The 72,089-nt window shown below is 31.4% G+C and overlaps 5 protein-coding genes across 5 annotated transcripts; 2 read left to right on the forward strand and 3 right to left on the reverse strand.

Moving 5' to 3' along the window:
* Window positions 1-9,367: 9,367 nt before the first annotated feature.
* Window positions 9,368-16,989, reverse strand: LOC112705981 (putative transcription elongation factor SPT5 homolog 1). Its single transcript, XM_025757039.3, has 22 exons — window positions 16,523-16,989; window positions 14,919-15,148; window positions 14,692-14,838; window positions 14,437-14,598; window positions 14,274-14,357; window positions 14,108-14,178; window positions 13,421-13,775; window positions 13,148-13,303; window positions 12,953-13,050; window positions 12,814-12,862; window positions 12,559-12,711; window positions 12,336-12,479; window positions 12,124-12,217; window positions 11,846-12,004; window positions 11,708-11,753; window positions 11,532-11,623; window positions 11,358-11,436; window positions 10,676-10,727; window positions 10,475-10,583; window positions 10,244-10,387; window positions 9,881-9,978; window positions 9,368-9,668 (listed from the first exon to the last, which is right to left on the reverse strand). The coding sequence occupies exons 1-22, from the start codon at window positions 16,842-16,844 to the stop codon at window positions 9,423-9,425; spliced, it is 3,090 nt and encodes a 1,029-aa protein (XP_025612824.1). The 5' UTR covers window positions 16,845-16,989; the 3' UTR covers window positions 9,368-9,422.
* Window positions 16,990-18,087: 1,098 nt separating this feature from the next.
* LOC112705983 (psbP domain-containing protein 4, chloroplastic) lies at window positions 18,088-20,559 on the forward strand. Its single transcript, XM_025757041.3, has 5 exons — window positions 18,088-18,696; window positions 19,334-19,437; window positions 19,732-19,843; window positions 19,953-20,180; window positions 20,303-20,559. The coding sequence occupies exons 1-5, from the start codon at window positions 18,399-18,401 to the stop codon at window positions 20,365-20,367; spliced, it is 807 nt and encodes a 268-aa protein (XP_025612826.1). The 5' UTR covers window positions 18,088-18,398; the 3' UTR covers window positions 20,368-20,559.
* Window positions 20,397-22,884, reverse strand: LOC112705982 (pentatricopeptide repeat-containing protein At3g21470). The gene has a single exon (XM_025757040.3). The coding sequence runs from the start codon at window positions 22,514-22,516 to the stop codon at window positions 20,912-20,914; it is 1,605 nt and encodes a 534-aa protein (XP_025612825.1). The 5' UTR covers window positions 22,517-22,884; the 3' UTR covers window positions 20,397-20,911.
* A 15,347-nt stretch (window positions 22,885-38,231) lies between these two features.
* Window positions 38,232-40,416, forward strand: LOC112705985 (bidirectional sugar transporter SWEET1). Its single transcript, XM_025757043.3, has 6 exons — window positions 38,232-38,472; window positions 38,558-38,594; window positions 38,675-38,770; window positions 39,045-39,324; window positions 39,601-39,720; window positions 39,981-40,416. The coding sequence occupies exons 1-6, from the start codon at window positions 38,439-38,441 to the stop codon at window positions 40,152-40,154; spliced, it is 741 nt and encodes a 246-aa protein (XP_025612828.1). The 5' UTR covers window positions 38,232-38,438; the 3' UTR covers window positions 40,155-40,416.
* A 4,088-nt stretch (window positions 40,417-44,504) lies between these two features.
* LOC112705987 (uncharacterized) lies at window positions 44,505-45,819 on the reverse strand. Its single transcript, XM_025757046.3, has 3 exons — window positions 45,433-45,819; window positions 45,202-45,264; window positions 44,505-44,771 (listed from the first exon to the last, which is right to left on the reverse strand). Exons 1-3 carry the CDS (start codon window positions 45,601-45,603, stop codon window positions 44,697-44,699), a joined length of 309 nt encoding a protein of 102 aa, XP_025612831.1. The 5' UTR covers window positions 45,604-45,819; the 3' UTR covers window positions 44,505-44,696.
* Window positions 45,820-72,089: the final 26,270 nt, after the last annotated feature.

The raw sequence follows: 72,089 nt of genomic DNA on the forward strand, positions 1-72,089 counted from the left end.
AACTATTATTATATTATTTATGATCATATTCAGTATATATGTCTGATTTGTTGAAAAAAAAAAGTAGATTATTAAAACTGATTAATAACTATTTTAGAGTTAATCCAATTAACAGTAAATTAAAAAAAAAATAAACAAACAATACATAACATGTTACTTTTTTATTAATCAAATTATTATAATTCAAATTAATTTTAAAAAATAATTTAAAATTATAATTTTAATCTTATCACGTGAATGACACGGATAATTATACTTGTATCTCTACTGCTATCCGTATTCCCTTTTTAATTACAATTTGATTTCATTACATATGGAATTTTGTGGCGATTCCTTTACAAAATCATAAAAAAAGTTTTGTAATTAATCATTATTGAACACAAAAATGAAGGCCACTTTGGTATTTGATTGGCTATTTTGGTATCAACATATTATTTCCGTTAACAAATCTTTGGAATTGAATTACAAGTTTCTTAATTCTTATAAGAATTAGTTTTTGTAACTGAATTGTTGGGGTATTAATTTTGATGCTATTGAAGATTTTATAAGTGTGGCTTTTTTTTCTTAAGTTATTGGATTATATTTTAAAGTTTATATTATACTATAATTATATTTTTATGTGTTTATTTTTATATTATTTATTATTTTATTATAAAATAATAATTCCAGTTGGTTTAATAATTGATTCGATTTTTATAACCTTGATTTTTAGGATTTTGTTTTGATTTTATGTTATTTCTTCGTTAAACTATATGAAAGACGGAGGAATATATCTAGTAATGAGCTAATTTGACCTCACTAAAGTTTGATAACTTTTTTTCAGCTATAAATTATTAAAATAATTTCTAAAAATTTATATACTTAACAAAAATACTTATGAAAAATAAAACAACAAATAAATTTTTTAAAAATTTAAAAATATGGTAAAAATAATTATATTATATATATTCTTAAAAATAATTTTAAAGATTAAATTTTAATTAATTTTTATAAATGTGAATAAAAGACTATAAATTTTTATTTTTAAAATTTTATTTTGAGATTTTCTTTTATAAATGGTCGAAATTTTTTTTAAAAAAAAGGAGGGTTAGTAATGAAGTTTTTTATTTTTTATATATTTTTTAAATAATTATTTAAATATTTTTAAAAAATTCATATCAAATATACAAATTATATATATACCAGACACAAAATTCATTTACTTTCTGTAAAAAATATCCTTTTGTTATTTTATTATATTTTAAAAATTTAATTTTAATACACTATTAAATATAAAATAATTTTATATGTTATATTTTATATAACATTTTGTTACTAAAAAAATTATTTTTTGTATTAATTATATAAATTGTCATTTAAAAAACGAATGTAAATTAGATAAATATATAAAGTATTTTATATTGTGAATATTTTAAAAAACTCATTTTTAAAATTTTTTATATTCATCATATGTGAGCATTTTATTAGTACTTTTGTTTTATAATATACAAATACGTGTTATATATACAAATAATACATTAATACAAGTATTTTTATGGGACCATTTTAGCGGTTTAATGCTCGTCCTTATTATAATTTACAGTAATATCTAAAAATAAATCTTTAATGATTTCACGGTTCGATAGATTTGTTTTTCAAAAAAATTAATTAGGTCATGGATTTTTAAAATTATTAGATATATGCTGTATAGATTCTTAAGACAGGTTAAATCAGTTAACATGAATTCTCTCTTCTACATGGAGGTTATAGGTGTGACATATCAGGTAAAACAACAAGTGTCAAGTTTAGGACACATTAATCTCTTGACACGTGGTTAAAACGACATCATTTTGGGACAAAGTCAAACAACGCTGTTTTGAGGGGACAGATACAGCCCTACTTTTGTTTTTTTACTCTCAAAATTTCGACGTTTTAAAATCAAATAGGTCCCCTAAAATTTTTATTATAAGTAAAAAAGGTCCTTGAATTTAAGTGGGTACCTTGTATAAAAAAAAACTTTTCATCTCCCTTTCTCTTTGTAAAATTACATGTATCTCAAACCTTCACCTAAGTTTTACGAGCTAACCTTTCATATTCTTCACCTCCATTAACGTTTATCCAAGTTCATAATGGTACTTTGGCGGTGTATACAAGGATTGCTTGGTGGTAGTGTGTCGTGCATATCACCATTGTTCGAAGTAAGTTAAGTTAGTTTTTGCTACATTTAATTGACGTGAAATATGATGAACGTGTATATCATATTAGGGTAGATCAAAGACAGTATGTTGTAAGTGTAGTTTAAGTGAGAGTTGTGAAGTGGTAACGGATAGATATTTGATAATAACAAAAATAATGTAAGTGTTTAAAATTTTTATTCTGTTGTGATGTTGTATTATATTAGTTGCTTGGTTAACTTGTGACAGAATTTTATGTTTTGGACTTTTGGTATTTAGATGAGCGAAGACATAGTCCCTGTATTTTACCATGTTGAAAGTTTTGTTAGAGATAACAAAGGAGTACTTGTGTACATCAATAAAGAAAGTCAAAAAATTTCTCCCAATGGACATTGATTTGATCTATTTCTTTTACCTATAAATTTTTTTTTTTGGACTTAGGTTACCATGACCACTTGACCACAAGACAATGTATTAGTATAATCTCACTTCTACTAACTTGAAATATGGTATTTACCCAATTCATGAAAATAAAGAGATTAAGATTCTGCAAAAGAATAAGATGCTAAATGAAGATACTGACAAATTCTAGTTGTTTGATTTCATTCTAATTCTGGTTCTAGTTGCTTAATTCGAGGGGACCAATTTGACATATATACTATAAATTCAGGGACCTTTTTGACTTATAATAAAAATTTTAAGAGACATATTTGATTTTAAAATGTCGAAGTTTTGAAAATCAAGAAACAAAGGTGGAGATGTATCTATCTCCTCAAAACGGTGTCGTTTGGCGTTGTCCCAAAATGACGTCGTTTTAACCATGTGTCCAGGAGTTAATGTGTTTTGAGCGTGCGTGTTGCTTTACCTGACACGTCACACTTATAATCTCTACTTAGGAGAGTGGGTATTGTATTAATCGGTTTAACCTATCTGTCGGACCACCAAATTTTAAGAGACCTAGTTGAGATATTACACTATAATTTATTTGGGGATGATCATGCCTCTTTGTTTGGTCAAACTCAATTTGGTACATGGTTAACCAAGAGAAAACCGACAAAGAGTAAGACGAAATCAAATAAAAGAATAAAATTGTAAGAATGAAGGAAAAGACCAAAGATTTATTTCACATTTCACCCACTATCATTTCGGGTAAATGCTAGTGTCTTTAATATTGTGTCTAAGTTATTAAAATAGATAAAAAAATAATATTTAATAAATTTTAAATAATTTATTTTTTATTTTAAATATTTTATTTTTTATTTTAAATATTTTATTTTTTATCTTAAAAAGTAAGTTAAGCAATTTAAATATCATAATAAAGACATTATAGAATTTACCACCATTTCAATACGACCATTCGTTAAAAAAACTGTAACGTGAACACATGTAATAATCTTTACATAAAATTAGTAGTTAAAAATAATTATATAATAATTTAATTAAATTTATTAAATTATTTAACAATTTTTAAATATTAACTATATAAAAACAACAATATATAACTTGTAACCTTATATTATTTATATGAATACTAAAGGTTATCAATGACTTAAAAAATGAGGATTAAATCTATAGCCTCTTTTAAATTCGTTCACTTTAACTTTAAACTGGATTCAAAATTGAGTTGCAGTTGAGTCTTCCAAGTTAATAATACAGGAGACAATTTTGTTTCGTGTCTTCACGATTGATCAAGAAAATAGCAAATTCTTTACTTTTGGATATTCTAAGTTACTGTAATTTCTGTGAGATAGATTAAATAGGAGACAATTTCATTTTGTCTCATATCGAATGAAAAACAGAAACAAAATAAAAAAGAAAAAATGACACAGCCATATATTCTGATTCAACCATCTTGTTCAATGTGGTCTACATTCAGTCTCCATCACAACTGTAGTAAAATTTTCACTATCTTTCACAAAGATTACAATTTATCAATTTTCTAGTATTTTATCCAATCCTATCCGGGACAAACCAATAAACTTCTACCCAAACTTAATTTGACTAGGTTCATTTCCTAAACTTTCAACCACTAAGTGCTCACTCAACTTAACAAAGGAATTCTCTTAAGATCATGAATACAAAGCAGAAATACAAACAAAAGAGATTGAAATAATTTTTTGGTTTTTCTCTACGAATATTCTATTTACTTTTTCTCCTAGTAACTTTTATTGATACCTCACTTAATGTCGTTTTTCATTGATAAGAAACAAAGAAAGATAAGAACTGAAGAACAGAAAATTTAATGAAAAACCATGAAGGAAAAGAATGTTAAGTTCAAAAGCTATGAGACCTAAATAGTGTGCTCATTCTCCTTGCTTCAATTTCTAGCTATTTACCCTTTTCCAAAATTTGAGTTGGTTGAACACCTTTGACTTTGTTCTTCTTCCCCAAAATTCATAGCAAAAACACAGAGAAGAGATGAGACAATAACAGTAATTAGAGTTGGCTTGAATCCTCACCTAACTGCTTTTCTTCCTTTCTTTTTTTTAGCTTCAACAATCTGAACCATTGATCCATTCTTTAACTCAAGTTTTATTTTTGACTTGTAATTTACAACAGAGATACACAACTTTCATTTTCTTCATCTTATCCAAATAATACATATAGGAGGAAGGCAGTTTCAACCAACTAAAATAGTAACACAAAAATAAAAATACTATTCTAATTTTTCTTTTGATTTAACCTTTGATTTGATTTTTATTTTTAACACTAACATTTTATTTTTCTTCCACCTTTTTTTTGTTGTTGTTTGGATTTATTGATTATCTTTTACATTTTGATGGAATCCTAAACTGAATTTTTTTTTTTGCTTATTTTTAAAACTTGTTAACCTTGATATAAGGTTATTCATGTGGTCACGTGAGTAAAAATAAGAAGAGAGGAATAACACACATATTACAAACAGTTTTTGAGCTTTTAACCTAAGAGAGAAGTAACACACATATTACAAACATTTTTTAGACTTTCAACCCAAGACTATAATGTCAATCATTGTCAAATTATTATTGTTGTTTTTCTCAAACTCAACAAATAGATTGACTTAAGAATTTATCAAGATGAGAAATTTATTATACCATTTTATTTTTGCCAATTGTTGTTAAAAAATGAAAAGAGTTAAAAATTAAAAAAATTCATTCTGACATTATATTTTGAAAAATAAAAAAATACCATTCACATTAGCAAAATCAGTTTTTTAAAAACCAAAAAGAAAATTTAAAATTCGCTCTTCGAATTGTTAATTTAAAAAAATCTCTTTGAAAATTTTTATTTTTTTCCCATATTGGCTATTGCAATAAATCACTCCTAATAATCTGTTTTTGGAATTCATCCATCAACCAATCATATTAAAAAAAATTTAGACAATAAAAGAAATAGTGAATAATTAATATTTTATAATAAAATTTATTAACCTAAAATATATATTATTTGGTAGCTAAAACAAATAAAATATATAACTTAATGCTAATTAATAGATGATGGTAGATAATTAATATATTTTCATCAAACTAGACTACCAGGAAAAAATATATATATTTGTTCATTTATGTGCTTCATGTATATATTTGTTTATTATTTTATTATGAACCGACCAATTGTTTTAGACTTTAGTATGACAGACAATAATCCAAAACGAACCATCAACCAGGGAGCAGCTGTAATTGATCAACTTGATAACTGATTAGCATATTCTATTTTAAAACCTCTGTTCCTATAAAGCAATTTGCATTCATGATCACTGCAGTCGGCAAGAATTAGGAAGTATATTAGACTCCGTCTGCAAGTGAGACAAAAGTTGAGAGAGAGATCAGGAGATAATGACCGAAAAATAAAGAACAAATTAAATTTTTATATTATATTCAGTATAAAATATATTTGATTAAGTTATGTTTTAATATTATATTTAATTTAAAATAAATAGAGATTGAAAAATAAATTTAAAATTTAAAAAATTAAATGAGAATATTTTTAAAAAATATTAAAATTTTAATTTTTATCTCCAAAAATTTCAGTTTTTTAGGTAGCGTTTGTTTTGAGGTATTGGAACAGAAATTAGGAAACTGAAATTCAGTATTATGTTTGTTGGCTCAAAGATTAGTACTAAAATTTTTGTCTCTGTCTCTAAAATTTCAATATTTCAGTACTTCTAAAAAATAGAGACACAGGAAACTGAAATTTTTGGAGACTGTAATGCGTGAGCATCTTGTCTATCTTTTCCTAGTGAATTTGTACTTAAATTGTTGAGTTTAATTAAGAATTAATTCTATTTTAGCCACTATGGATGCTATTTTGAGTTTTGTGCAATTTTATTTATTTCAGGTAGCATTCGGCAGAATTTGATGGAGTTTCTACAGCACAAGAATCAAAGGAGATGGCTGCGAGGAGCGACGCGCACGCGTGCCTCACGCGTACGCGTGATCTGGAAGTATCCATGGCGACGCGTATGCGTAACCGACGCGTACACGTGATTTGAGGAGTTGCTCCGCGACGCGGCCGCGTGACCAACGCGTCGCTGGAAACTAAAACTTTAATAATATTTTATACCTAAAATACTCTCATTTTAATTAATTAATTCCAATTTTACTCTTTATACAAATTAATTAAAACTTCATTCTTATTTTAATTTCTATCTCTCACTTTACACCAAACAGAATACTAAAATTTATTTCAATCTCGATCTCTAAATTTCAGTCTCTCTATTTTTATCTTTCAATCTCTATCTCTCTACAAGTATATCCTTATTTTGTTGGAAATACATATACTAAAATTTTTCAGTTTTTTAACATATGAAAACATACGCTACGTATTAAATGAAAGTATTATAGAACAAATATTTTTTATAAAAAGATCAAAAGTTAACAAAAAAGTCAATATTTTTTGGTAAATATACTATGATAGTAGCAAATTCTTCGTTCCCCGCTATTGTTTTGGTTTCTACTTTTAACATTTTGTATCTCTTATCCTTTTTTTGTTTTGTTCTCTTTTTGGGAATCCCTTCTTGTTTGGTCATCACGACTAATAAATTAGTAAGGCAAAATCTCTGGTGTAGGAGGTGTTGTGCTTTCTACATGTGTAGACATGGCGTGGTTGGTAACTATTTGTGACACGTGTATGAGTTGGAAGATAGATATGACATATTGCAGTATTGATCTTTTCTCATGTTTGAGTCTGCTCCTAATATGATATGATATAAAAATGTTGTTAGCTTCTGTAATTAACTAATTACTAATTACATTAAGATAACTTTTTTTGGCACAAGATATTAACGGTAGCTAATTAGTGTGAGATAAAGTTGGGCCTAGTTTTGTTTGGGATTTTTATATTTTTGGAATGAGTAGGAAAAACTCAATTTGTTATGGTAGTGAACATTGGAATAAAGAAACATGAAAAGTTTATTAACGGACTAAACATTAGTGAACTTAAAAATATAATTTAAAAAAATCAATCTAAAATTTAAAAGAAAAAGACAAGTTTAGACTTTTGCTTTTTAATAAAAAACATATAAATACATACCAAAAAAATATTTTGTAACAATAATTATTGTGCAATAAAATTTTAATGTATTAAAAAATTTATATACATATTTGTTTTAATTTTAAAATATAAAATTATTAAATTATAAAAATAATTATAAAATATTATTATGCACTCCTCTCTCATTTAGTATAATAATATAATAATGATGATGGTTTTCAAACTCAAATTGAATTCTTATCGTACCGAAAATTTAATTTATTCAATTTAAATGATTAAAATTTTTTTAGTCTATTTATTTTAATAAAAACATCGTAAAATGATACATAGATATTAAATCAACGAGGTACTATAAGATAGTGGAGCGAAAAAAAAAATAAAACAAAAAATATTACATCCTCTAATAGTTTATAATAGTATTCAGTTTTTACATAAATATCTACATATTATAGAAATATATGAAATATATAATAGTAATCAATTTTCACATACATTTCTACGTTATATAGTAATTTATGTATAAATTTTGAAATATTTATACTCTATAATAGATTATTGATACTTTTTAAAATTTATATAATTATATAATTTATGCATTTCATTTTCTGTATATTAACGAGTTAAACTCTAAAATAGTCCATGAAATTGGTGTTATGCATTAAAATCGTTCTTGAAATTTCAATTACACAGAGATCGACAAAAATGCACCACGTTAGTCCTTGACCCATGATGTACTCTATAATTTGGTCACGTATAATAGTATGATAATGAGTTGACTAGTAACACGTAGCATACTAATGTAAATAATTATGCCACATGTCACTGTTATTTAACCATGTGTCAATTTGTGTCACGTGTCACAATGTTATTCACTCACCTGTAATCGATCATATCATCATTTTGAATATACTAAATTAATCCTTCGTGACTTATTTTAATCCCTAAAACTGAATATTATACACCAAACTAGTTCCTTCACCAGCTTTTTCTCATTTTAATCCCGGAAGCTAACAACATTTTTATATCACATCGTGTTAGCAGACTCAAACATAAAAGGAGACCAATAATACAACATATCATATTGTCCCCCAACTCACACACGTATCACAAGCTGCTAGCAACCACGCCATGTCTACACATGTAGAAAGCGCAATGTTTCATGTGTTCACTATCCGTGTTCTTTGAAAACAAAAGAAATTGCATTGGGACAAAAGCTTAACCCAAGCCTCCCTTAATGCATTTTAAATTTTTAACCAAGTTGGGTTGGTCTAGTGGTTAGCTCACTAGTCCGCTTAAGCAAGTGTCGGGGGTTCGAATCCCGCCTTGTGCATGCAGCAACCCATTGGCCAGCGGCAAACCCTTAAATGGAGCTCAGTACCGCGACGGATTAGTCCTTGACCTGCCGGGTCAGGGGATACCGTGGGAAACCAAAAAAAAAAAAAAAAAAAAAAAAAAAAAAAAAAAAAAAAAAAAAAGCTTAACCCAAGCCAGGGATTGATTGGGTGATATTTAAGATGCAAGGATGACGGATAAATTTGTGCGATGTGTGTGCCATATACCATCCTCTGTTAGCGCCGTCTAATCGAGTCGGATTGGTTCAAATTTTGGGTGAAAAAAATGGCCGGACCGTTAAAATATAATTGGTTCATTAGTTAAAGAGAGTGTATTACTAATAATATGCAGCAAAACTTAAATTAACCAACTTCGGAAGGACAAAAACGGAGGAGAGCATAAGAGACGTATGAAGGACGAAAAGCTTGTGCATTTAAGTAAATTTTTTTCCTAAGACAAGCCTAATCATGGTTGAGCTAATTTAGCCAAAATAACTAGGTCTAAAATCTTGACTTCCAATGTGTCATCTACCTTTACAATACCATCAGTACCATCTACACCAATCAACTTGCCTGTAGACCCCCTCAATGCTCCACCCATTATCTTTATTTTGTCTGATTTCCTTGGCACCACGGCCTCCATTTCATTGGGAAGGGCAGTTATCGTTTCACCATTTCCACTTGAGCCAAGCGCTACCTTGCAAGACCCATCCTGAACAAACGCATAATTACAATGTCCATTAACAGTATAATCAGGCCAAATGAATACAGTTCCATTAACTAGGAAGGTTAAATACCGCACGTATAACTAAAATTCAAAACAATAATCGGTCAAATACAAAGGTCGACTAAAAAACCATGTATACAAATTCGAAAGCAACAAACAAAAACGTGTATAAAACCAAAGCTTCTAGGATCACATACCGGAAGAACCTCTCTTATAACTCCAACAGATTCTTCACCTGGCCTGTGTACATTAACTAATATGTCTGGCATAAACCATGGCCCCTCATTGTCCCCACCTACAACAAAATCAAACCATCAAATTGACAACCTGACAAAGATACACACTACCAATTGAAATCTTACCAATAAGTCGACCAAATAAGTGACAAAAAATATCAATCACATGAATGAATCTAACAGAGAGCATGTTTGTTAATAATCATTACTTGCCGCCTAAAGTATGATGACTTGATGAGAATTTGGTATACCATAGATGCGTGTAATAACACCAACACAGAGAGTAAATCTGTGCAATATGTTAATTACAAAACAGATAGCTACCTAAAACTGGGGACATCATGTCCAGACCACCAGTTCCTGGAGTCATGGGTGGTCCTCCAGGGGTGCTGGGAAGATACACCGCAGAATTTGGCGTCATAGGCTGCCCACCAGGTGTTGATGGTAAATATGGGCTTGCAACATTTACTGCAAAACAATCCCACCCCCAAGATGGGATATTAGTATTAAAATACTAAATATTTGATATCATGGAGAAAAGTAAAAAAGTACTACCGTATGAGTCATGCGGTGTTCCAGCCTCATTATAGTTTCCGCCAGGAGTGCTACCCCAACCAGCACCAGGAGTGGGGGCTTCATATAGCCGTGAAGGTGAGCTTCCTGCCTGAAAACGTCAAAGCAAAAAGAGAAAATAAGATTTTTTGTTCATGCCAAACAAGTTCCAAGGCATATTAAAAGTTAAGGAACTGTTTTGACCTGGGACTGTGGGCTGGTTCCCCATGAGCCTGGATTTCCATCTTCCCAGTCCCTGATTAGTTTTCACCATCAGAATGCATAATATGATAGTACTTAACAGTACTTAACAGTCACTATAAACTAGAAGTGCTTCTTATAACCCTCTTAAACTATAGTTTTATGTTTTCGACATTGAAATATATTACAAAATTGAAGAATTTAAACAAATATACTCTCCTATATTTCTCCTATTCTGTTAGATAAAAGAAGCCCATTGTGTGTAAATAAGAGGGAGGAGTGCTGAGCTTGTTGGAAGATGGCATGTAACAAGCCTCAAGTAAAGATTGACGAGAAGTTGGGGAAATGTAGGTCATTCAACAGGGTTGTTGATAGGGAGAAAAAACATAACAGGAGGCAGGTATCAGCTGGAAATTGAAGACACAACAATAGGAGAGAGAAATGGGCCATCATTTCCCCCCTTTGATTTTGCAAATAATTCCCCCATTTCTCTAACCTATAACTGGATGCCCAAACATGTCAGGAGCAAAGCTTTCCAACCACTCTTTAGCATAAGAGATATCATGAGACTTGCACAAAGGTTAACGATAATATATATATTCAGAATAAAATAGGAATGGACAAATTACAAAAAAAAAAAGCAATATACACTATGTAACATCGGAAGGATGACAATAATGCAAACCTAGTCGGACTCATTGGGGTATAAGGATTCCATGCCCGGTCACGCCTTGGTGTCCTCATTCCATCATGTATAGGAGTTGCTACAAATAGCAGTCCAGTGAACATTATTAGCAGTTATGTTAATCAGTTAATCAAATACGAACACCTCTAGTGTCATAAAATAGATTAAACGAACCTCCAGGATCTCTCATAGGGGTCATATATGGATGTAGGGGAGTTCGAGAAGGATGCATTGGGGTTTCACATCCAATCGAATATCGAGTTTCACTGGTTAAAGACATGGTCAAATGGGTAAGTATCCTCTGTTGAATGCAGTTAACAAATTGTTAAGAATACATGCATGCAACTTACCGCTGTGGGGTTACAGCTACATTATCCGATATATGGTTGCGATCAACTGCAGCAAACACAAGTCAGATAAGTTAGAGAAACACGCCGCATAAAAATACAAGCATTGCAGGTGTTTTCAAAAAAGACTAGGCAACCTACCCGTCACAACCTTCATTTGGGACTCCAATTCAACCCGAACTGTTGTGCCTTTAACTTCTATTACACGTCCACGATAACCTTTATAAGCACCCTGGCGTACTTTGACTGTTGCACCAGCCAAACCATCGTGTCCTCTTCCACCCCTGTGCCTTCCTCCAGCTAAATCACATTAAAAGAAATCAACATCAAATCTCTCTCATCAAAAGAAGCATCAAAATGGTACTTCAACTCAATATTCCAGTACATCTGAAAATTAAAAAATAAAAGATTTAACATACAATCAATTGGAGGCCCTCCTCGTGAAAACCTTCTTGGGGACTGGGGAATACGAGGTGGAGTTCTAAGGCCAGGGAATCTCGAGTAGGCATCACCCTGAGAAGACATGGAACAACTTAACCAAGACATATTTGCATGAATCAAACTAAAAAACCAAAATGCATAATTTAAAAATTAAAAAATTAAACTAAATAAAGGATGAAGAACTGGCTACGTTTCTGTCACCACTCGAACGTGAACCTCCAACGACCACACACGAGCCAGCCCTAGCACATATAAAGCCTGCATGTTCAAGATGATGGCGATCATAGATGAACAAGAACCCCCTAAATATGTGCTCCACAGGACCAGATTTTCCCTTCAAAAGAATCAAGAAAGCTGATCATCTGAACAAGAACTCTAAAGAAAGAAATAAGGCATAAGTTATAGAATCTTACATGGCAAGGACCTTCGACAACTCGCACAACATCCTTTACTGAGATTGTATTCTTATGCTTATCCTGCGCATTTATTTTCTTCTCTACCTTGCATTTAATCTCTCTTAATTTAACAAGTGCAACTTCAGGCCTGTCTGCAGTCCCCTTAAGAACCTATAAAAATGTAACACATGATGATGTTAATATAATAATAAAAAATTCATTTTAAATGAATAAAAAATGTACTAAAGTATTGGCTCAAAGTAAGAAAGTAACCTGAAATGCCTCGCTTTCTACACGAATTATTACACCAAAGTCCATATTACTGCACATGCATAGTTAAAAGTGAGAGAAGTGTGAACCATGATATACAGGCAAGAATTTAAGATAATCTCAAGATCAACAAACGACTTACTCTAACAATACAAGATCACGAAGTTCATAGTCCCCAATTTTTGTAATTCCAGTGGTCACTTCAGAACTCTCCACAACATCATCTGCAAACACACGGATCTGAAGAGAGGACATTTCCATGTCACTTTTGCGCTACATATAAAAGCAAAAATTCACAAACCCTAGATCAACTTTATGTAGGGACCATTGAGCTCACATGTTCTTTTGTTGTGTCGGATAATAGAATCAATACATGCTGTTCCACCTTCACAACCATGCCGGTAGCACCCTCTTGAGCACCAGTAACAACCTTAACGTGGTTTCCAGGTTCAAAATATTTACAAAGTTCCCTTTCATTTACAGCAAGGGTTTTCTGATGGAATAAAAGGTAACTTAAACTAAATCATCATGGAAATAATTCATTACAAAACCTTGGAGGAAAAAAAGCACATTTCGGAAAGAAACTAGCCAATTAAAAATTTATACTTACAGGAAGACCCTTCAATTCTGGTCTTATATGAACATTATCTTCATCTACTTTCTCCACCCACCCCTTCAACTTCTTCAAATCACCCTTCACAACAATTACAGCATCACCTTTCATAAAATGGCCTTTCTTTCTGTTAGCGAACAAAGTTGACAGACTTGCTACATCGCTGTCACCACTCTCACCAGGTTTTCGAAATTTTTCAAGTTCATTCAAAGTAGGTTTGATGTTTTGAGCATTAATGGATTTTATTGATACAGTTTTGTACAAGAATCCATCCTTAAACATCATTCCTCCAATAGCATCAAATCTTTCCCCATAGGCATCACGTCTATGCTCGACACGAATATGCAGTTCCCTGTATAAAACACAGTCTATCAGACCAGGAAGAAGAACAGGAACAACCACCACTATCAAACCTAGTACAATGAGAAGGGATTGGACACATGGATCAGTCAATGATATCATGTCCTATCAACAAAGCATGCCTATGGATGATCTATTAAAGCTAACTTTTTTTTCCAGTGGTTTTGTGAATAGATTTTGCTAATCACTTTGTCATTTCTAACTAGTTATTGGACTACCCTCTGACTTATTTACTCTCCAGATTGAACATCTATAAGACTAGGAAGGAGAAAATTCCCAGGAAACAGAAGACATTCACTTATAGAGGAGATAATCACGAGTTACCTAGCTTCATCAACATTTAAAAAACGAGGAGGAGGGACAAACGCCTTCTTTTTCACAACTTCTCTACCTTCCTGCATGATACATCATTTTCACAACAAGAGACTCAAGTTGGTACGACTCCAATATGGAAACTAAGAATTTAATAAGACATTTAAGCATTTCATACCAGTTTATTTGCAAGCGCCTGCAAGTCTATCCTTGGAATCAGTTTCACCGTAACCCTCTGCCTCACATTATCAACATCAACTACCTACAGAAGATATAGTTTGATAGTGAATATAGCAGCCAAAACGGTAGTATGAATAATTTGCCTAGAATATGATGCATACCTTGGCAAGGTCCCCTTTATATGTGCCAATCTTCATTCTGACCCAAGTATCTCTGGCAAGATCAATTGCTTTGCTTTCAACTGACAGCACATCCGTCATTTCTCTTATTGGAACTAGTGTTATTTTTGACGCCCCATATATGTTCCTTAAACCCTTAATAGCCTAAAAAATATGAAAAACTATGAAGAAGGTACAGAATATTGTTGATAACGATACACATGATCAGTAACTAAAACATGTTTCACATGACATTACCTCTCTCACGTGGGCCTCTTTATCTGCTTCCACATAAATATAGTTTTTAAGATGATCAAGGGCAATAGCTGACCTGATTTGCAATTCAGCCCCCTTATCTATATACTTTTGCATAAGGCAAACAGCTGTCTCTCTCTCATGACCAATCTAATGAACATCAACAGAAGAATATATAACATGCTTCTATATCTTTGCAAAAGATTATCACAAAATCAGTTGGGTCATACCTGACATTTCACCATCCACAGCTTTGGATCTCTAACAGATGGCAAAAGAGCTTGCTGTTCTACATCTGTAGCCTCTTCATCAAAAGATTCCACACGCCTTGCATATCTTTCCTGGATGTGTCTTTCTAAAGCTTCAAAATCTTCATTATCTTGCTCATGCAAAGGCCTATGAAGTCTGCTCCTACTGACATTGTCCTCAGGAATATCATTTCCATTATCAACAAAGAAATCTGCAACGTCAGATTATTGTTAGCTAATTAAGATATTTGACGTAACTATGCAAGGTAGCTTATACACGCAAAAAATTCAAATCTTACCAGAATTCATCCATTCAGAAAAGGCATAGATAAGATTTATAGCACTTCATACACTATGAAAGTGCATTTGTTACAGCTTTAGGATAGGAAATGAGTGATTATGAACTTATATCTTTTTTATATGATTGAAAAGCTAAACAGATTTTCTCACAAGTCACTCTTTTCAAATTTATTAAAAATATGAAACTGGATTTTTTTTTTTTTGCAGCTTAATTATTTAAATAATTTATCCAAATACATGAGAAGTTATTTATTAGCACCGATTTACCTGAAGCAAACAGACCCTAAATGAATGTATTTGTGAAAACTCTACGATCTCATTCACTATGTAACATCAGTCATATTGAGGGGGAAATGTAAAATAGAACACTGGGATTCAGACAAATAGAAGAGACAAATATATAGAGCCTATTGCCTACTCTTGAGCTCGTCATGGTTATAAGTAAAATATACAAGTACAGTTATGTCCATGTCTTTGAAACTATTAGTGGTTTTGGAGAACCCTGGCCCCTCCATATATTATAGTTCATGTTTCTGACACAAAACAAGTCAGATATAAAGTAAAGGGCTACAGAAAGATCAAATATCAAATATAAAACCAGGTCTAACGAAATTGATTTTCAGCAATGTCTGCATAATTCATCACTGGCAGGCTACAACATAATTCATGTTTCAGTTTGAGAAAGCTCATTCCAACAAAGGGAAGTTTTCCAAACTCCAAATCAATAAAAACTTAACTACCAAGTCACCATAACTGTAAACATACATATCAATCCTCCGTAGCAATGGGAAATAAAATGAAGGGAAATCAGGAACAGTCAGAACATACTGGTAACAGAGATCCATCTAAGTTTGATCAAACCTAAACAGCATCGTACAATTGACAAATCTCCGTGCAAAACCAATCCTATCTGACCAACGACATACTCAAGTACACAGAACCTGTTCATCCAATTCATCAGAATAACACTCATGTGCATAGCATATACATAGTCAGCAGCTTAAGGACTACCCAACAGCAGCTCCGCCGGCAAGAAATTGATTTTTAACCACACAAACCCCAATCCTAATTGACGTCCTCTTCAACTCGATCGCAACCTCCTAATAATCTCTATGCTCGCCATTTTAACCAGTTCCAAAGAAGAACAAAACGATGAACAAAAATGAAACCCTAAATCCCCAGTTGCAACCCTAATTTCTTCCCCCTTTCATATCTAATAGAATTTGCCAATATAATCGAATTACAATAAAGAGAAAAGCAAATGAACAGAAGAAAAATAAACGTACCGTCCTCCCCTTCCTCTTCTTCTTCTTCCCCATCTGAATCCACCTCCGCTATGTCATCGAAGAAATGAGAAGCAGAGGCTTTCCTATTCTGGCGCCTGCGGCCGCCACCACCCCCATAATCATCGTCATCGTCCTCCTCCTCCTCATCCTCATCCACCTCCTCAGCATCATCATCGATGAAATCAGATCTCCGACGCTTCCTGCCGCCGCTGCCGCGCCCCCTATCGTCCTCTTCCTCCTCTGCCTCCTCATCGAAGTCGGCTACCTGCTCGTCCTCCTCGTACTCCTCCTCATCATCGTCGTCCATTCCTCTGTGACTCATGGCGCAAGAACAAACCCTAGCGAACGCTCTCTCTGCCTTTTCTTTCTTTGTTTCTCTCGCGCGATGCAAGTGATGGTGGGTGCTGTGCGAGATACAAAGCCTTATGAAAGATAAAAAATTTTGGGGTAACAGAGGGATACTTATATACACTGCCAGGCCGTCAAATGCAGTTAAATATTATTTTAAATTTTCGCTTTTATATACCCTGTTTTAATCTAGTTTTACTGTATTATCGCCACGTAAACAAAATTAGTATCTTAAACAAGTGTAACAACCCTTGTGTGTCATGTATAGGATAAATTTTTTTATTTTTTAAATTATAATCAATGTAATAATTAGATAAATTATCGTTTTTGAAAGAAATAATATATATAATTTGTTATACAAAATACTAATTTGAACATAACTATAAATTTAAAAGTTATATTATTTGAATTTAAATATAAAAAATTTAAAATTTAATTTTATTGCACCGATGCATATAATAATTTATACAGCATATAATTATGTTTATTTATTTTAGATAATTATTTATATAATTAATATAAAATAAATTATTTTTATTAATATAATATTATATAATTAAATGTACATATAAAATTATTTTACAATAAAAATATATACAGGACTATCTTTTAAAAGTGATAGATGGTCATTATTGCTAACAACTATTATTTGCACTAATATCATGATTTAACTTGCTAACTTTTAAATTCGTCAAAATAAAATAGTTTAGAACAAAACTTGTTCTGCAAAAAATGGTCAAAATTAATATACATTGCATTAACATATAAACCTATATTGTATCTTTTATGCAATTACGTGTAAAAATCTATATATATATTAAATTTAATTAAGAAATATATATTAATTTTAAGTGTTAATTAATCTAAATGCATTTTGAAGTGAGTCAGAGAAAAAGGAGGAAATTGAACTTCTTTATCTTATTGAGAATTAGAATTTCACATTTTTAAAAGTTATCTAAACACAAAACATATTATTTGCCATTAATTTTAAATACGTTTTAAAATTATTTTCTAACTTTAGTTATCCATTTAAACGCAAAGCAATATTTTTGTACATTAATTTTTTGAAATGACACGTCACTTTTATTTTTTTATTTTTAAAATACTAAAAAGTATAATAATAATTGTTCATCTAAATTATTAAGGGCCTAGTAATGATTTGTTACTATAGGGGAAAAAAAACCCCTTAAATACACAGAAGAGAAAAATCAATATTCCCCAAACACCTCATCTCAACACGTGTGAGGCACCGAGTCCAGAAATCGCAACCTTCTAGCACTTTTTAGCAAAGGGAAGTGAACAAGCTATTGGAGTTTCACACTTTCACTAGTTCACTGCCACAATTATAATAGAACCGTATCCACACAAGTCTAGAGCACTTTGACCAAACTAACCATGCATAGCCATATATATTAAGACCTCAGCATTCTGCCTTAATCTTTCTCCACGCTTGCTAAGATTTTCTCTCGGGTTCCTCAGCATACCGATTCCATTGTTCATTTCAATCCCATAAAAATCTTGTGTGGACATGGCAACAGCCTTGTCCACAACCTGTTTTCTTTCCTGGAGGAACCACCATCAAGTGAATATACAACCCTCTCCATTACAAAATGGAGTTCAAAGAGTTTCAGCTGATTCAGTATCAAAGAGGAGTTGTTTGACCAATGAAGAAAGCCAGAGATGTTCCACTTTGTCTTTGGTGAACAGAAGAGCGGTTTTGGCTTCTGGGGTGTGCTTGTTGGGTTTTCCAGGGGAGAGTTTTGCGGTTGTGAAACAAGGTCTTCTAGCAGGGAGAATCCCTGGCCTGTCAGAGCCAGACGAAAATGGTTCGTTTTCTTTGTTGTTTTGGAATAACATAGTTTATCCTTGTTTGGAGACATAACCATTCATTGTTTTGATTCTGTAGTTAATTAGTGTTCTTTTCCCACTCATTGTTGAATAATAAACCACTAGAAATAGCATTCAAATTTCACATGGAAGCTTATGATAAAGGAATTGTGATGATGCCAAGGGGGGTTGTTGCACAAGTGATAAAAACTAGGAACATATTCAATAGATGCAAGTTTTAATCATCTGTATTGTTATGAGAAAACATGGGGGATGCTTTGTCCTTGGTAGTATCAGTGGTGTGAATGAAGCTGTTCTTTGTAGCGTTGTTCTTCTTCAACTTCAGATCCTAGCGAAGATAGAAAAAACTATTTATGAGTTGGTTTAAAAGATTTGTTATGTGGTCTAACTCTAGTTAATACTTGATAATCTTAAAGGTGTCAAAAGTTATATCAAGCTACCCAGTGTTCATTGAAAAAACCCTCAGCTTTTTCTCCATTTATGAAATTAGAAGCTTGCAATGTTTCTTACTCAACTTTTGTTTCTAAATATTTTCCATTTAGAGTTCGAAATGTCTGTTCTGATATTGATTTCAAGTGGCAATGACATAATGTGGACAAGCGTTTGATCAGACAGGTTGGAGGACATACCGCAGGCCGGATGATAAGTCCGGTGGACATGGTGTTGGATGGAGTCCGATTATACCATACGCTTTCCGAGTACCTGAGGAATGGGAAGAGGTAATGATCAATTAATTCTTTTGTTTAAAGCTGCAAAACAATCCAGCAAGATTTCTGTTATATGAACTATTGATTAAGTTTTGAGGTAGAAATTCCTCAAAGTGCAAGAAAGAACTTTTAAGATAATCACAGGACAGAAACATATTCTGTAGGACATACTAATTATCCTTGAATTATTTAATGCGACCCATACAAAAATCTACAAGTAATTGCACAAGTCCACGGTGGCCATTGCCATTCCTAGCATTACTTACACTATATATATTTGTGATCGTCACTACATATGCTTAACAGGTACCAGTATCAATAGCAGATCTTGGTGGCACTGAGATAGATTTGAGATTTGCAAACTCTAAGCAAGGGCGTCTGTTTGTCGTTGTTGCTCCTGTTCTTAGATTTGCTGATAGTGAGTTTTCTTTGATTCTTTTTGTATTTTTAAAGAGATTGAAAATAAGATTGAAATGAAAACAGCAGTGAAACTTCATGGTAAATAATAAAATGTTGACTGTGTACAGATCTTGGTGATGATGCTACAATAGAAAAAATCGGACCTCCAGAGAAAGTCATCAATGCATTTGGTCCGGAAATGATTGGGGACAATGTCGAGGGGAAGGTTCTAAGTTCAGACGTAGCAGAACACGATGGAAGAACATACTACCAGTTTGAGCTAGAGCCTCCTCATATTTTTATTACTGCTACTGCAGCAGGAAATCGCTTGTACTTGTTTGGTGTAACAGGCAGTGGTATGTATATTTATTCTCTTCTAAGCAGTCTTGCATCATCAAGTCTGGACAGGCATAAAAAAAACAAGAAAAAATGCTTGAAAATGTTAACAGAAAATAACAGAATGTTGTCCTCATTGCAGGTCTTCAGTGGAAGAGACACTACAACGATTTGAAGAAGATAGCTGAGTCTTTTCGAGTTGTATAATTATCAATTGAGAGCTTTTGAGAATGAGAGATCATAAATGTGCACTTTCTGTATATGTATTTTAGTAACAGCAGATATTTTCTTTCCCACTATTTTGATTGGGAAACGAATTTGAGCAATCATGTATGAAAAGTCTGTATACCTTCAACATACCAATTCTGAGGTGGTCAATGGTCTATCTTTATTTTGACATTGCTTGGCAGTCCCCATTCTAACTTCTAGGTACACACTTTAGTGATTGTGACTTATAAATGAAGGACATTATAAAGGCATTTAAGTTCTTCACTTTTGTAGAAAGTCTTGGATTCCATTGAACCAGCTTGTTGGTTTACACCTTGGCTTCAAAGCAGTGTGTCTTTTGCCCTCAACACCACCTTGATCAATGATCACTAATCATAACTCAAATATCTTCAGTGATTAAAGTGATCTATTGGGATAATATCCCAAAATTGGGGTAGCAAGTAGCAACCATGGTGATCTCGTCAAGGAGCTCAAAGTTATAAAACAATTATGATAGAGATCAAATCCTTCTGTTTTTAATATATTACTTTGTCCAAGTGAACATGGACGAAGCACTGAAGATGAATGAACTGCACCCAGGTGTCTTTTGAATTCTTTCATCTACTCTGATCCTCATCTGTTCACATTTCTCCCATTTTTCAGAAGCTGCATAGGTATTGAACAGAAGCACATTGAGAGAATCAGAACTTGAAACAGTGCTTGCACTGATTAATTTCATTACTTGTTCTGCCATTTGCACGTCTGAATGAATCCGGCATGCACCAAGCAGTGCCCCAAAAACAGCTTCATTCGGTTTCATTGGCATTCTCTTTATCAAGTCATAAGCCTTCTTTAACCTCCCTGCTCTTCCCAATAGGTCAACCATGCATCCATAATGTCTAATTCCTATTTCAATTCCATATCTTTCCATTTTAGCTGCTACTTCCAAAGCCTCATTTACCAAACCACCATGAGCACAAGCAGAGAGCACAATGAGACAGGTGATTGAATCAGGCTTTATATTTGATTCCTCCAATCTGCCAAAACACTCAAGGACTTCATGGAATTTTCCATTGATGGCAAAGCCTGAAATCATTGCGTTCCAGCAGATGATGTTCTTCTTAATGGACTCTGATGCTTCAAATACCAACCTTGCATTGGCCAGGTCCCCACATTTTGCATACATGTCAACCAATCCACTCACAACAAAGGGACTCAACCTCATCCCTTTCTGCTTTATCATGTTATGGATTTCCTTACCGGCATCCAAGAGTCCCAGCTGAGAACATGCAGATAAAACACTAACAACAGTGAATTCATCCGGTTCAAACCCTTCACCCTTCATTTCCTCAAAAAGCTGCAGTGCTTTTTCACCAAATCCATTCTGGACATGCCCAGCAATCATTGAATTCCAAATCTCCACGTTGCGTTCTGGAACGCGCTCGAAAATCACCCCAGCCTCCTCGACAATGCCCTTCTTGCAATAACCACAAATCATAGATGACCACACAAAGCAGTTCCTAATTGGCATCTGTTCAAAGATCTCCCTGGCAGCTTCCATATCCCCATTCCTAGCATACCCATCAACCATCACAGTCCACGTCACTACGTTCTTTGCCTCGTCCGGAACCTTATTGAACAACCTCCTAGCAGCAGCAGTATCCCCGTTCCTTGCAAACCCATCAATCATCTGGCTCCAAGACACGGGAGTCTTCTCCGGCATCGCCTCAAACATTGAGGAGGCAGATTCTTTGTCCCCAGCTCTCAAGTACCCACCAATCATTGCATTCCAAGTTACAACATTTCTGTCAGGCATTGTATCAAACACCTTGCGGGAGTCCCCAAGGATACCACATTTTGAATAAGTTCCTACTAATGCTGTTCCGATGAACACATCACAATGTGAACCAGCTTTAATGGACTCGGCATGCAAGGCCTTAACGTGGTGAAGAATTGAGAGAGAAACACAAGCCTTGAACAACAAAGGGACAACGCTGGGATCATAGAGACCTTCGCGGCGAGTTTGTTTATACAGAAGAAGAGCACATTTATGAGAACCTTGACTAATGTGGTTCCTTATGGAAGAAAACAAGAGCGATGAGTACGTTAATGTATTGTTAGTACTTGTGCAAAGGCTAAACCTTTGCATGGTTAATTAAGCAACAAAAAGCTGCTCCAAATCTTCATGAAAGATTCTACCAGCATAGAAGTATGAACGCTAATTTTATCTCTTCTATAATCCCTTCCCCTGTGTTTGTTTCTAAGAAAAGGTTTTGTTTCCTAAGAGAATAGAATAAGACACTGGAAATAGGATAGGACAAGATTGATAGATAAAAAGACATAAAATTTTATGTTTTTATATTTTGTTTAGTGATAAACTAGAATAAATGATGAAAATTCAATTTATTCTCATTTTTTTATTCAAAAAAATTGAGATGAAAAATATAACAATAAAAAATATAATTATAAAAAATTAATAAAAATAATAAAAGAAAAAATAAAAAATAAGTTGTGTTCTTTGTCAGTATCTCTGTGTCTTTTTTGTCAGGATGGACATAAAATACACTAATTTAATATTTCTGGACACATTATTTTTGTCCATATTTCCTCTGTCAAAATTTTGTATCTCAGTATTTCTATCTTAGTGTCATGTCTCTACAAATAAAAGCAGTCTTGCTTACTCTTCCAGAACTTGAAACTTTTTCTTCCTTATCCTTTCAAATTTTCAATAATAATAATTATGATGTATTTATCAAATTTCGATATTACCGTTATGATGTATATAGTGAAAAAAAAGTAGTTAACTCTAGCATAAAAAACAACCGAAAATTATTGTGATGGAACCTAAAATCTTGACAATTGACAAATCATTTCAATTACGATTTAAGGATAACAGCTGTGCATAGTTATAAGTATGAACTCGTTTGCAAATAGGCATTGTTGACAAATGAAAAATATTTATGGAGTATTGTTTTGGTTTTCTTTTACTATATCTATAGGTGAAAGTTAGGTTAGAGTTTGGTTTGAGGTTAGGGGATAAGGGTAAAAATGGCAAAAAATAATTTCGCTCATAACTTAGAGTTAAAAAATTAATGGCAAGAATAAAATTGAATTTTTTTAAATATTAGTGATAAAATTGAATCAAATGAAATAATAACAAATTAGCAATAGTTAAAAAAAAGAGTAAAGTATTGTTCTTGTTTCCAACGTTTAGGGTAGGTTTTAAATTTGTCTCTAACATTTAAATCGTCCTATTTAAGTTCCTAAAGTTTCAAAATTGAGTTGTCCTGCCGCTAGAAATCGTCTTATTAAGTTTTTAGCGTTTCAAAATCGTCTCAATTTCGTCCCGCAGTCAATTCTGTTAACAGATCTTCAACGACAAGACAATATTAAGTCAATTTTAAAACGTTATGGACAATTTTAGAACTTATTCCAAAACGTTGGGACAAAAACAATAATTTACTCTTTTAAAAAATTTTAAAAACGTTAAAGATAAAATGTATCTTTCACCTTTAAGTTATGGCCTAAAATGGACTAGCCTCCTTCAATGAACTCAATGAGACATGTCTAGTTTAAAGAAAATTAGTAAAAAAGTTACATGGATTAATCTACCAAACTTATTCGGAGTATGGATATCAGAACTTGTATTAGTATTAGAATTCTTTGCAAGTATCTCTAATAGTCATCTCGGAACTGACATGAAGACATCTCAAGCACCCTCACTTCCATCTCCAATCTTTTTCACAAAACACAATAATTTTCAATCCGTTCTAAGTACGTCTCGAAATATTGATGTCGTTGCCGAAGACCTAGAACTCAACCTTTTATAATGGCAAACAATCAGCAGCAAGGTCAACAGATCGCGTCTGATTTTGGATTAAGAAGTGAAAACTACTGCAACGACGATCGAATTGATTCGACTCAGGTCAAAGCTGAAATTAAATAATCTAATAACGGTCCTTTTAACCCGTTTAAAATAATAATTTTAAGCATTGTTCTAAATCAATTCTAGAACATTTAAATCACGAAAAATATTTACAACATGAAACATGTGCGAAGGATGGACCCTAGAATTAAGATATAGGTACTGAACGGTGTAAATCACACGAGTAGAACTCTTGGTTTCAATGGTCAGTTTATTCAAATTTGCAAAGAGTGAGAAAAAGGGAACAAGTACAAAGAGGAAAAGAGGAGATGTGAATGAATGATGAATGAAGCTACGATAGTGATGTTGATGTGATTCACAAGTTCTTGCTTCTATCTCAATACAAGTTCATTTGTCTATTGTGATAATGATGAAATGCTTAACCAAGTGACCAACATTTGGAACATTCACCCCCTTCCGCCATCACAATAATTTGGAAAGATTCCCAACCTTAATCTCTTACTAGAGGCATGAATTCACACGAAAAGCTTATAGGTGTCCAAATTTAATTTTGTGTTATATGCTAAAGTTTTTTGTCATAGGCATATGGCTTATGCAAATTAAATGAAAGTTCAATACTTGGGTAAGGTAAGGCCCGAGTAGACTAGAATCTGCGGAAAGCACTTTGTTTTGGCAAAAGGGTAGTGACTAGTGAGCCTCCAATTGAATATTAATTGAAGTTGGTATGCAATAATAATGGATCAAAATTATATGTATGTGTCACAATAATGAAGCGTGTAGTCTTTGCACTTTCGGTGAGGACATGAAAAAGCAACAAAAAGACATCGAAGATGCTATGATGATTGAGAATTTGAGATGAAGGTTGGCAATCTTTGAAGTTGTTCATTGCCCGAAAAAGATGCTTAATCCTAAATTAGCCTCTTCTTGACGTGTGGCCTTAAAAATTTTGGTGGTGGTTTTAAGGGTCCTTGGCTAAACTTTAGAACTATTGGTGTTGCCTTGATTGCACGATGATTAGTAACTTGGAACTACGCACATGTCTCACAATTTTGAATTGGTTATAGAGTTAAAGATATTGTATCATCTTTTTTTTTTATTGTTCACATTTGGGGGTTTTTTTTAAACCTCGTTCTGGTCTTAGTTGAAATTTGAACTTGGTGTAATTTGTTTAAGAGGCAATCTCATTAGCCATTAGTCTCGACTTTCACTAACTGGTATTTAAAATTTTGAATGAACGATATGATCTCTGGATTAACTTTAAGAAACAAAAAATCATTAGTCAACCATAAAAGATGGCACACTCTAGAAAATTTGATAGTGAAATAGATGTTATTTTCAGCATATCTTCTATATACCACTTTAGATGCGTTGATGTATTGAAGTTACATTTAAAGATAGAAGACTATAGATATGACAAAATGATATCATATAATAAAATAAAATTTCACTAGATTGATATGGTCTAGATCAGAGATGAAATAATTTTGTTAAGAGTATTTTTATCTTTGCGATATTGATATTGATAATAGATGACAACTTGTCAACTCGTTCAATTGTAAGATTATATGAAAAAAGATATTTATAAACATACTCTATTGTTTAAATTAAATTTTATATATCATGATTATGCTATAGGTAATGTTATAAAATAAATATAATTTATTTTTTTGTTAGTAATTAATTATTAATATTTAAAAATATTAACTAAAAATACAGTGTTAGATTACTGGTCAAAATTAAAGAAGTCATTATAAATTGAGCAAACTATTATTTTTATCCATAAAAGTTGAAAACGCGGATATATTTACTCATAAAAGATTAAAATTACCATTTGTACCGATAAAAGATTGACTTTCGCAAACAAAATTACATAAACCTAAATAATTACATAAAATTCCCAAACTACCATTTCTCTTCTCTCACACACCCACCCTCACTCACTATTTGCAGCACCTAAACCACCACTACCAACATCATCTCCCTTCCTACTCTCTCTCTCTCTCTATCACTCACTCACTCACTTTTTCTCTCTCATCTCTTAAACATCAACATAGTCCAGCCACTATCCTCTTCAAAATCACAAAAAATGAACTCAGATCAAATTGAAGAATAGAATATACACAGATTCAAAATAAAATCCTAATTTCTTATAACCTTCACCAAAAATTGACAATTTCTCAGATTTCAGATCACCATTTTCGTTGCAAATAACACATAACACTAATTTGATTTTGGCAACACTGGGAGGAGATGACAAAGACGCATCGCTAGGAGAAGAAGAAAGCAGTCATGCCAAGAGAAGGAGAATGCGAAGATACGACATTTGAAAAAGGAAGAAACTCAACGCTGAAGAAGTTGGGGTTGCCGAAAATAGAGGATTCAAAATTGCTACTTCCTGAAGAGGTTCCCGAAGAAGAAGAAAAAGAAGAGGAGGGGAGGAGAAGATGGAGCTCGCGATGGCAAAAGGAGGAACCACCATTAATGCACAAAAGAGAGAGAAGAACGACAGAGAAAAGAGAAACATCAATAGGAAAAGAAGAGGAAGGAGAAAAGTGTGAAGAGGAAGGAGAGAAAGAGAGAATGAACGATTGAAGAAGATGGAGGAGAAGAAAGAGAGAGTCAAAAGGGGATGGTCCTGCAGCAGTGCTGGTTCACGGCTTAGATGAAGAATTGAAGAGGATGACCAATAAGGGTAGATTGGGGATTTTTTTTATGGGTAAATATGTCATGATACCATATCATGATAATATGTACCATGTTATGATACCACTCATCCCAAAAACTTACGCTGATGAAAAAAAAGTAACACTAATAGTTATATATCTAATACTCCCTAAACTTCCATTGTACACATTGTACAAATATTCCATTGACTTCCTATACTTTTTTCTGGGCTAAACACATATTCCATTGACTTCTTATACTTTTTCCTGGGCTAAACACAGATATGTATTTATACGTTTCCTCCAATAATTGTTGTCTGATGTCAATTAACTATTTGTTATATTAATGTTTTAGAAAGGCCAGTATCAACACTTTAGAAAGGCCAATATTATCTCAAGAAGATGCAACTTGTGTACTTTGTGAGAAAAAAAAACGGTAAATCATCTTTTTTTGTATTATTTTTTTTTGGCTTTGGTAGAGAATCAATGTGGTATTTGTACAATATGTACAATGGGCTGCTTATTTAACTCAATATGAGTTAAAAATAAAAATTACCCACAAAATAATAAATTTAAAAACTCTTATTAGTTATTTCACATTGAATTTCAAATTTTAAATTCTCCAATTTCAAATTTCAAATTTTTAAAAAAAATCCCGTTAGTTATTTAAAAAAATAACCATATGAAATCCTCCAATACTCTCTTCTTTTACAACCGGCGGCCACCCCACCTTCATCAATAATCATCTCATTTCACCGTCGCTACTTGACTTGCCACATGCCACTCGTCCTTAATAAAAATAATCATCCACTCAAGGATAAAAATAATCATCCGCATACCTAATGAATTGAAAATATAACATATTTTAATTATATATAACTAAACTCAATCCAATCAAAATTATCATCTACATAAAAATAAAATAACCATTTGCATACTTACTAAAATAACCATCCTAAATTGACCATTAAAATAGAAAAAGAAGATGAATAAACAGAAGAAACTATTATTGTGATGAAACATAATTTTGAAGGACTAGTTATGACAAAAGCGGTACTATTGTGAAGCATATGGCTCAAATCATGAAAAAATCTAACCATGCTTGATCCAAAGAAGAAGAGCATGGTGGTATCATCGGTGAGAAGAGATTTGAAGGAATGGTAGAAAGCAAAGGCGCATCGGAGGAGATGAGAACGGTGTCGGGAAGAAGGCACACACCGGCTGCGATGGAGGCGCTGGACGTCTAGGTTGCTGTGGTGCCGTTAGTTCGACCCACACAATATGTGCATCCTCCCTTGGCGGTGGCCTGTGCGGCAACGGCACCAGTCGGAACAATGTCGACGCGATTTCCAATGGCGATTAGTGACCATGGCGTTAGTGTACCGGCAAGACTCTATGAGAAAGACATAGAATGCTGACAAATCGTATTGAGAGAGAAGTGAGAGAGGGAGGTAATTTATTTATTTCCAAAACCGACTAATCCTAATATTTGATTTAAATTTCAAATTGAAAATTATTCAAAATTAATTAGTTATCTATAATTTAAAATTAATTAATTACTTATTAAATATTTTAAATTTTAAATTAATCTTATTGTATGTATTATACATTGTATGTATTATATAGTATTTTTATTGTCTTCTCATACTTTTTCTATTTTCTTTTTTAGTAAATTATAGTGGATGGCCTTAATCAGAGGATGTGTACAATGGATGGAGCCAATAATACTAAAATTTAGTTTGAGAATCGAATACAATAAGATGTAAAGGGGTTATATAAAAACAAGTGATAAATTATTCTTTACTATTATTTGAATTATCTGGCATAGTAGAAATATAAAAAAATAAAGTGTCTGATATTAATAACAGTTAGCAGCATGTTAATGCACTTGTAAATCAATGAAGTGTAATAAAAGAAAAAAAATATAATGAATTCAGGTTGGTAAGAATGGATGAAGTTAGTGGAGTGTGGTCTTGGTGGGTATGTAAAATATATATTTCTACTTGTAATAATTTTATTGTTGGTTACTTTGAGGATTTTTATTGTATGATAAAGTGTTCTATGGAAGAAAATGTTATTGAAAAATCTAATGATAAAGCTATTATTATAAGTATGGAATTAGTGCTTCAATTTTTATAGAAATTACATGTCAAAACAGAGGATATTGTGATCTTTATTGACAAAAGAGTATAATAAAATGATTAAATGGAGAGGAAAGTATTTCTTAGAAATAATGGAACTTAAAAAATAAAACTCATGAAATAAAGTATTTGGTACAAAATATTAAAATGAAGTATAGAAACACTAAAAATTTTAAGGTAAAAAAAGAATAAAAAGGTGTAGCTGTAATAAACAATAAAGATCCATCCGAGTACTAGGGATAATAAACATCTTTTCAAAAAATTAAATTAATTTTAGCCTTTCAAATCCAGTACTCTAATATTATGTCGTGATACCACTCATCCCAAAAACTTTAACTGATAAGAAAATGTAACACTAATAATTATATCTCTAATACTCCATAAACCTCTATTGTATACATTATATAAATATTTTATTGGCTCCTCGTACTTTCCCAAATAATAGTTATTAGATGAAGTGGATTATATAGATATAAGTGCATGACAATGAATGTGAAATGAATGAAGTGAATCTACTAAATATGAATGATTAGCATGGTGAACTCATTTAAAAAATAATAAAAACAAAAGAAACATAATATTCATAATCCTCAACAACAGATATAAAAAATTTATTCGTGTTTTATCATATAGTATTATTTATTATTTATTTATTTAAAGCTCTGTTATATTTTGATTGTTAATTTTTAAACGTTTTTTAGTTTGATCTTATATTAATCCATCCAGAACAAATACATATGTCATTAACGTATAGAGTATCTTAATATTTTAATTAGTCCAAATATATTTATTTATATTAATTGATATTCCTTGAGGCTTTTGTTCGTCAAAATAATAGCCTCACTCAATACAGATATATGCTACAAATTACTATATTCAAACTAATGTTAAGAAAAATCGGCCATTAAGAGTTATCAACTAGTCTATTACGATGATGATAAGTGTATATTAATTAAAATCAGTTATTAATATAAAATATATACTAAAATATAATATATATATATATATATTAAAAATAAATTAAATAATATATTTATATATAAATATATATAATAGTTAAATTTGATTTATATATAGTATTTTTAAAATTTTTATTTAGTAAAAGATTAAAAAAATTAAAAGAGTGTTTAAATAGATAATCATAATAATTATTAATAAATAAATGAATATTATTATATTTTTTTTAAAATTTCTTATGAAATATATAGTAATTATTAATAAATTAGCTTTTAATCAGAGTTCCAAGAATCGAATAAAATTGTCAAATCATTATTTTTATGATTAACTAATATTTTAATTTGTTTTTGTTATATAATTATACAAGGCTATAGGAATTGACAGTGCGAATCTAAAAAATTTTAACAATGAGGACGAAATATACATAATATAATAATAATTTTTGTAATTATGTTATGTTATTGTAAAATATAATTAGTCTTTGAATTATCTAATTAACAAATTAAAATGATAAAATAATAATTTAAAACATTTTTTGTCCCTAAGATATAGGTTGCAAATTTTTTTTTTAACTTTTTTTTATACAAAATCGTTCCTAAATTTTCAAACCAAATTTAAAATCGTCATTTTTACTTAAATCTTAATATTTTGGACCAAATTACCTATAACAAAAAAATTATAAAAGAAAAAAAATAAGAGAATGAGTGTGTTTCTGGTCCTGCGAAGGGGAAAGGAAGATGAAGGGGGAAGGGAAGAAGAAGAGGAAGCTATCGACGATCCACCTCTGTCTCCGCTTCAGTCGCCAAAATTTTAAAACCAAGTCAAATCTTAGGGACAATTTTAAAACTAAATTAAACCTTAGGGACAATTTTGTATGAAAAAAAAGGTTAGAGACAAAAAAATTTCAACCTATACATTAGGGACCAAAATCGTACTTAACCCTAATTTAAAATAATAACAAATAATTTAAAATTTATTCTTTCGAATTTTATATTTTCAAAAATTAAATAATTTTTTTATTATCATTACAATTAAATATCTCTTTTTATATATGTTACTAAATATTCATTTAAAAATTTATCTTCCATATAATTATGAAGCCAAATTTTTTATAATGTTCATAGTAGAGATAGTTCTTTCAACTGATGCACTTACTACGAGTAAAACTAAAACTAACTTAAAAAAACTAATAAATAAACAATATTTTTTCGAATCTCAACTAATTTTTGAAAAATAAACACCAATTTTTTTAAATTTAAAAATTGATCATCAAAATACACATTTAATATAAAATTCTCAAATAGCTGACTATCAAATGTCAAAAATTAAATAAAAGAAAATTTAATAGATAAGATAGAATATCAGTCAAAAACTAGGGACTTGGAGAGTTGGGATAATTAGAATAATTGTAAAGATATAATTTATTTTGACTTCTAATTTTTTATGTTTTTATTAATTTTTTTTAAATTTAATATTAAAATAAGTTTAAAAAGATAACCTTTTTTAATTTGGGATTAATTAACACAATCAATTTATATATTAGTAGAGTTAAATTTAATAAAATAATTTTTATAATAATTTAATATAATAGAGTCAATATTAATAATATAGTGGGGCAAAAAAATTTATTTACTAAGAATTATTCAAAAAAATTTAAAATTTCATTGGGGCATTTGCCCCACTCCCTTGTAAATGAATTCGTCTCTGGAGTTGATCACCGGAAAAGAAGTACTATTGTTGATTTGGCTGAATTTAAAAAAAATATTAATAAAAAAATTTTAAGAAGCAAAAAAACTAAAAAGTTGATAGATTTTTGTTCGTTGAAATTAGAGATTAAAAATATAAAACAAATTCAAAATCCTAATCTAATTGATTAGAAATAGTGATTAGATTTGAGAGAAATTATAATTTTAAAATTGGAGAAGAAGAGGTATATTTAATAGAGATAATAAAAATGACAATGTTATTAAATTTCAAGAAAAACATAGCGTCAATTGAAAAAAAAAGGATAACGTGAATTATGAAGCTCTAATAAAAAATACTTTATTAATAATTACTGTATATTCACAAGAAGTAATTTATTCGTTATTTTCGAAAGAATAGAATAGAATTTACCAAATAAATAATTACAATTTTGTATCAATTTAGTTGTGATATTCTACTATTATATGTATTTTTTATTTTTTTAGTTTTTTATAGTATCTTTCAATCTAATAAGTTAAAGATTAATCCACACTAATAAACTAACTACTAGACTAACCAATAATTTTTATATGTTCTTTATTGATACTACTTTTCTTAAGAAATCCAATGCACCAAGTAACTTTTAAATGGAAGTTACGCTAAACTTTATAAATGTAATCCTTCGTGTTGGTAAAAAGTTCAACACGCTATCCTAATATTGCTTTAATTTAATATTAATGACCGAATCTTCAATGATAAAATTGATCATTATCTATTGTCATTATTCTTTCACTAACATTATTGTAAAATGTAAACAATACTAAAAACATCACTTTTTCATTTTATTAAAAAACATTAAATCAGTCAAATATTTTAAAATTATTTATTTATTTTAAATTATGAAATTTTTATCTTAAATTATAAATTTAAATTTAAAAAAAAAAAGAGGTTAAAATTTATATATGAGATATCGAATTAGTCTATAATTTAGGTCATTAAAGACAATATTTCTATATGTATTAAAGAAAAAATATAGATAACTAACTAAAGATATAGTTAAGTTAATCAACTTTTTAAATTTAAAAAATATTCAAAAAGTACTCTCCCAATATTTATAGTGCACATATCTTCACACTTTTTTTGTCTCTTCTTCATCTTCTTTTTTTTTTTCCTCCTCTTTTTTTTAGTCAAATTTGTACTATAGCGCCGCACTGCTCATTACCGTCTGTCGCGTGCCACGTCGCCTATCTCCCGCGCACCAATCCATCGCGTGTCGTGCCCACCACAACTTCACGCATCAGTCGCGACACCACCTTTTTCTTCTTCGATTTTGAACGATTCTTTTAACTAATTTTGGATGTTTATTTCGCTTAGATTTTTGATGATTTTTTATATGTTTTAAACATTTTTTTCTTATATTTAGATGATTATTCTTTTTAGATTTTAGATAATTTTTTTAATAATTTTAAATGTTTCTTCTTTTTAGTTTTTGAATATTCTTTTTTTAATATTGTTAGATGTGTTGTTTTTGTTAGGTTTTGATTTTTTAAAATGATTTTGCGTATCTCTTTTTTGTTATGCTTTTTTAATAGATTTTAAATATTCATTTTACAATAATTTTAGATGTCTATTTTTATGTAATATCAGATGTTTTTTTTTAATTTTAGATGTCTTTTTTAATTAATTTTAAATTTTTCTGATGATAATTTAAATTCACATTCCGTCTAAAAAAAACTATTTTTTAATGGATTTTTTTTAACTAATTAGATGCATCCTAATTAATTTACCTAACAAAGTTGATTGTTAAATTATAATATAACTATTTTCATCGTATATGTCGTATTATTACATCAGCGGCATATAAATGTATGTGACCAAAATTAGGAGATGATAGCCCATAAAGATAGAATTGCACTTAAGAGCCACAATTAGGGAAGACCCTCCTATCAAGTAGGGGAAGAATATTATTATATCTTTTGATATTACCCTCCAATTCCATGGTTCAATAATTAAGTTAGGTTTTTCCATTTGAACAAAGGCCCCATGCATGATAAAGAAGGCTATTTTGTTTTGTTTTCTATCTAATTATGATAGTCATTGCACATGAGACGATCATGATAAACTTTGTTTTCCGATGCATCAAAACCCTCATACTACGAAACAACCTAATGATTTACTTGAACCCAAGTTGAAAAGTGTTCTTCTAAGTTAAATCTTATAAATTTATAAATTTAACACCGCAGCATAATATAAAATTTTAATTAGACCTCATTTTGATTAATTAGTTTTATATTGGTATAGAAATTAAAATAGTAAAATAAGTCTAATAAATTAATTTAAAATATTTATTTAATTATACTAAAATCTTAATTATGTTATGTTATTGTCAAAAATGTTATGTTAGCACTGTAATACTCTATGTCAATACTGTGTGTTAATGGCAATTGAATTAAAAACGAAGGAAGACTCATAATTTTTTATTTTTTTTTAAAATAAAAAGCTCAACACAATAAGGTAGAGCATTTAAAAAGTCTAGAGTTATAATACAAATACTAAATAAAAAAAATTGTAGTTATCTTCGACATTACCATCAATAACTAGATAGAACAAAGTCAACCCACTCTTTGTAGTTTCTAATTGACTTGGTAATAACTTCCGCAACGCATGTTTCTTGATTTCTGAAAATCCTGTCATTCCTTTCCAACCACGTATTCGAAATGATAGCAAAAAAATCAATCAGCCACCTGTTACGTTCGACTTTTCTTACAGAAGCTCCTATTCCAACTCTCAAAGTATTGCTTAATAGTTCTTAGAATAGACTAAAATTTAATTTATTATAGGCATATAACCAAACACACCATATTTGCCATGTGAATTCACAGGCAATGAATAAATAGAAATCATAATTTTTGAATAATTGATTTCTTTTAAAAAAGAGACTATTTAATAAATGTTGAAAATTTCAATTGACGTAATCTTTTTATTTTTTTTCTTCGAAAAGCCTGCATGAAACAAGTGTAAGGAGCTGTTTTAAAAAAAAATATATTTGTTGTGGTGTTTAAAAAATATTATCTAATTATTAAAATAAATTAAATAATTAATTTTAAATTTAAAAGTATAAAAATTAAAATTTTTAAATATTTTAAAATTATTATAAAAAATAATTTAAACAAAATTAGATACCAAATAAAAAATACCATAAAATTAACTTTTAAAAAATACAGTATTAAAAAGTGTAGTAGAAGAAACATTTCCACATTAGGCAGTATAATGCAAATAAATGCATGCGCCTTCCTAATAAAAAAAGGTGCTTAATATGGTCCCAGATAAGATATGATTTATTATGATGTTACATGCAATTTTATGAATGAATCTATCTGGATAATATTAGAAGTATCTGGGTTTTCCAGCTAGTTAAACTATGACTTTATACTCAAATATGTTCCACATACAAAAGATCAAATTCATGTGTGCAACTGTCAATTCAATTGCTGGTACTCACTGTTGAAATAATTACGTGCGTGAATTGAATAATTTCTTTTTTCAAAATTAAATATGTTAGAAAAATATCATAGAATCTTTGTTCCATATTCAATTTTGGTGAATAACGTGATTAGTTACATAATACATGTATAGTATATATATACGGATACATTATATATAATAAAGGTAGATTGTATATTATTGGTCCAATTGAAGGAAAGTCAGAAGCAACATAATGAAGTGTTGCATCATAAATGGAAATAGAGCTGTTATAGCAGGTCAGAAAGCACTACATCTCTGGCATGGTGAAAACTTTTCACTCCTTACCAGAGGAAAATAAATGAGATTAATGCAAATCATCATAACATCGATTGTGTTAACCATTTAATTTGTATGAGTATTACTGGGAAATAAAAATCAATAAAATATAATAAGCTCACTTAGAAAGGTATACATTAAGAAATAAGGCCAAATAATACTGTTCTATGAAATACAGACATTTTTTTTAATTTGTCGGCTGTTATTTGATCCATGCATTTTGGATATAATATTCATCAACACGCATGTCTTTGTATTTAACCATATTTAAAAAAAAATAAAAAATTTTTCTATAGACATATTTAAACACATCTAAATATTATCACATGTCAATATGTCAAATCTTATTTTTTTATATATATTTTTAAAATGAATTTAAAAATAAAATATATTATTAATTATTAAAAAATATTTTAAATATATTTTATAATTTAAAAAAATACATTAAAAATAATAAACTAAAAAGAGAGTGAGTCTACTATAAAATCTGAATAGCCTCGGAGATGTGCTTGGATATTTAGCTAGGAAGCATTTTTATATTAATAAAATAATTTTATACAAATATTTAATTACCTAATATCATGTTAATAAAAATAATTATTTTTAATATTAATTACATAAATAATTATTAAAAGTATAAATATAATTAAATAATTATATAAAATATTTTATATTACTAATATATTAAAATTAAAATCATAAAATAAATCAAAACAACCATGGTTTAGTTTATAATCTAGACTAGATTATAAATTGGAACAATGTGATATGTGAGAATGTCCGGATTTATCCACCAAAGGTCGTGAAAATCTATAGACAATGCATTGGGGACAACAAGCCACAACTAGGCACATACTAGCTTCTTCTTGTTGAGTTTAATTTGGTTATTGGACCCCATAACATAAAACATGATATAAAGCAAGTTACAAAGTAGTGAAAGTACAACAGTTCATTCATTATATTCATCATTATAAACTGACCTAATAATTAATAAGAACGGATATATATCTATCTCACCTTCTTTAATTTGATTGACTTGCTGCATGTGGTGTCTGCTTTATAAATATATCAACAAACAAACGACACATGCCCAGCTTGATGCTGAAATCTTCTCATAATTATATTCTTCCATCAACACACAAATTTAAGAACGCCTTTTTAGGTACATTTGGAAATTAAACCTGCACAACTTGCTGTATGAATTTTTTTTTTTCCATTGATCTCTTTCTTTACATTTCAATTTTATTTGCATGTTATGACTTCCGCAAATTATTTTTTATATTAAAATAAAAATTATATTTTTCATGATAGTAGCTAGATTGTAAGGATGTTAATTTTAAATGTGATACTAATTGATTTAAAGTATAAAAATCAGACTTTTTAATTTTTTTGGGAGTAAAAATTATTGGACCCTCGAATTTATAACTTCAAAAAAAAAAAAAATCATAACAAGCAAAACAGATTATCCGATTTTAAATCAATTTTTTTAATTTTTCTTACAAAGTAATGAGATCTATCAATTACGCATTTTCATACAAAAAATACATACAAAGTCAATAAAATTAGATTGTACACCTTCTTTGTTCTTAACAAAAAAAATTTAGTCTTATAACCTCCTAATATAAACTATTTTTAGTTATACTAATATTTCTTTAAAAGAATAGTTTAAATAAATTTTTTATTTCAATAAAAGATTCATTTTGGGGTTTGATTTTTATAAAATTTTGTTTAGTAAACTTTAAAAGGTTTTTATTTTAATTTCTTAGTTATTTTAGTTGACATTATAAATTAAATACTAACATAGTAAGATGCGTTACATCAATATTTAATTTACAATGTTAGTATTAACAGAACAAACTAACAAAGATTAAAATAGAAATATTTTAAATTTTATTAAACTAAACCGTAAACACCATTAAAGAAATACCTTCCTTTTTTACAACAAAAGTATGACATAAAAATTATCAAAAATACTATTTGTATACCAAAATCAAACACCAATATATTTATGTATAAATATACGTGTGATTTAATTTATTTTTAATATATATTTATATTTTAATATATATTTTATATTAGTGACTAACTTCATAACTCAAAAATCATAACCTAATTTTTTTTCTCTCTCTCTTAAATATAGTGGCAGAAGGTATAGTCCCGTGAGCCATGAATATGACATATCCTAGCATGGGCATCTGAATTTCTGAACCTCTCATTTTGGCGCATCTCTCAAACAAACAAACTATATACATACGCATATACATCCTCAAAATGGGGCTCACACCCTTAACACACCAATTACCTTATTTACTAATTGCTACTACTGTCATTAATTTACTAAAAATTACGGATGCTTCACCGAATCATTGTGTACACATTTTAGATATAATATTTAATTATTTATTAATATTTTCTGTCATGCATATTTATTGTGTCTAATAATATTTAATAAAAAATAATAAAAATTCTTTTTTAGATATATTTTGATACATCTAAATACTATCATGTGTCAATGTATATAATTTATTTTTAATATATATTCTTAAAATAAAATTAAAAATAATATATATTATTATTTATTAAAATAACAAATATTATATATATATGTCGTATTTTCGTATTTTATAAAATTTTAAAATTTATATGTCCTTCGTGTCCCGTATTCGTGTCCATGCATAATAGCTCATTTAATTAATTAATTAATTACCTTACCTTGACACCAACAAAAGAAATTAATTATCTTACCTTCTTTTAATTCTTTCTATATAAATAAACCACACTCTCTATCTTCAAATCTTCACTCTTTTCTCCCTATCAAACTAGTATCACATCTTGATTGATTAGCCTGTTTCCATTTCTCAAGAAACTGAATCCATTCATTCTCCGAGCTAGCTTACATACATTGCTTCAACAAAGAAACGAAAAAAGATTCAAAGAAAAATGGAGATTGCACATTTCTTGTTTGGCATATTTGGTGGGTTATACTTTTGTTTTTTGTTTTCCATATTGTTTAGTTTCTTCCTCTGTTTTTCTCATTCTGCTTCTTCTTTTGGTGCCAGGGAATGCTTCTGCTTTGTTCCTCTTCTTGTCTCCAGTGTATGGATCATCACATTCTTCTTTTCTCCATTTTTTTTTGTGAGTGATTTATAGTAATAAATCTGGATTTGCTTTTGTAGGATCACATTCAAGAGGATTATTTGCAACAAATCCACTGAAAAATTCTCGGGCATTCCTTACGTTATGACACTCCTCAATTGTCTTCTTTCTGCTTGGTCACCTTTCTTTCTTTTCTTTTCTTTCTTAGTTTCTTTTGTTTTCTTTCTTTCTTAGATGTGTAGTTTAATTTAATGATTAAGCATAGACTATACAAAAGCATGTCTTTCTTACTATTTATATTTTTGTCAAAATTATACCTTATCATATTGAAGATAGACTGTACACTTTTTTTCTTGATTTTATTTTTATTTTTTTTAAGATGAAAGTAAGTACAAAAGTGTTACTTTTTTTTTCTTTCTGATTTTATTTTTTTAATAAAAAAACAAACAGGTATGGGTTGCCATTTGTGTCACCCAACAATATATTGGTATCAACTGTGAATGGTGCAGGAGCAGTGATTGAAATCATTTACGTCTTCATCTTCATCATTTTGGCACCGAAGAAGGAAAAGGCCAAGATTATTGGTCTCTTCGCCTTTGTTCTTACTGTGTTCGCAGCTGTAGTTTTTATTTCCCTTTTTGCCCTTCATGGCAATTCCAGGAAACTCTTCTGTGGCTTTGCTGCCTCCATATTTTCCATAATCATGTACGGTTCACCACTCTCAATTATGGTAAGCTTACCTTGTTTCCATTTTATTTGATATTTTTATTCAATTAATTAATCTTGCCCTATGATTTATAGAATTCATCAAAATTAAACAAACCATGCTATATATTTATCAACCATATACTAAAATCAGTCACCAATATAAAATATTAAAAATACACATTAAAATACAAAATACATATTAAAAATACATATTAAAAATTAGTTCAACTTTTAGTGATTTATTTTTTGTGCTTACATAATATTTTTGTATGTTTATTGATTATGGATTTATGTGCAGAGGCTAGTGATCAAAACAAAGAGTACAGAGTTCATGCCCTTCTTCCTCTCGTTGTTTGTGTTTCTATGTGGCACTTCATGGTTTATCTTTGGTCTTCTAGGCCGTGACCCTTTTGTTGCTGTAAGCACTTTTCTAAATTATATGCAATTTTAATTCCAAATTTTGTAGTAATAGAATTTAAAAATATAAACTAAAAATATGTTATTGGATTACTAAACTAAAAATACTAGTAAAAAATAATAAATTTTGCTAACTCTTGAACATTTCTCGTTTGCTATTTATTTAGGAAGAGAATTTCAATTATTAAACCATTGAGGGACTATTTTGCTAACAAACTGATTGATCGTCTGAGAATTAAAATAGTAATTTTTTATTTTCAGGTACCAAATGGTGTTGGTTCTGCATTGGGGACAATGCAACTAATATTATACTTCATATACCATGACAAGAAAGGTGCTACAAAGAACCAAACTCAAACAGAGGAAGAATCCATGGAGATGGGACAACAACAAGGGAAGCAATCCAACAACACAAATGGAACTACACAAGGATAATGATGAATCACGATGACACACGAACATTTGTCCAACAACATCAAACTGCTACCAACTTTGTCATTTGTAGTAGCTGCACCATGTTGTATGCAACTCACTATAGCCAAATGCTCTTCTTTTCTCCACTCCCCCCATTAATGCTTGTAATTTGCTTCTTCTTACTTGTGACATTGGCTGTTTGAGCCAATGGTACTGCATGGAAAAACAATATCAATGGATCTTAGTAGCTTCTTCCTCACTCAGGAAGAATTTTCTATTACAATGACTTTTCTTGAGCACTGATATAAAAGAATGAAAATTTGTCATTAGTTGGTTTAAGTAATTTTATATTTCTATTTAACTCCAAGGAATGTGATACCAAAATAATACATGTGATGTATGGGGGATTTAATGGGGTTTTGGAAAAAAGCTAGGAAGATTTGTTTTTCATTTTTATTTTTTTTCTTTTGCTTAAAGATAAGAAATATTATAAATAATATTTAAATACATTGAAGAATAAGCATTTTACTATTACTCTACTAGAATAGAAATCACACTAAAACTTATAATGATAAAATAAAGACTCAATTATAATTTTAATTTTATTAAATTTTTAATTAGTTCTTTAGAGTTTAAAGTTTAGAATCGAGCCTCTATATTAGATAAAAATTTCAATTAGATCATTTCTAATTATTTTTTGTTAAAAATACAAACTCTTTAAATTTTTGTTTTTATTTGTTATGTAGAATGAAATAAGAATATTCTAAAAACAAATATTCTAAAATTATTGTATTTTTCTGAAAATAATAAATAATAAAAATCTAATTATAAATTTTTATAAGAAATTTTTAAACAGAAAAAAATTAATTAAACCTAAAATAAATAAGTGTTCTACTAACATGGGATGGGCCTGAATACCCAGATGTTAAAAGTCCAAACCTATATTCTGAAAGGCCTATACTATTTTGCAAAACATTCCATATCACACATATGACCAAAAAAAGCCCAGAGTAAAGATTAGGAATGTTGTATACTTATATTCACTTTTACACTTTTTATTTTTTATTAAAAATCATTAATAAAAAATTAGAGAAACTAATATTTTTTTTTAGTTTTTGGGCCATAAAAATAAAAATACACACGCAAAATGGCAAACATTACTTCTCTATAAAATAAATGTTTCATTTTCCAAGCTCTAGACTCACAAAATGTCTTGCTCTTGTGTTTCACTACCAGTGAACTAATTAGATATGGTCATAATTTTGATTCGATCCGAATTAAATATTAGATATATTCGTAAAACACAATAATATTTTTAAAAATTTATTTTTATTTAAAAAATATCAATAAAATTTATTTTTTTATTCTTTTAAATATGTTTACTCTTAAAATAATATTAAATATATTTTTTTAAATAATAAATTAAAATAATACAACATATATAATAATTATTAGTCGAAACAAAACATAAAAAGAATATTTATTTTTTTATATATGCCTACACAAAATTCGCAATCCTATTCGTGCAGATCGAATCCATATCTGCAATTTTTGGATCAAATTCAAATAATATCATATATATGTGGATCGGATCCAATTCATGAACACCCCTAACAAAATAACTTACATCGATGTGTTCTTCGTATTGTTCTTTTTTGGTGATCCCTTTTCCTTTGTATCCTCATGCGCCACCTCTCTATCCACCTTCACATCGTCATCACCATGCTCTTTTTTTATGACCCTTTCCATTTTAATACCCATCACTTCCTGATGAACCTTTGCCTGTAGAATCAAACAACATAAAACAAAAAGGATAAAATAAAAAAAATAATTTAAAATTTATCAAATCACCTACTGGATATTTGTCCTCCTCGGGATTTTGCTTGTCAGTGAAAATACCAGCAGCAACAGCCTATAGATTATAATATCAACAATGTAAGACAAGAGAAAAGACAAGGATAAATTAATTAAATAAAAAATGTTAAAAGTAAAAGAAATGAAATATATGGTATCAAAATTGCATTATCTCATCAATATTCACACACCCTCACCCTGAGTGACTCTAACTGTTCTTCACTAATTGTTTTGTGTTGCATGGAATCTGGTCTTCTTGTAAACCTTGCTGGTCGCCTGCTTAGAGCCATTGAATTATTTCAAAAATATTATGAAGCCTAGTGTTTTGAGTGAAAAGCTTCTTCTCAACAATGGTGCTATATATACATACAAGCTAGGATGGAAAATAAAAGCCATGCATATATTGTGCTAGCTTTTTGGTGCAAAGGAGTATACCCATTTTTAAATGAGGTGGAACTTTTAACAGAGACTTTCTTTAAGTAGTGTATTAATTAGTAAGACGAAAATTCTATCAGCAATTCAATTCACAGCAGCACACAAGCTAAATTCTAATATCATATTAAAAATTTAGAATTGAATGATTAGATGATCGAATTCAATTCCAAAAAATAATTAATTTAAAATTAAAAATTTTTACGCAATTAAATCACTCCATAAAAAGAAGTGAAATTTCTATATGCAAAGCACACACCATGCACATGAGTACACGAGTTAAAGGTGTCATGGTAATGTTTTACTTGCATCACCTTGTAAAGTATAATAAATGAATAATGTGCTTATTTGGTCGCTATTTTTAGAAAAGATTTTTTTAATGGTTTTTTAAAATATTTTTTTGTAAAAAAGTAGAAGTAATATCAATTATATTTGGATAAAATAAGATAAAAATATATTTTTATTTATTTATTATGTAAAAAATAATTTAAAAAAAAAAGATGTAAATTGTAACTTTTTAAAAAAATTTTTTTATTTTCGAGTATTTTTATTTTTATTATTAAAAATTTGTCATATATACTAAAAAATAAAAAAATCTTATTTATTGAAATAAAAAAAAATTTATACGTCCAAACAAGTACAATATCTATATAAAATAAGACAATCTCCTATTTATTAATAACTTACACAAAAAATATTCTTTTTCAATTTTTTAATCATTTTAATTCAATGTTAAAAGTATATTCTTTTATTTAAGGGATAAAAATAAAAAAATTTAAAAACTCTGCATATGTATATTATATTATGTTATATTGTATTATATATGAATAAATTTTTATAGAAAAATGAGGTAAATATATTTTATTGACCAACATAAAGTATTTTTTCATAATATTTTATAATTTTTTTTGCTGGCACAAGTATTTTTTTTCTAAAAATATAGATAAAAAAATCTTTAATCACCCATAACTATGATACATAAGAGTTATTTTTAGTTTTAAGATACTTACACAGATACATACAAAAAAATTGAAGTCATCACAGCTGTTAACGTACATACAAAGTAATTAAATAACGTACATACAAATCTGTTAACGGCTATATAATTAACATGCTACTGGATAATGCACACAACATAAAAAAACGTACATACAAAGTAACTCTCCTTGATTTATCTTGCTTTGCGTAGGGTTGGTTACCACTGTTCATTAGTATCCAATAACACAAAGTTAACAAAGTTTAGATAATTGCATGAGCTTGTTTAAGCTTTATATGGCAGTCAGCAGCGTGGGCAATGTTTCTCACATTCTACATGCATGTTTATTTTGTACTCTTGCAGGTCCACCATTTGTCTGTATATTTATTCCTTATTTTTTGCATAGAATTGAGAAAACAATTATTACATATCTATTGATGTACAATAAGACATATATATTTTAATGAATATTTTAAGTATGTATATATTCTGTTTATTCTAATTCTTAGTTACAATTTTTTTCTAATGATAATTTGTGTGATTTTAATAGTATTTTTACAAGCCATTTATTTCAAATGGCTAAACCTTATTTCACATGTATTTTTTTTATATATTTATTGTTTGTTTGACTTTTAAAAATTTAGTAATAAATTAATTCTAATTTTCAATTGAAAAAGTTGAGTACCAGAAAATCTCTTTTTTTTTGTGTGGGTAAAAATGAAAATAGTTGATTGGAAATGATTTTGGGAACAAATTAAAATTAACAATAGCTTATAATGTTCACAAACATGGCATGGTCATTTATACAACTGATACAAGATAAATAACAAATAACAACTACTGAATTATAACTCAAATAGGATAATTTTTTTTATATAGTCATATATCCTCTTTATGTTTATATCAATTTCCATGTGACTATGTCATACAAAGAATATTATAGGTTTATATTGGATTATTAAATTCAAAATTGCTTTAATTAACGAAGTTTTTCATCCCTTGGAAATGATGATAGTTTTGCTTGTGAATTAAATGTAAATTCTACAAAGCAAATTGGTTATTTCATCCATCATTTATTTACCTGTCATCAATAGACATTTTAATACTGGTAGAAGAAAACTTTAAAATATTTTATTCCATTGATTTGAATGAGAATAAGCTCATCTAAGCACAGCTACTAGTACAAAGAAAGATAGATTATGGTAATATAAAAAGTTTAATTATGCCAACTAATGCAATAAAACAACATCAACATCATATCATATTCTTGTAATAATTCTTCATTGCAATCTAATACTTTGTTATTCTTCATCATCTAAGTCAGATCCAATATTATCTTCAGTTGCATCCTTTGCAATTTCAACTGGCTGCAAACCCTAATGACGATGAAAAAAAGTTAAGAAATTTTATAATAGATTTGTTTATTTGCACATATAAAATCCAACCTTCATTCGTTATTTAAAGATCATAATGTTAGAGAGAAAAAATAATCAATTTAAATCCTTATTTAATATTTATTTATTATAAAAGATATTAAATAAGATCAAAAGTAATAAAATTAGACTTTTTTTTAAATTTTTTTATTATCAAATAGTTTTAATTTAAAAATATAAAAATAACATGCAATAGATTTTTTTAAAATTTCTAAAATAAAAATCAACACATTATTATTAAAGGTGAGAAATTTGATAATACTTTTTGGAGCTTTTGAATTTAAAAGAATAAATCATTTTTATATGTGTCAAATAATTTAAAAAAAAATTAAAATATAAAAGAAATAAATACTCATATATGTTATTTTTTTACAGCCAGAAATATTTCCAGAGCTTGTTCTCTTGGATGATTGTTGAGGACTTCAATTGCGGCCTCCTGCACAAAGATTTTAAAAATAATATAAAATAATAACAAATTATGAAAAAAATAAAATAAAAAAACATTCATAAACATGTATCTATAAATTACTATAAAATAGAACATGAGAAAAAGAAAAGAATATAAACACTATATAATAGAATGATAAGGAAGTGAGAACGAGACCCTTGCTATATTGAGTTCTCCATGAAAGAGGGTTTTTGGTTCAGATTCAATGGAAGACATTCTTTGAAGCTGTAGTGGAGGTGGTGGTGTAACAAGAGATATTAGCGGTGCACCTACATTTGATGATTGATCATCTAATACACTATCATTATTGGCGTTTTGTTTATTCATTTTTTTTCTCCTTAACTATTTTTTTTTTCTTTCACTCTTTGCACACTTCTCTTCTACTTGACTCTATGAGCACCAACACTTTCACCTGTCTTAAATAGACCAGCAAAAGTAGTAGTATAGTGCTTCTGTTTTAGTTTTGATTGTTAACTTTAATTATTTAATACAATTAAGCAATAATAATAAAAATTTTCCAAACGTACTCAGGTGTGTGGTGATATTCTGGTCAATGAACGACTGAACTAATATTTTGACATTGAGTATTTTTAAAAATATTTCAGATAAAATTAAAACCTGATGTTTGAGATAAAAAGAGCATTTACTCAAATAACTTCTTTCGCAAAAGTAGAGGAAAAAAAAAGAAGCATCTTTGACTACTGTAATAATAATAATGAGAATAGAAAGAGGGATGAGACAGGTGGTATGAAGATAGCAATGAACGTGGCATCCATGGTAAAGAAGATCACAGCAATGCAAATACAAATGGCACCGTCACAGATATACAAGACTTATTACTTATGAAAGATGAATTCATAGAAGGAAGAACTTATAATGCATGGAACGTACCAACAGCAGCAACCACCACGCATCCCAAGTACATGACAAAAGACCTTTTCCTTCGTCTATCCGGTGGAAGTTGGACTTTATTACTACCATATTTAATTGAATTTGTATACATCTTCTTTATTCACATATGGAAATATCTGGAACAACGTGATTAACAAGATTGTATTAGGGTTTGTTTAGGTGAATTTTTTAAAAAAAAAGTTTTTACGATATTTTTTAAAGATTTTATAAAAAAATAAAAGTAATTTTATGTTTAAATAATTTATGCAAAAAGATTTTTTATTTATTAATTATATTTAAGAATAACGATATAAAAGTACTTTTTATTTATTTATTATATAAAAAACATCTTTTTTTAAGAAAAGAGATCTTTTAAAAAAAATAAATTACAATTTCTTAAAAAATATATTTTTTATTTTTTCAGTACTTTTATTTTTATTATTAAAAATTTACTAAATACGCTAAAAAAATTTTTTTATTAAAAAATATCTTTTTTTATCAATTTAAGGTCTTGTTTGGGCACCATTTTTAAAAAAGATGTTTTTGTTAAATGATATTTTTTTAAAAGATCTTTTACAAAAATAAAAGTGATTTTATGCTTGGATATCTCATATAAAAAGATTTTTTTAGTATTTTTATTTTTACTATTAGAAATTTACCAAACACACTAAAAAATAAAAAAAAAATATTTTTTGATTCAAAAAAATCTTTTTTTATTAATTTAATAGCGTCTAAACAAACACTAATAGTACCCAAATAAACACTTAGTAATTAAATTGATAGAGCTAAAAATTTAAAAATTTAATCAGAATTCAACAGAATATAATAAGTATAAAACATAAATATTTGACTAGATAATTATACTAAGAAAATGAAAATTAGGAATTAATTTAAGAAATGACTACAAAAATTGAAGAGAATAAAACTTAAATATGTTCAAACTCAAACAATTAGTATAAAAGATTAACTATTATTTCAAAACATCTAGTAATTAAATACTAGAGGATTCACCTATATACACAAAACAGAAACTTGTTACGTGCATGTGCATTTCTACTATTATGTAATCTATGGGAGTCAACCATGGTTTCTACTTTCTACATAAACCGTGGCTACCAGAAACTGATTACTTGTGAATGAGATGCATCATAAACCGTGGCAAGCTACCACGGTTTACTAAGGCTGCCAAATGTACATAAAACGTTGTGACCAGCAACGGTTTATGTAGGAGTTCGTATGGCCATAAACCTTTGTTAGTTGCAACGGTTTATGAGGAGTGAAATTCTATATATATGTGGGTGAGATTCAAGCTGCATAAGTGGCAGGTGAGGAAGAGAGTTTTCTTGTCTTAGTGCATTGCTCTGGGAAAATCCAAAAAAGCAAAAGATATGGTGTGAAGTTCACTAACAGAGAACCACTGAGTGTTTTCATTAGTTCATCAAGCACTTTGTCAGATTTGAAGAACAGCATCTTGCAGAAGCTTGGGGTGTTTGGTAGCAAGTGGGAGAAGAAGCTATTCTACAAGATTTCCATCGCAGTTGTCTCGACCAGTGTTAAGTATGATACCTTTGTGCTAGCGGCTGATGAAGATATTAGGGTTCTGTTCCATTGTGTTAGGAGTTTTCCAGAGGTCAGAATACACGAGTTGTTCGTGAAGTTGGAGGCTGGTGTCGATAGTTCTGGGTTATCAGCTCCAGTTCATAGCTCGACTGTCGCGGGAGGTGTGTCTAGTTCGATGCCTGCGGTCAGACCATTCGTTCCGCTGGTAGCATCCCCTTCATTCGCAGCTGATTTAAATCGAACGGAGGTTGTTGATTTTGTACCTTTGGAGAATGTAGGGGTCTTTGAGCAGGCATGTGAGGTGGGGACTGGTGGTGGCTTGATACCTGATATGCAAGGCTTTGGAGAACCTGATCGAGTAGAGAATGCAATGTGTGATGATGACTCTGACCAGGAGCCTGTAGATATCATTGGGGACAGCGATGATGACACAAGTGCCAATCCACATGCATAGCATGGGCCTTCAAGTTCTGGCACTCAGCAGTACCCTCCACACTTCTCCACACTAAACTTGCAGGCTCTGGGTAAACAGGCGGACGATGGTCCTATAGTTGGGGGCTCTTCTACAGAATTTCAGATTGGGCAATCATTCCAGAATAAAGATGAGGCTGTGCTGAGTGTGAAGGACTATAGCATCCGCCAAGGTGTTGAGTACAGAGTCATCGAATCAGATAATTTGAAGTATCATGGAAAATGCAAGGAGTTTGGCAAGGGTTGTACTTGGTTGATTCGCATAGCGCTGCGTTCACGAAAGGGCACTTGGGAAGTTAGGAGGTACAACGGGCCACACACTTGCTTGGCAACCTCTATTTCCAGTTATCACCGTCAGCTGGATTACTACGTTATCTGTGCGAGGATTCTTTTGTTGGTTAGAGCAGATACTGCGGTTACGGTAAAGGTATTGCAACAAGCTACAGAAGCCAATTACAGTTTCAGGCCTAGTTACAGGAAGGTTTGGATGACCAAGCAGAAGGCAGTGGCACAAATATATAGAGATCGGAAAGAGTCGTATGCAGAGTTGCCACGTTGGATGCTAGGGGTACAGTCAACCATGGCTGGGACAGTTTCTGTGTTGAAGACGTCTCCTGTTCGGCTTGGGGGTGAGGTTGATGAGTCCACGGTGTACTTTCATCGACTTTTCTGGACATTTTCACCATGTATCGAGGCATTCCATCATTGCAAGCCCCTTGTGAGTATTGACGGTACCCACTTGTACGGGTGCCTATACGCCGACGCCGATCGACTCGCCTGTTATCTGGTCTGTCGTAAACCTGCACCCTGGGAGGTTCTTGGGACGACCCTCTGTGACGAACCTCCTCAGTCAACACAATTGGCCTCGGATCCTGAAATGCAACATCTGGGGATAGGAATCTGTGGGCCACATGGCACCACCAGTCCAGGTACTCAGCTGATGGACCGGGGTCAAGGACTCGATCGACCGGTATGATTGAATAAAGCCGGTTCTCCCAATGCTGATGCCACTCCTAATAATATCTGGGGAACCATTGGTCCCCACCCCTGCCATCCTTCGCATGTAGCCAATCTATGTTCAGAGCTGCCTGAGGGAGATGTTGAACACTGCCGAACTGAGGTAGCACCGTAACGACCTGATGCCACTCAATCGTAGCAAAATAAATCAGGCTAGTAATGGTCGTCCATAGCTTACGGTGCTCGTCAACTAGTATCTCCGGATGAATAACAGCAGCAACCTCGGCAGAAGAATAAGGCTCCCACACAAACTGTATCGAAACAGTAACAGTTTCGTCAGACCATCACATTTAACATAAACCAGTCTAACTAAGAGCAATAACTAAATCACTCACATCGTGGACACGCAATCGATCCAAAGAAAGGTGTGCAGACACCACTCTTTGATCCCCTGCATCGTTTCTCGGTAGATATGTAGCCCACCTACATTTTTCATTGAAATGATGTCATAACAAAGAAGAACACATGATGTTGAACAAGTTATGAACCGAAAATATTAAACCGTACCTGGATGCAAGCGAAAACCCGAATCCATCAAACCCACTAGGCCTCAAAGTGAAAAACCTCCAGAAAATCCAAGACTGTAGAAGCTATAGTGGCCCGGCCAAGTTAACAATATTTCTGTTTGTCCCACGACAAAGACATCTATACAACCAGGCTAGTGCCGCCGAGCCCCAACTATATCTGCCCAAGTCGTCCAACGATGCCAAATAAGGCAACTAGCGAAGGTGGACCCAGTTTGCATTCTTGTCCGCAAACAGCTGAGAGGACAACATCATCAGAATATAAGCACGCGCGTATATACGCACGGTCTCATCACTAGCATCTGCTAGGAGAACCCGGAACCTTTCATGGAACCATGTGTAGCACACTGTCATCTGCTTGACTTTACTTTGCGGAGGTAACTCCCCAAACAACTTGCGGAACCACACCCATGCCGGTCTTCCGTGTTCCATCAGATTCTCAAACTCCGTTAAGCACCCACTAATGGGCTCCCCATCGATCGGCAAACCCAGCTGATATGCCACATCTTGCAAAGTGATAGTGCACTCACCAAAGGGCATATGGAAGGTGTGGGTCTCAGGACGCCACCGCTCAATAAATGCGCTAAGTAGAGGCTCATCAACCTAGAACCACTGACTGTTCAGCCTAGCCAAATGATACAAGCCCGCGGTCTCCAGATATGGTATAATCCGGTCGTGTAAAGGCATATTCTGTTGTCTCCTAACACCGCTAATAATCCTAGTAGGCTGCAAAAATGTGGGTAACAAAATCCCTTAACATACGACTAATACTAATAACATCAAACATAATTTTAAAAAACTTATTAGATACCTCACATTGATTTTCTATTTTCTCTAATGATAGTAATAACAATCACGAAGCAATAGGAACAATAACAATATCAACAGGAATAATTCTACTAACAATAACAATAATTATAATACTAACAGCTCCCATTACTAATAAAAATAAAAGTAATAATAATAACTACCATTATCATAATAGTAACAAAAATAATAATAGTAACAACGATACTACTACTACTATCAACTCATAATAACAATAAAAATAAAAGTAATAAAATAATTTTACTAATAATAATAGTAATATAAATAATAATAATAACAATAATAATAATAATAATAATAATAATAATAATAATAATAATAACTAACCTCTTCATCGATGTATCCAGCCATGTGAGCAACGCCATTTAGTCGGTACAAGCGAGCTTCATCCTCCATGGCTCTACCACCCAAACCTCACCAAAATCTTCAAACGTCTCCCTTAAATTCTCTGAACCAACAAGCTTCAAAATTTTTGTTTTGGCACAAATGATCTGTGATAAGCATCAACAGATTATGTATTTATACTACCTAACATATAAACCGTGGGAAGCTAGAGGGGTTTACGTTTAAGGCATCCTCTTCATAAACCGTGGGAAGTTAGGGGGGTTTAAGTTCAAGGCGTCCTCTTCATAAACCGTGGTGGGCTACCACGGTTTATGCCTAGCTTTTTTCTTCCTAATCCGTTGCAATCAGTTACGTTTTACGCCCAATGTCTTTCAAGCATAATCCGTCCTGATAGCCATCGTTTATGTAAAAAGTAATCGTGATTGGCTCCCACAAATTATATAATAATAAAAATACAGATATACGTAACAAGTTTTTGTTTTGTGTATATAGATAAAAGATTCCCTCAATTTAAATACTATATAGACAAAAGCAATGGGCTATACAGCCTATACTTTTATACTTATTATCAACACAATAATTACTTTATTGCCGTTCATGAACACTTAAGGTGGATTTAAACATAGAAATTTATATATACTAACTCTGTATAGAAAATTATGATCATTATTAATTTATTATTTCACAAGAAAAACAAAAATACTACTCTTTAATTTATAAATATTTTTATTAGAATACAGAATAATAACTTAAGAACAACTATTAAATGCTATTATTATCTAATGTATAATAACGAGGAGTACTTATTTATAGACTAAAAATTAAGATACAATCTAAACATAATAACAAAATTAATATAATATCAAATTAAATAATAACAAAATCAATGGGATATATACTTAGGTAGTATATTAATTTATAATATTTAAATATATTCTAATATCTCTCAAATTACAACTTATTTAAAAAATGAAAAAAAAGAAAACAATAAAGTAAGAAAATTAAAATAGTATATTTAAATAAAATTCTCACAAATCGGATATATATCTAGCCTAGAATATGGATGGAATGGCAAAACTACGAAGTGCAAAGTGAAACTACTCCAGTAAAATAGTTGAAACTTGGGATATGGATGGAATGGCTGAAATTTAGTATTCTTGATTACAAAACAAGTGGTGAAAAAGTGACAGACTTGAGCTTAAAACAATTACAAAGACATATGTGCCCTAAACTTTTGGAGAATATTAATGGCAAGTCCAATATTAGATTATCAGTCATGGATTTAGAAATCTAACAATAGAGGGGTTGAAAATTGAAATTTTGTATAATTAAATATAATATTATATATTTGATAATAGATATAATTATAATTAATTTTTTAATTAAAAAATTAATAAATATTTGTCAAATAAAAAATTATCTCATCCTTCATAATTTTTTTATTATTTTACATCTAATAAAATATAAAATGATCTATTTTTAAATATTTTGTTAATTAAGTTATTTTAATAAGTATTTATGTGCAGCGAGTAAAATTTTTATGTTTTATATCATTATAAAATATGACATAAAATAATATAAATTAATTTCTCTAACAATTTTGTTATGTGAATTTAAAATATACTAAAGTATTTTTATATAATAATAGGGGTAAAAAGTAATAGAAAAATAATAAAAAAGAAACAACTAAATTACTAATTAAAAAAAGAACAATATTATTATTTTAAAGTATTTTTATATGAATATAGATATTAAAATTAATTTAAAAAAATAAATATAAAAAAATTCTAAATTGTAAACTCCGTTAAATTAGTAAGTAATTAGCCAAAAAATTAATTTTAATAAAAAAGATTAGAAATGTGAATATTATATCAAATTAGGATAGAGTTCATCGAAACGAGAATTTTGACACTAATTTCTAAAAAATTGGTCCAAGATTGGATTGAACAAACCGAATCGGTTGAACCGGACCCAAATCGGGCCTGTGGGGCCAATCGGCCCAGCATTTAAATGAACCCAAAGCTCATTTCCTTCTAAAAATACAACAGAAACAGCCCTAAACGCAGCAGGGAAGAAGAAGGAAACGAAACCCTTACCGTGATTTCAAAACGTCGTAACTCCTCCGTCTGAGCTCCGATCACCGCACCGTTTACAGCCACACGATCACCTCGTCAAGCTCTACGTTTTTACTAGAACAATTTTATAGGTAATCCGCTTATTCACCCTCAGCCTCTTCTTCCCCAATTTTCGAAAAATTAAGTGGATGTATTGAATTTCTTTACTCTTTGATGTTTTAGGATCCAATTAGTTTGAGAAAAACGTTCACTCTTGCTTATATGAAGCTTGGGTAAGGTGTGGATACCATAATTCTATTTTAATTTTACTGAATTTATGCCTTGGATATTAAATTGGGTATATGTGTGTTTTGAACGTGTATTAGGTTGTGAATAAATAATTGGAGTTTGAAATTGTGGATATTGGAGCTTGGAGGAAGCTGAACACTAGTATTTTGTTGAAGTTGTTGGGGCTGTGTTGGTTTTAATAAATTGCCTTGATCACTACGAGAAAATCGGCCAAGGTATGGTTTAGGTTTCTCGCATTTAATATATAATGTTCTGTGAAAACTTAGGCTAGAGAACCATAGGATAGGTTAGAAAGATTATGTATGTTAGATGCTTAGTATTAATAGCATTGATTGGTAATAAAAATTATGTATGTGTTGGTGGTGTTGTTGGTAAGTTGGAGGAAATGAGTGCATATGTATGTATGGGAAAATAGTGGTAATTTTGTTGAAGGAAGCATGGAATTTTGTTGATTGATGGCAATGATGATCTATGGATGGTAGAGTTATTTGCAGTTGTTACATATTGTTTGTTTGTGCTGAATGTAGGTAAATGAAGTTAACTTTGAAATTGTTTAAAGAAAATTGAGGTTTTTGAAGTAGGATGAAAATTGGTTTTTGACTGAATTTCAGCGAGTTATAACTTGGCTTCCGGACCTCCAAATGGTTTCAAACTTGTTTTAATAAAAAACTGGTTTCGCGAAGTTTATGCCGTTCGAAGAATGGAAGAAAAACGATTTAAAAAGATTAAGTAATGCTCTTCGGAACTTTTGGAGTGTAATATGCAATTATGCAGGTGAACATTTCATGGTTATACAGCTCTCTGGTTTATCTAATTTTTTTTGGAAAAACGTACATCCACGCGTACGCGTGGCATGCAATTTTTTACTGTGCGTACGCGAATAGCCCTATGCGTAGGCTTAATGAGTTAGCATGCATGTCCACGCGTACGCATGACAAGGGGATACACATGCGAGCTACATTTTTACACTCCCACGCATACGCGTGGCCCCATTTCCAGCAAACATGATTTTTCTAAGTTTTGAACTCTATTTCAAACTTCTCAACCTCTATTTTCATTCCTTTAGTCATAAATAATAGTATTAAACTTGATAGTTAGATGAAGTTAAGAAAAGAGGATAACTTGGAGATGAAGTAAAGCTGAAAAAGTAATGAATTGAATATAAAAATGCTATGAATGATAATGTATGATATTTGGCTTGAATAATCAACTGATCTGAGATATGAGATTTCCTGGGTAAAGTATGTGGCTTGCCACCATGTGTACCAGGTCAAAAACTCGATACTCTCTTGACCGTACGACATAAGGGTGACCGGGCACTTATAAATTCTCGGGGATGGTACCCCCATTGAGCGATTTGATATGTGTGTGTGTGTGTGTGTGTGTGTGTGTGTGTGTAAAAAAACTATGTATAGACTCATGAGGATACGCGTCGGGGGACAGTCCAAAGGTTTAGCAAACCAGATTTGTCGGGTTGGCTTGATAATCGACAGATGAGACTCATCAGCCATAGGACAGGCATGCATCATGTGCATATTACTTGAATTACTTGTTTCTGCATTAACTGGTATGCCTAAGTGCATTTACTATGTTAAATGTATATTTGCTACCTGCAGTACTTGTGACCTTCTTGTGTTTGCTTTTATATGCTTATTTGTCTGTGAAATGTTGTTGGAGATGGAGATACAGAAGAAAGGCAATGGGACTTAGGTTCAAGATTAAGTTAAGATAGGCTTAGTTACCATTAGAAAACCACCTATTATGACTTCTGTTTAATACTTTAAGCTTTGTAATCTGAGTGTCGGCGTTCTAGGATTGCCTTTGGCATTTCCAGGACCTTATATCTTATATTTGTGGCACCTTTACCATACTGAGAACCTCTGATTCTCACCCCATACTATGTTATTTTTTTTTTCAAATACAGTTCGAGAGATACCTCCTTAGGTGTCTGAGCTTCTGAAGCGAAGTGGTTGTTGGGTTACTTTTTGGATTGTATAGTTATACTTGTACATGTACTTAATTTTTTCTTCGTGTAACTTGTTCTTTTTTATCCTCTTAGAGGCTTATGGAGAGATAGGATTTTGTTTATGTAAATTTGAGTTTTGGATATGTATATATATGTATATCTTCTCCGGCCAGCCTTGACTTCGCGGGCTGAGTTAGGAGGTTGTTATTTTGTATCTTTGGTCCTCTATTCCTACTTTTGTTATCTTATGCTTGACAGTTATAGTTTTCTTAACACACAAGTTAACTCATTTCCTGAACGTTGCGCTTTAATTCATGATTTTTATTTCTTCTGTTCTACAAGGCTCCTAGTTTATTATACTCTTTCTACTATTATATGTACACTTTTTATTTTAGAGGTCGTAATACTACATCATCTCTATTTTACGGCTTAAGCGTAAAACTCTGTGTCGTAAGGTATTAAATAAATCAAATAAAAAATACAAATAATATAAATATATATAAAATAATTTAAATTCTAATACATAAAAATTATTAATTTTTTTATTATTACTATACTATTAAATTTTACTTTATATAATATATCTATTATAATAATATGAGTTTAAAATTTATTGAAAAGTCCATACTACTATTTACCTCTTTGAGTCCGTCCCTAGTTGCTGCATACTTGAGGGAGAATAAAAAATACAATGGTGGAAGTGGTGTTGAGTTTAGGGGTGTCAAAAATCCCCAGGAGGCGGGGATTCCCGCAGGGACCGCCCCGAATGAGGCCTCGATGGTGGAGAATTTTTTCCGTGAGGATGGAGATGAGGAGCGAAATTTTTCCGAAACAGGCGCGGGGACCCGAGCGGGGATCCCCGCCCCATTCCCGATAATTTTTCGAATGTTTGAAATTTCTTAAATAACCTTACTTTATTTCTAACATAGGAGGTTTTTTAGTAATTTCACCAATTAAAAAACCCTAACCCTATTATTCAGTCTTCCCTACTCACTGTGTTGTTTGCTGCGCCATCTACTCTCTATTTCCAGTCCCAACTCTTTTCCATTTCCACTTTGTTCAAACTCCAAAACTCCCACAACACCATACGATGTTCTCTCCCACAGCCCTAACTCTCTCCAGTTTCCACTTGATGTTAAATACTATAGCTTATTGCTTTTTTTTAGAATAGAAATTGTATTTTAAGATTTTATTTTATGGACTATAATTTACTATGTTGTATTTGTGGACTTATAATCTTGGATAAGATATGTTTGTGTGTTTGTAATAGTATTTTCTAGTTTGTTTTTTATTTTTTTGATATTTTTTACTATAATTTTCAATGTTAAACATAAGGGAATGAGGAATGAAATCCCGTGGAGAATACGGAAAATGCAAAGAATGGGGATGGGGACAATTATCCCTCCACGGTGGGAATCTGAACGAGAATGGGGATTAATTCCCTCCCTGCTCTCCGTCCCTGCCCCATTGACATCTCTAGTTGAGTTCGAAATAAAAGAAAAATATCGAATAGGAACAAATGATAAAATTATATGTTTAGGTACAAAGTTAGCTTTCAACAAAAAAGCCTAAGGCAACGACCAAGATGGAAAAATTAAGGAGGGTATGATGATTCTTTTAAATAAAGAAATTATTATTTATTTTAATAAAATCTTGTATCATATTTGAGTTCATGATAATGACTCAAAAATAAATATCAAATGTATAGTAAAGAGTATTTATTTATGTGCTAAAAATACAATCGAATCATAATGATAAAATTAATATGATATCAAAATAAATAGATATAAAATAAATAAAAAATATATCTAAATATTATATTAATTGATACAATTTTGTTATATATTTAAATTTTTTTAGTAATTAAATTTAATTAAATTAGTCTAAATCTAACAAAACTTACTCACATAAAGTGGATGTGAAATCTCACACTTCTTCTTTTTTGTGTTTTTTCTTACTCACACGTTGTTTTCGCTTCTTCCTCCTTCTTCTATTGGTGTTGTACTTTATTTTTATTTATTCTTCTTCTCTTTTTCTTCGTGTATGATTGCACTTATTTATTTTTTTATTTGATTTTTTCTTAATATTATTCCTTTTAAAAGAGTGAAACAAGAAGAATTGTCAGAAAATAAAACAAACAAGATAAAAAAAAGTTTTAAATTGTACATAATTTATTAAAAAAAAATAGTATCGAAATTTCTTATTAATTACACAGAAATTTCTTAATTTTGCATTATCGTGATAAGATAGAATTATGAATAGTAATTCTTTTGTTAGTGTTGATTTTATGATAACTATGCTAGTTCGGTGTTATATAACTCATATTAATGACTTTTCTGAATTTAAAATTTATATGCACGTGTCTTTGTGGTTGACTGAGTCTTGTTTGTATGCTTATTTTGAATTGAGTGTGTGTCATCATCATTAATTATTTTCAATTTTGAGTTAAATATGTTGTAATTGTTATCATTGACTTGGATTTATTATAATTAGGTCATATAAGGTGGTTATAGTGATTCTGGTGTCATTTAAACCATATTCATGGTTTTTTCTTATCTGAAATTCATTTGTGTGTCCTTGAGTTTCGTTTGTGTGCTTGTTCTGAACTAAGTTTGTGTGTTGTCATTATTAAGTAATTTCAGTATTATTTAAAATTAAATGAGGTGCACTTGGTCTCATTGATTAAATTTGAGGTAAGTAGGTCATACAAGAGAGTTATAATGGTTCTGGCATCATTTAAGCTATATTCATGACATTTTCTTAATTTAATTTTTCTTTCTATTTGTATTATTTATTTTTGTAGAAAAACCTACAAGTTAATATAATTTTTAAGAATCGTGAAGGGAGAGAATGAGAGGGAGAGAGAGAGTGTGGGTGGGAACACAGTGGGGGTAGTTTTAGGAATCCGATCAAAGATCCTAGAGTTTAGAATCGAGAAGAGTATCAGCGATTGGAGACGGAGTCCTTTTCGATCTTCTTGGATAACCTTCCAGAGGACATCTCAAAGAGAGAACTGTTCGAGCTTTTCAGTTGGACTGAACGCATAAACGACATATACCTTTCACAGAAGTAAAAAATGGTAATTTGTACATCTTTGTGTTCATACGATACACCACGAGGGGAGGAGCTCTAAAGGCCATAACAGAGATGAATCGTATGAGACTGATAGGTAAGGTTGTGTTTGTTGGGGAAGCAAAATACAGGAGACTGTCAGATGCGAATGGCATAAAGATGATACAAGAAGGAGGGATCGCTCGAAGAGAAATTGGCTGCCAGCCGCAAAATGAACATGATGATGCTCCGGCTCCCCCAGCTAGTAGTTCTAAGGATATGAGAAAAGATAAGAAGATGCAAGACCCAAATGGGAACGGATGGACAAAAAAACTGAAAGTGACTGTGGCGAAAGAGAACTTGAACTGGCTGCAGAGGAATTTGATAGGTGGAACAACAACATCAATGACTTTGGGTTGCTACAGGATCTGGTAGCTAAGAACTTTCCACAAGTTATTCAGGTACGAGAATTGGGAGCTTACAAAGCTGACATTTGGCAGCCTAGTGAATGCTGAAGAGACATACATATTCAAAATGAATAGTCTGCTACAAATATTTCATAACGTATGGAGGTGGGACGAATCGGAAAAAAGCTATTCAAGAAGAGTCTGGCTAGAGTGCTACGGTATCCCATTACATATTTGGACAGTAGATACATTCAGAAAGATCGGAAGCCAATGGGGAGAGGTGGTAGGGTGTGATAAAGGGACGGAATCGTGCGCCTCGTTTAGTGTCGGCCGTGTACTAATTGATACTTGTGTTATGGATGTAATCCATGAATGGATTCATATCAGTCTAGGTACCAGTGGATTCGATGTATTGGTAAAAGAGGTAGGACAGAAAGTCTACAGTGCACAATGTACATTGGAAAAAACAACGGAAAAAGATGTCGGCTGCGTTCTTCAAAATAATGTAACAAGTAGAGTTTTTGATGCTGATGATACAATGTCGCATGACCATACAAAGTTGATAGGTTATGGAAATTAGGCAGCGGCAGTAGTTACGAAAAGGGTACGACAGGAAGAAGAGGATGAGGGTAGATCAGTAATTTCAGAGTAAATTTTAAACAAATAGGGTAATGACCACTTAAAGCTCAATCAAAACAATTCGGGTAAGAATAAGCAAATTTATGGCAATATTGATGGCTCGGCAGATTTGATGGGAATGGGAGAGAGTAATGACACTGATTCTGAGCTCACAATCCTGTGGAGCTACTCCTGCGGCCAGATTGGGCTGGAAAAAAGAAAGCCCAAGGGAATATGTGCAAGAGACAAGAGAAGGGATCCCAATGCCTTTAGATACAATAAAGTTGGGTTGGGCCATGGAGGCCCAATATCTCCAACAGCTTGTTTAGTGTGTACTTGCGATGCTGGGCTGGATCAGGAAGCGATGGGTCGGGCCGGCTTAATCCACGGAAGGCTTCACGAGGCTGTGCGGCGGGTCAGGGTGATCCAAGAAACGCGACTTGCAATGGCTGATCCAACTGCGCCGCTAGGAAAACCACGAGGGCATGAGACTCACAGCGGTAACCCTGAAAGCGCGAAGGTGGAGGATGCCGCATGCTGCACGGTGCCGGAGAGGAGGCACGGAGTAATTTGGGAAGGTTGGAAGCAGGTGTGCTGGGTGAGTGGGATGGGTCTGAGCGCGACGAAGAGGAAGGATGCGATGCGTCCGTCGATGGGGAAACCTTGACGCGGAGGTTGACTGACGGTGACAGTGCACTGGTGCTTGCTGGTTGTGCGCCGGGAAGGAGAGGCATCGCTGGTGAAAGGAAGAGTGCAGGAGGAGATAACGTGGCACGGGCAGAGGCTTACAGGTTGGAAGAACATGCTGGCACGGCAGAGGGGGCTGTGACGAGCCCGGAGGAGGTTCAAGGGATTGAGGAGGTAAACGGCCATAGCAACGCTGACTATCATGAAGCAGTTGTTGGTGGTAACGCAAATTCAGGGAAGCCAGGCTCGGGAATTGATTCGTCTAGTAACAGGAATATGCCGATGCAGAATGCAGAGGAGGAGTATGATGCTAGAATGAACCATGAAAGGGAATAAGGAGAAGCCAATGAGGATGAGAACAATTGTAATGAGTGTGCAAGTTTGGCCGAACAAATGCTGGAAAACTGGAAGACATGGGAACTAGTGAAAGAGTCTGGAGCAATGTTGCTTAATGAAGAAGAAGACATTATAGCTATCCTCCAAGAACAGAATGAAGAGATTGCCAGAAAGAGAAGATTGGTAAAACAGAAGGCTAAAGCAAGACGAAGCAGACCTAAAATTCTCAAAAAGGTGTGTAATTATAATTTAAAATGATTATCAGTTCATGGAATATTAGGGGGTTAAGGGGTGATGGGAAGTTGAGAATGGTGAAAGAACTTAAGAGGAAACATAGGGTGGATATGCTAGGTTCGGTAGAGACTAAAAGACAGTTAGTGACAAGGTTTGATGTATCGAAAATATGGGGGAACGGATGCGTGGGATGGGAGTATGTGGAGTTCGATGGTGCCTCTGATGGCTTGTTATTAATGTGGGATGAGGGTTTCTTTAAAATGCGAAATTGCTATAAAGGGGAGCGATGGCTGTGTGTTGAAGGGGTACTGTCAGAGAAGTCTGTTAACTGTGCTTTTTTCTTGGTTTATGGTGCTCACACTAGAGATGACAAACGTGCTGTGTGAGAGGAGCTGAGTTACATGGCTGGTTTATGCCCATGTGCCTGCTGCTTTCTAGGAGAGTTTAATGAAATTGGACAAGTGGAAGAGAGGCGAGGTTTAGAAAGCTTACCTTTGTTGGCACAAGACTATAAGAATTGGGTACATGACATGGGTTTGGTGGACCTGCCAATTTCCAACCGTAAGTTTACATGGTTCAGAGGTCAGTCATGCAGCCGTATCGACAGAACGTTGGTTAGTGTGGAATGGCTTGAAGCATTTCCGGAGACTCATTTGAGAGGTGGTTCACGGGGATTGTCGGATCACTGCCCTATCATAGTGGAAGAGAAGAGACTAAGGTAGCGTTTGTTTTCGGAGATAAGACACAGAGACATAGACACCGAAAGTTTAAAACGTGTTTGGAGGTAGAGACATGGACACGGAACACATTGTCTCCAGGACACTATTTTATATTTTTGTGTCCACTCTTTTACGAAGGACAATGATGGACACGGGATTTAAAAAGATGGACACGGATTTTTTAATCAAAATTTTTTCTCTTTCTATCCTTAGATATTTTTTATTATTCTACTATTATCTCTTCTTATTTTTCCTAATTTTAGCTTCTTCTCTACATCAGAGTTCTTCTTTCTCTGCATTCTTTTTTTAGATACTCTCTTTTTTTGTAGAATTTTTTATTTGACTGAAAAATTAATTTATTCCTTTTTATTGTTCATTCTCTTCTTTATGGCATGCTGTATTAATGAAGATTTAATTCACTTTTCTATTTTATGTTACTTTATTTATTCTTAATTTTGTTACTTTAATACCATTTTTATCTTATTGGTTCATAGACCAATTTTTCTTGTAATTTTTTGTACTCCTACGTACTCTTATTTTTTATTAAATTAATTTGTATAATGTAAAAAATTTGGAATTACATGGCTATTTCAGTCATTTTGCATATTATTTTAGTTTTGTCCATGTCTATCCAAACATAATACAGGACATTACATCAGTGTCTTGTCCATTATATCCAAACACAAAACACAAAAAATAATTTTTAGTGTCTCCGTTCTATTGTCTCTGTCTTAATGTCATGTTCTGTCTTGTCTCCAAAAACAAACGCAGCCTAAGAGATGGACCGAGGCCATTCTGAAGTCTGGATTCGTGGTTTACTCATGAAGGGTTTCTAAGAATGGTCAGGGAGGAATGGAGAGGATTAGGGGAGATGCAATTCACTGATAAACTGAAGGCATTGACGGTTCCGTTGGGGAGATGGCACAGAGACAACTTTGGTGATATAGATAGGAAAATTTTGAAGTTTGAGGAAGAGATTCAGAAGATTGATGAAATGGTTGGCAATGGGACCTATGATGAGACAGTAGAAGCAAGAAGGAAGGCGTTAGTGAAGTGCTGTGAGAAATGGTATGTGAGGAAAGAGTTACATTGGAAGCAGATGTCAAGGTCGAGACTTGCAAGGGACATGGATAAAAATACGAGATTCTTTCACAACTTAGCCTCGGCAAGACGGAGAAATAACAGGATTGATACACTAGCTATTAATGGAAGGTTGATAAGGAATCAAGTTAGGATTAAAATTGCCATCATAGAGTTGTACAAAGAATTATATCATCAAGAGAGGTCTCCTGAGGTGGGTTTCAGAGATGGTCTGGTGGAAAGGATCAGTGAGGAGGATTCTCTTGCTTTAGAGGTGCTACCGTCACCTGAGGAGGTAAAAGAGGCAGTATGGGATTGTGAATCGTCCAAGGCACCAGGGTGTGACAGTATAACATGAATTTCATAAAGAAGTGTTGGAATGATATATGACCGGACTTCACGGCAGCGGTGTTGGATTTTTTTCAATCTTCAAGGTTACCGCCTGATGCTAATATCACATGGGTGGCGTTGGCCCCCAAGTTTACTGGTGCTAAGGAAATTAAAGATTTGCGTCCGATTAGCATGGTGGGGTGTGTGTATAAGGTTATCTCGAAGATGCTGGTTAGAAGAATGAGAAGGGTTATGCCAGGGTTAGTAGGAGAGACGCAAAGTGCTTTTGTGAAGGGTCGGAAGATTCACGACGGGACTCTAATTGCATGTGAAACGGTTCAGTGGATCAAACAAAGGAAGAAGAAAGTGGCAATAATACAGCTGGACTTCCAGAAAGCATATGACAGAGTTAAGTAGAGTTTTGTAGAGCTTATATTGCAGAGGATGGGCTTTGGTCGAAGATGGAGGGGCTGGGTGATGGAGTGTATTAGCACGTGCTCTATGTCAATGCTGATAAATGGCTCACCGTCCAAACTGTTCAAGATGGAAAGGGGTTTGAGACAAAGGGATCCTCTGTCACCATTTCTCTTTGTACTTGTTGTTGATATCCTACATAGGATGATTGGAGAAGCTGTGAGGAACTGGTGCATATCTCCGTTGATGGTTGGGAGAGATCAGATTGAGTTGTCGCATCTACAGTTCGCAGATGATACTGTGTTATTCTGCCCACCAGAGGAAGACACAATTAAGAACTACAGGAGACTGCTCAGATGCTTTCAGTTGATGTCAGGCTTAAGCATTAACTTTGATAAATCTAGCCTGATCCCTATTAACTGTGATGAGCAGTGGGTACAACGCATGTGTGGTGTGCTGGGTTGTAAGCAAGCCAACTTGCCTGTTAAATACCTCGGTATCTGGCTAGGAGCAAACCCAAGGTTGGTGAAGACGTGGAAGCCATTGATTGACAAGGTGGAGGAGAAGCTCAGTCTCTGGAAGGCCAAAATCCTCAATAAGACCGGTAAGCTGGTACTTATCAAATCTGTATTAAATAGCCTACCGGTTTATTATATGAGCCTCTATAAGATGCCAAAGGCTGTTGCAGAGAAACTGATTTCCTTGCAGAGAAGATTTCTATGGAGTAAAAAGGACGAAAAGAGTGGTATGGCGTTGATTAAGTGGGAAGTGGTTCAGGCCCCTAAGAAGTTAGGTGGGTTGGGGGTTGGGGATGCTATGATAAGGAATTCAGCTCTTTTATTTAAATGGTGGTGGAGGTTCTCTAAAGAAGACTGCCCTCTGTGAAAGAAGGTAGTATGTTCTTGTAATAACATGAATACAAATGAGCTCATGTCTTCTCAAGAATTACCTATCCGAGGTGGTCCGTGGAAGGATATCTGTCAGCTACAGTTCAAGAGTCAGGAAGTTAGACAAAAGATGATTACCGGGTTATCCATGGAGGTGGGTGATAGGAGACGCACTCGGTTTTGGGAGGATGTTTGGATTCAGAGAGGTTCTTTGAAAGACCGATTTTCAAGGCTATTCTCGGTTCAAACCAAACAGGATCAATGATAGGGGACTGTGGGTTCTGGGATGGGCTAGATTGGATATGAAATTTTCAGTGGAGGAGAGAACTGTTCCAATAGGAATTGGATCTAGTAAATCAGCTTCACCACACTATGAGGCTGGTCAAACTTGATCTTGAGAGAGAGGATAGAGTTGTATGGAAGTATGATAAGCAAGGAAATTTTTCTACTAACTCATTTGTGCAGGTAGGAAATGGCTCCGGAGGATATACATAGCTACAGCTTTACTAGTACCATTTGGAAAGGCCTGGTCCCACCCAGAGTAGAGTTGTTTGTCTGGTTTGTACTGGTTGGGAGAGTTAATACGAAGGAGAGACTGAATCGGCTTGGGATCATTCACCAACAAGATACTCTATGTGTGTTATGCAACAATAGTGCTGAATATGGCAACCACCTATTTCTTGGTTGTAGCTTTGCTTGGCAGGAATGGTGTGCTTGGTTATCATCTGTTGGAATGCAATGGGCTTGTCCAGGTACAGTAAAAGACCACTTTCAGAGTTGGACTGAGAACTCAAGTACAAAACAGGAGTGTAAGAGATGGATGGTGTGTTTCTGTGCGATCATTTAGAATTTATGGTTGGAACGGAACCGGAGGATTTTTCAGAATAAAGGAAAATGGGTTCAGGAGATTATTAACATGTCTGCGTTGAGTTACAAGGAGTGGTTAGGTGCTGACCCTCTCTGCTGTTGATGGTAATGCCGGAGATGACAAAGGGGGTATATATAGCTTTCTTTGTTCTGGTTATTTATATTTAGCAGTTAGTTTCATTCTATGATGCTGGTTCCTTTGTTCCACTTGTTGTGTTGAGCTTTCTTTCAAAAAAAAAAACCTACAAGTTTAGAATAATCTTTATAAGAATTTTCAGCTTCTTCAGGTGTGTTGAAAGTTATCCCAACTTTTGACACAAACTGTTCATCAACATCACACAAAAATTACAAAAACACAGGAAAGTTATAAGCACAACACCATTGTAAACTAACAACAATACCAAAATTATTCATATTTGTAATCAAAGAATTTTATCAGTTTATTGCTAAATTGAAATCATATAGAAGTAAAAAACACAATAACTAATTCTATTTAGCACCGAATGTATAGCCTAAAAATTAACAACATTAACTATAAAATCATATATCAAAGTAACCACAACATAATACACAACACTGAAATTAATTTTACCTAGTACCAAATTATGTTTTAAACAACACCGAAATCATCATTAAACATAACATAAATAGATTGATTTGAAAAATAATTTAAAACTCTTAGATTTCATTCAAATTCAAATCTTTAATCATCAAACGCCGATTTTTACAAAAAAAATAAAATTATTCAACTCGTATACAAAACTATTATATGAACATCAACTATTCACGAACTACATTAATCAAAGGAATGAATCAAACTTTATGGATTTAATTTGATTTAAAACAATGATCAATTTATCCTAATTTAACTGATCTAAATTTACATCATATATTATTTTCAAAAACAAAACTATCATACGATTCTAATTTTCTTACTTGATTTCAAACAAAAAACTAGAATCACTACCAAACAACTAAAAATTTAATCAAAAATGAAATCAGATGAAATAATATTGATTGTAAAAGAAAAAATCTATAAAAAAGGGAAAAATCGTAGAGAATGTAAAAAATAAAGAAGAAAATGAAAATAAAATGAAAAAAGTCGTTTATGTTAAAAGGCAATTATATATAAGTGATACATGAATGTAAAAAAAGTGATAATGATTTGGTTGAATTTAATTAGATAATTTACTTTGTTGTAGAATATTATTATAATTTATGATATTAGGAATATTTTCTGACGGTCTTAAAGCTCAACACTTTATTAGATGAGTGAATCAAAGAAAATATTAGAGAAAATTAAGTATAAAGTCCTATAATTGTTATGACTGGATATTAAAGGTTGGAAATAAATTCTTTCATATTAAAAATTTTATATTACACAATCATTGATTAAGAAGGTTGAATGAAGCCTTTATACAAATGCTTAGTCAATAATTAAAACTAACAAATAGTAAAGTTATCTAGAATGTTAGAGGTGTTTGAAGGAATGAGATGGCAGCAAGGGTGGAACTTAGTTGAAATAAGAGGGTCATGATTTTCTAAATTTTTTATAAAAAAATTAGTAGTATTTTTTTAAAAAATAAAAAATAATTTAGTTAACTCAAATATTTTATTACGATTTAAAATATTTAGGTTTAATTTTTATCTTTTATTTTTATTAATTACAATAGTTTTTAGTTTTAAATATTCAAAATATGTTGGATTTGGATTGAATTGATTGGGACTTTTGTTGACTTTTACAACACATCAAAATTAAAAGATAAAATCAAATCAAATAAAAAAATTATCTAACAAAAAAAGATAAGAAAAAAAAATCATCTGACAATCAAATCAAATCAAAAAAGTTATCTAACAAGAATTTGTCAACTATTCATGAATTGTGTAGATGTTTAGCAGAAATAAAAAAGTCAAAAGTATATTACTTGATTGATAGATAGATTCCAGTTTTAAGTCACTAAAAATTCGAAGAGTACCATTATAAACTATTTTATATTTTTTATCTGTAAAATTATTTATTTATTATCTTATTAGTAACAAATTTAAAAAATAATTATATTTATAAAATTTATTTTAAATACAAATATTATTATTAAATTTTTATGTTAAATTTTTTGCTTCTAAAATTTTGTTTCAACATCCGCCACTGATAGCAGAAATGCAACCAATATTATAACTAGGGGTGGCATCAGGGCGGGTAGGAGCGGATTTTTGCTCTACCTGACTTCACTCCGCCGTACAATAACTCACATAGAACCCGCCCCACTTCTACCCGCGGGTAGTAAAACGTTAAACCCTAACCCGCCCCTGCGGGTACCTGCCCCTCTCCTACCCGCCCTTATAATTATTAAAATCTAATAAATAAAATTAATTTTTAAAATTTATATAACCATCATCACATACATAACATAAATTAAAGTAAAAATTTAAATATGATACAATATTATTAATCATTTATTAATTATTTTACATATATTATATATATGTCGGAGTGGGTATTACCTAAACCCGACCTTACCCCACCCCTCCTAAAAATCCGCCCGCTCAAAATTTGCCTCTATGCAAGATGAGTAATTACTCGTCCCGAGCAGATAGGAGCGGGATGGATACTCGCGGGTTCGGGTGGTGTTGTCATCCTAATTATAACAGTTGTTGTTGTTGTTGTTAATTCATGATATTTTTGAGGCTGGAATGATGGATCTTATTAGATAAATTATGTCTCTCTTTTTTATGATATTAGGGGCCATAGGCCCAAAGAAAAAAAAGAAAACAAAGGAAAACAAGCACACTAGCGCCTGGAGATAGAAAAAATCACTTAAAACAATAATTGTGGTCCAAACTTTTGGCTTTTTGGTCAGGAAACTATTGGCTTAAGCGGATTGACTCAAAGATAAAGGGCCTACTTTGTTAACCTTAGCCCAAAATTTAACAAACAGTACAAAAAGAATCTATCGCTAACATGACTAATCTAAAAAGATAAAGCTTCTATCACTTTTCTGGGCTCAGCCCAAGACCCGAAAATTGCTTGAATCACGAGTTCGTATAAAAAATTAAAAATAAAGAAGGATCCATCCTGTCACAAAAAAAAAGATCCATCTATGGTCAATAATATTCAATAAAGAATTACACCAAAACAAAAAAAATATATATTCAATAAAAAATGTACCCCATTTTTTTTTAAAAAATAACATACACTATATTCGGTTGCTAATTTTTCATGATATATTTTATGAGTTTAATTAATATATATTGATAGTATAAAATTATTCTTCGGCATCAACCAATCATAGGAAGTTGAATTCTGTTTTAAGTAGTAAAAGAGAGAATTTTATAATTATTATTTATGAAACTAATTTGCCAATACATTGTTAGATAATAGTATTAAGGGTCCATCTACTGTACAGATGTACTTTTGTACAGATTTACAGATTTTTGTCTTTTATTGATTTAAAAGCGTGTCACTAAAAGTATTACTTAAAGAGAAAGTGTTACCCTTAATCGTTAACTTGGCTCTGATACCAATTTTTAAAATGTAATTTCTTTTTCAAGATTATTAACTCTAATTTTTAAAATGTAATTTCTTTTTCAAGATTATTAACTCTTCATATTTTGCTTCGAATGAGTTTATAATTTGTATAGATTTGGTTGATGGTACTTTATGATTTGTAATTTCATAAAAAGTATTGAGCATTTCTACTATTACTAATTTTTATAGTTTTTTAATCTTGTTTTAGTTTATAATATTCTTTTTTGCTTTGATTATTGTATATAAAATCTTTTATCTGTTTGTCTTTTTCTTTAATATAATTTTTCAAATCCTCCAAAACTTCTTTTATTTCTACACTTTCTGTTGTTTCTAAATATCTTTTTAATTTTTCAACTTCATTTTCCATTTTTTCTTTCAACAGCTTTAATTCTTTTAAGTCATAATATGGTGTTCCAGGCATTTATAAATTTTTTAAGTTTAGTTCCAACTTGTTTATATTTGTTCTTATTTCTATCCTTTTTATTATAAGGTCACTAATTTCGAACTGAAGATTATTTAATTCCCTTTTATACTTCTTTTTATTTTGTTTTCTGGTCTTTTAATCTTTGTATACTTCATTATTTATTTTAGAATTCCTGCAAATTCTATCATCGATTCATCACTATTTTCTAGAGATTCTATTAATTTTTCTAACTCTTCAACTTCTCCTTTCAATTTGTCATAGATTATTTTTAGAGCTTTAAATGCTCTTTGATTTATTTCAGAAAACTGTAAATAATTCAACCGATTTTCTCTTTCAAAGAGCTCTTGTTTCTTATCTTGATAGGTTACATATATTTTCTCTTTATTTATTGTCATAACTTAGTGTTTAGGGTTTCATTTAATTTTTCGACCTTTTTTGTTAATTCTTTTATTTCAGAATTTTCTTCTTTAAACTTTAACTTAGATAAACTTAAAGGGCTATTAATTTTGGATTCTCTTATTTGGAAATTCGATGAAACTAATTTTCCTGATGGTTCTTTTAGTAAAAGAACTGGGTTTTCAATAGCTTTATATTTTGGTATTTCTGTTTTTACAATTTTCTGAAATAATTCATCGACATAAATTCTTTCTCTGTTTTCAAATATTATACTATGATGGCTATTTGTTAAAGCATAATTTATTGCATATGTAATTGAAAATGGTTCATCGTCTTGTTCCATTAGATTCTTTCTGTGAAATTTATAAGCCAAACTTATAGATCTTCCAAGATTTTCAGTTGATAAAGGTATAGCATATCCAAGATGGGCATTGAATTTTACGTTTGCCAAGTTTCCATGAACAATTCCAATTATTTGATCTATTGGGTCATCAGTAATTCTTTTGTCACAGATTGCTAAGCTTATTGGTGAATTAATTCCTTTCATATATGTAGATTTGATTAAGACTTGTATAGTACTAATATCAATCCATCCAATTTTAGATCTTTTTTGTTGATCCTTAATTTTCTCAATATGTTTACTCAATTCTTCATCATTTATCAAAGCTATTTCAAGTTCTCCATTAGCAGATTTTATCTTTATAGGGGCTTCAAGTTGAATTTTTTCATAGTATATTATATTTTTTCTATTAAAGACTTCTTTTAAAAGATTTTGTTTATTAAAATTTTCATTTGATTTGAGATTTAATTCCGTTTTTAGAACAGCCTGTTTTTCATTATCTAATAAGGCAGATAATCTATAATAATCAGATTCTTCCGTTAATTCTAAGCTTTCTAAATAATTCATAACTATGAGATTAAGATAAATGCGTACCTTTCTGGAGAAAAACTTCCTTTATTTAGAATATTTTACATAAGATGTTTTTATCTCCAGAGGGGAGATTGTAGATACTAACTCCAGAGGGGAGTTTAGAATTAGTTTTTCCTAAGGGAATTCTTCTTCAAACTATAGAATCGCCTCGGCCACTTCCTCCTTGCTCTCCTAGCATATGAGTACTCTTAGCCTTCTGCTTTCTATTGTTTGATGCTTCTACAATTGCCTAAGCAACCTATTTATAATGGTTGGGTCTGATGGACAATTCCCATCCTTACCCTTCTTATGACGTCATTGCTTACGTCATTGTTTATTATCTTGCACCAGCTACATTGTTGGTGCTCTATGACCTAAGCGCTTACGTCACTATGCAATAATGTTGAGAGATGCTTCAGATGTGCTGTCCTCCTCTTTCATCATGTGACCTTCAGATGCGTTGTCTTCTTCCTTTATCATGTGGGTTGATTCCGTTTTATTATTGCTTTCTTCAGATAACTCTGAGACACATAGCTGGCACTTGTGGTCTTCTCTGTCTTTTATCAAATAGCAGAGATTCCTCTTTATCCCTTCGGGGAGCTTTTCTAAGAGTCCAGATAAGTTGTAGAATGCTGATTCAAATTCTACTAAGAGTCTCATCTCTCTTTCTTCAATTTTATTCCTTTTACTGGACACAAGCAAAGTATTTCTGCTTTTATAGTTGATTCTTGTGTGAGATTCCCTTGTTATCTTTTGAGTTCTTTCGAAGACCCTTGCTAGTGTACTGGCTAGTCTTCCTTCATGACTGTAGATTGTTAAATCTTGAACTTGATCAATTGGTTGAAAATTTCCTGGGAAGACGGACATGAAGATTACTTGATGTGCTGGAACTAAGCATTCTTCTTCTTCTTTAAAAATAGGTTGACTATTCGTAAATTTTAGGGATATATCCCTTGGATTTACGTTGTCAATCATATTTTTAAATCTCTTTACTGCATCAATAAATCCTGCAGGAAACTCACTAATAATTTTCAAATCATTAAAAATTAAAATTGTATCAATTAATCCATACTGGAAAAACTGATAGGTGTCAGATGGGGAAGCCTCTGGAAATATAACCAGCTTTGTTAGCTGTTCTTTGGCAATAGGATAATATCCCAAGATTGCCCTTTTTTCTTCAGTCCAATTTAGGACTATGTTAAGGGTTTCTCTGAGATTTGATCTACAGACCCTTTTCTTTTCCTTGATTTCGGCCCTTGTAGGAATGTTTCTTATTATTCCTGTTCTCTGGGTTTGAATTGGAGCTTTATCTACTCTTTTTAGGGTTTGCTCTGGATGAAGAGCTTCATATTCCCTGAAAGATTCCTTTGCTTCTTCCAGTGTTAAAAACCCTCCTTTATGAATTATCCTTGATTGATGTGTAAATGGTGCTACTTTTTCCCAGGCATCATATACTCCTTTCATGGGGCCATTATAAATTACATAATATTTTTTATCTTGGGTGGATTTTTTGATAATTTCAGCAATTGTTTTATTTTCTGGAATTTTTTCTTCACCTGATTTGTCCACCACACTTAGCTGGCTGAACTCTGATGGTTTTGGTTGTTGTGTTGATTTCATTGCTTCGATGGCCTTTTTGAGGGATTGGATCTGTATCCTTATTTGCTGACAATGCTTGCATTTTTCAAGTTCTTCTTCGTATTTCTGAATTTCTTGATCTAATGTGTTGTAGACGAACTCCATTCTCTTGTTAATGTATCTGCAATAACATTTTTGTCACCTTTAATATATTCAATTTTTATTGGATATTGTAACAAAAATAATTGCCATCTTACCAATCGTCCATGATTATAATCAACTTTTAAATTATATCGTATGAAACCTGTTAGATAACTTGAATCTGTCCTTAATGTAAATTCTCTGGGTAGTAAATCAATTTTCCATTTCTTAAGAGATTTAATT

This window comes from Arachis hypogaea, chromosome 8, assembly GCF_003086295.3.
Source record: "Arachis hypogaea cultivar Tifrunner chromosome 8, arahy.Tifrunner.gnm2.J5K5, whole genome shotgun sequence".
NCBI lineage: Eukaryota > Viridiplantae > Streptophyta > Magnoliopsida > Fabales > Fabaceae > Arachis > Arachis hypogaea.

Coding starts and splice junctions, on each gene's coding strand:
- LOC112705981 (XM_025757039.3), bottom strand. CDS start 16,844: ATGAGTCACAGAGGAATGGACGACGATGATGAGGAGGAGTACGAGGAG. Junction 13,051..13,147: donor CCGACACAACAAAAGAACAT/GTGAGCTCAATG, acceptor TCCTCTCTTCAG/ATCCGTGTGTTTGCAGATGA. Junction 12,863..12,952: donor CGTGATCTTGTATTGTTAGA/GTAAGTCGTTTG, acceptor ATGCATGTGCAG/TAATATGGACTTTGGTGTAA.
- LOC112705983 (XM_025757041.3), top strand. CDS start 18,399: ATGGCAACAGCCTTGTCCACAACCTGTTTTCTTTCCTGGAGGAACCAC. Junction 19,844..19,952: donor TGTTCTTAGATTTGCTGATA/GTGAGTTTTCTT, acceptor GACTGTGTACAG/ATCTTGGTGATGATGCTACA. Junction 20,181..20,302: donor GTTTGGTGTAACAGGCAGTG/GTATGTATATTT, acceptor TCCTCATTGCAG/GTCTTCAGTGGAAGAGACAC.
- LOC112705982 (XM_025757040.3), bottom strand. CDS start 22,516: ATGCAAAGGTTTAGCCTTTGCACAAGTACTAACAATACATTAACGTAC.
- LOC112705985 (XM_025757043.3), top strand. CDS start 38,439: ATGGAGATTGCACATTTCTTGTTTGGCATATTTG. Junction 38,771..39,044: donor AATTGTCTTCTTTCTGCTTG/GTCACCTTTCTT, acceptor AAAAACAAACAG/GTATGGGTTGCCATTTGTGT. Junction 39,721..39,980: donor GCCGTGACCCTTTTGTTGCT/GTAAGCACTTTT, acceptor TTTTATTTTCAG/GTACCAAATGGTGTTGGTTC.
- LOC112705987 (XM_025757046.3), bottom strand. CDS start 45,603: ATGAATAAACAAAACGCCAATAATGATAGTGTATTAGATGATCAATCA. Junction 45,265..45,432: donor GAGAACTCAATATAGCAAGG/GTCTCGTTCTCA, acceptor ATCTTTGTGCAG/GAGGCCGCAATTGAAGTCCT. Junction 44,772..45,201: donor CTCTGGAAATATTTCTGGCT/GTAAAAAAATAA, acceptor CATCGTCATTAG/GGTTTGCAGCCAGTTGAAAT.